This window comes from Arachis hypogaea, chromosome 9, assembly GCF_003086295.3.
Source record: "Arachis hypogaea cultivar Tifrunner chromosome 9, arahy.Tifrunner.gnm2.J5K5, whole genome shotgun sequence".
Classification (NCBI taxonomy): domain Eukaryota; kingdom Viridiplantae; phylum Streptophyta; class Magnoliopsida; order Fabales; family Fabaceae; genus Arachis; species Arachis hypogaea.
The window spans coordinates 105,859,049-105,931,137 of NC_092044.1; the positions used below are offsets into that span (position 1 = coordinate 105,859,049).

Sequence of the window (72,089 nt, forward strand, 5' to 3'; positions counted from 1 at the left end):
CAAGGGATACTCTGTAAGTACCCAAGGAGAAAGAACCAGTCGGAGTGGTCTCTGCTACAGTGAACTCGGAGTTATCCCGGTCATAGAGCGTCACCGTGAAGCACCTGGCCGTCTTCATGTTGGCCTCAATACACTTCACCAAATGCTGACTGAATTGTTGTCCTGTTCCCATCTGGGCCTCAGCCTCTCTCCCCTTGCGAACAAACAGTTCCGCAAGCCTACAATATGTTGCCTTCACCAGGGATGCTACAGGGAGATTTCTGACCCCCTTCAGGATAGAGTTCACACACTCGGACATGTTCGTCGTCATGTGACCGAATCTCCGCCCCTCATCACGATGCTGAGTCCACAACGAGTAATCAATCCGGTTCGCCCACTCACACATCGCCGGATCTTCAGATCGCAGGATATCAAACCAGTAATCAAATTCAACCTCGGTCTTCGCATACGCCGCGTTCACTAGTAGCCTTCTAGCGTCTTTGCCCTTGAAGGTTAGGGCAAAATTAGCCGCTACGTGTCGTATGCAGAATGCACGGTACGCAGATGGCGGTAGCCAACCGCCGTCAGGGGCCTCAAGCGCAGCCTTGATGCCGTTGTGCCTGTCCGATATAACCAGCAGACCGGGCTGCGGGGTCACGTGCTGTCGAAGGTGCGAGAGAAAGAATGTCCAGGATTCCGCATTCTCACCCTCTACTAGTGCGAATGCGACAGGTAGAATGTTCGAGTTCCCGTCCTGTGCAATCGCGATGAGCAACGTCCCCCCATACTTCCCATACAGATGTGTGCCGTCAATGCTCACTAGCGGCTTGCAATGACGGAATGCCTCGATGCACGGCGGGAAAGTCCAGAAAAGCTTGTGAAAGTACGCTTGAGACTCGTCCACTTGTCCTCCAACTCGAACCGGGGTCGTCTTAAGGACGACAACACTACCCGGCATCGTCAGCTGCACACCCAACACCCACCTAGGCAGGTCGTTGTAGGACTCATCCCAGTCATCGTATATGATGGTAATAGATTTCTGCTTCGCCATCCAAACCCTCCGGTAAGTCGGCCTAAAACCAAAGTGCGCTGCCGTGGCGTTCAGGAGCACCTTGATGCTCACGGATGCATCAGCCCTAACCATTGGCATAATGAACGCCGAAATCACATGATAATCCAAACTCCTGTGGTCACTCGAGATGGATGTGGCCAGGCAAGTATGAGGTCCATTGTACCGTTTGACCTCCCAAATGCCCTTGCGCTTCCGGAGACTCAGTCGAATCGACCATGTGCACCCATTCCCAAACTCGGAACACTTGCCCACATACCGGCGGTGATCGGACTCCACCACCTTGTACTGTACCCCTCGCCGGATGCTGTAAGTCTTCACACTTAAAAGGGCCTCATCTTTATCCTGGAATTGCTGACCAACCTGGAACTCTGTCAGACCAGTAGTCCCTTCCGCATCTCTAGCTCCGAATCCAACAGCATGCCCTAAAACCCCCTCATGTCTCATGGCGTCCAAGTCCAACGAGGAAAAATGTGGTGGATACTGCTGTGTGCCAGAGCTAGAACCACCTACCTCCAATGCAGGCCCAGTCGCTCCAATATCATCAGCGCTATCATCATCAATCATATCCGGCTCGACGTCATCCTCTTCTTCATCGTCCAAAAGACTGTCTCCTACGCCAACAGGTGCAACTCCCACTAAAGCGTTCGGCAAATTTTCCCTTTCCACTACCTCGTCGCCTTCGGTGCCATTGAGGTCAACAGCGAAAGATGGGGAGGCGACATGTTGGACCACTGGTTCGTACACAGGGACGGACAAGGAAGCAACGGCAGGCCGGGAACTAGAACCTGCTGGATTCGCTACAGTGTTCGTATTCCTGTTCGAACCGCCGGAGCTGGATACAACATCAACCAGCCGTGCCAACAACTCCGGTGTCCTCACCTCCGGAAACTGCCGCCGACAAAGAAACATTACTTGCAAGTCCACATCATTATTAATCGTGAAGCAATCATACTTCACCGTATTCTGTAGCACCGTGACTGGAATGCGATAGAAAAACTTCTTTACCCGCTTCGCACCCTCCAGACCGAGCTTCATTAGTACAGCGCTAACAAGGTCATCATAACTCGTCGTAGATGTTATGACAATACATAGAGGATTCTTATCTATGAACTTTACTCTGGAACGAGTTTTTCTATTAACAAATCCTCTGTGGTGCACCAAAACCACAAAACTCTCCTCACTAGCCATCCTACTCCCTCTAATGAGACTAACTCACGTTTGGAACCATATATATACAGCTCAGTCTCACACTAATTCGAACCGGCCTGGTTCGAACTATGATTGCTGTAATTCGAACCAGCCCGGTTCGAATTACAAGGAAACCTTCTCTCTCTATAATTCGAACCACCATGGTTCGAATTACCTTCATTCTTAATTCAAACCAGGCTGGTTCGATTTATTACCATCAAAAAACCCTAATTCGAACTCACCTGGTTCGATTTACTAACAAATAGAGTTCGAACCAACTTGGTTCGAATTATATAAAAATGCGATCTGGCTTATTGCTGAAACGATTTTTGCTTTGGCGTATTTACGTAATTTTTTTAGCCAGTTGGCTTATTATGGTTTTTTACCCTAAATTTAATATATATCTTTTTTTTATTGTGTATCAACCTTAATTAATATGATTTGTAAATAAAATATAAATAATGCTACACATCTAAGTCTTTTTATAAATCAAATTTAACTTAGTTAAACAATAAGACTTTTAGTAATGCTACTCATAACTAATTTTTGCTAATGTTAAATCAACTTAGTTGGTCTTAATTAATAAAAATACTTGAATATGTAACATTATTTATTATAAAATATATACATCTCATTATTTGAGTTAATTAGTCATCAAATGTCCGTTAAAGAATAAAACTTACAAATAATATCATTAAAAAATATTTACATGGTGCATTCTGATACTAATATGTATACTTTTCTCTTCTCAAAATATTTAAAAAAAAATATTTTTTTTGAAATTGTACAAAAATTAATATATAATGACTAAAAATTTACTAATTATCAATCATTCTAATAAATCTAATTTATATCTTTCTTTTATTGAGTATCAACTTTAATTAATATAATTTATAAATAAAATATATACACCTCATTGTTTGAATTAATTAGTTAAATATCCATTAAAAAATATTTATTTTAGAATAATAAATTATGAATAATAATTAAGAGACTTAATTTATCCTCCTAAACGAATAAGAATTTAAATATATATTATTTTTTAAAATATCAAAAAGATAAAAAAATACAAAAAACTTTTTTTTATTTAAAAATAAGAGAATAATTTAAAAGATTACTTACGAGTTACGACTCCTGATGATTTTTATATAAATTAAATAATAAAGAATAAAATTAAAAAATACTAATAAAAGCATAAATTAAGTAAATATTTTTCGTGCCTCACAAGAATACATATACTAGTATTATCTTACAACATGTAGTATTCTGATGCTAAAGATGCTAGTATACGTATATCTCTTTTATTATATATTAACTTTAATTAATATAATTTGCAAATAAAAATATACATCAATATCTCATTGTTTAAATTAGTTAATCAAATATTTATTAAAAAATAAAATTTACAAATAATATCATTTTAGAATAATAAAAGATGAATAATTATTAAAAGACCTAATTTATCATCTTAGTAATTAAATGGGTAAGAATTTAAATATATATTTTTAAATATTAAAAAATAAAAAATGCAAAACTTTTTTATTTAAAAATTAAGATAATAATAAAAAAGATGAATTATAGCTCCTAATAATTTTTATATAAATTAACAATAAAGAATTAAATTAAAAAATACTAATAAAAATATAAATTAAATAATTCTTGTATGTACATCACATAGATATATATACTAATTTTCGCTACAAGAGCTAGTGAAAAAATTGGCTAAAATTTGTTCCTTATTTCCGCAAAAGAAAATGAGAAATAAAACAAGTTTTTAAAATTTAGATAGTAATTGTGAAATTCACATAAATAATGATAAAAGATGAGTAACTTGTAAATACACAGTGTTAATACTAACAATTGAGTCTAATTTTCTATTATTTTACCTATTTTAAACTCCAAATTTGCCCAAAATAACTATTAAATATATAATAATTGTTTTTTTATTTGAATGCAAGACGAAACAACAATAGTGTATATTTTCAATACAATAATTCTGTAATTATGCATATTTTGGCGTTGTAGTCTTTGATCGAATCTTAAAAATTTTGTTCTGGTGAGTATAAGATATGCAAAATTAAGTACATAAAAAAAATAGGAATATCAATTTTTTATTTTTATGATAATTGAAGTGTGCAATACAAAGTGTTATGGTTAAAAATGACAAATATGCTCATGATATGTTTAATTACCTTGAAAAGATTATAGTACAATAAGTGATAAAATTTTGCATTAAATTTGTGGATATTATTAGTAATTTTTTATTTTTATGTTTAAATTATCGAGTTTTTAGGCAGATCAAGCCGTAAGTAAAATAATAAAATTGGTAAATCACCTAAATTCTGGTGTTAAGTGAAAGAAATCAAAATTGCTAACTCCACTAAATTTTGGTGTTAAGTTCTTGAAAGACTCAGATTATGACAATGAATAGATTTAAATTAGTTATGAGAATAGCAATTTGGATGAGAAAGTTCATTCTAGAATACCACGATTTATCTTGTCATTGCGGCCTCTTCTTTTTAAATGTTGACAAGTTTTAAGTCATTGTATTTTATTGGAACTCAAATTACATTATTTGCAATGATAGAATACTAAAATACGGATACAGAGATAAAATTATACTTGACAGGTAAAACATAGATAGAGATATTATATTTTAGGAGACACTAAATAAAGATACAATTATTTTTTTTATTATTACTATTAAATTTTTATAATTATATTTTTTATAATTATATTTTTTATTTTAAATTTTGTGTGAAAGAAAAAATAAAGCTAGATTAAATTTTTAATTATTTATTCTATCTTATATTCAGTTTATTATTGAACAAAATATAAAAATATTAATTTTTGTATCTCTATTCTTTGGGTCTTATTTTCAATATCTTATCGTATCGTGTTTTTAAAATCAAATACAGCCTTAATGTTATGCAAGAGGACTCGATGCTTTTGCTATGGTAACTATTTTTTTATTTTTTTAAAAATTATATAATTATTTATTGTTATCATTATAGCCCGATAATTCAATGATAAACTCATTGGACTTTCATAAAGCTGAGATTCTATTTGCATGGAATAAATCTGATAGTAATATTCAAAATGTTTGCAAAAATTCTAAAATTTGACAGTAATATATTTGCGTAAATAATTTCTTTGTCAGATACAATCTAATGATAAATTCAACCCTAAGTATAATTATCGTTGGATATCGAAAATCTGACAAAAATTTTGGTTGTAATTAATATTTTTTCAATTATTTATCTATTTTGATTTCCAAAGAATTTCAGATCAGACACTTTAGTCCCCAACTAAAATTAATTACTCGATTAGTCTTTAACAATTAACTCTATCAGTTGTTTAGATCCTCTATTCCGTTAACTCTAATGGAGGACAAAATAGTCCCTGGCAACTCGCTAACAAGGGACAAAATGATCTTGACCCTTCTATTCGAAAACGACACTATTCTCCTCCAATTTCCATCATATCTCGCATAACCCTAATAGTCTAACACTACAACTTCAAGCTACACAATGCACACTCTGTAACTTTAATGTTCACAAGAAGAAAAATTTTCAACTTGTTCTCAACCAATTCATACTAATTAAAATTAATGACTATGTCTCTCAAGTACTTGTCATCTTCGATGGATTTCATGAATCTAGACAGTAAGTCCAATTTATTAAGACTCGCCATCATCATCACCATCTCCATGACTACATTGTCCACCACTTCGATCGCTTCCTTCAACTTTTTCTCCAAATCAATATTTAGTAATCACTTCAGTTTCCATATGAGCGGCGACAACAACATTGTTCGCTGTACTGATAGCTTGGATGCGAGATTGAAGTTGTTTGCCAGCTTGCACTCTGGGAGAGAAGGAATGAAACACTTAGAGTCCATTTCAAATGAGAATTTGCATATGAGATCGAAGAAAAATCTTCTCATGATGTCCTAATGTCTAGGGGTGTTCGCGGTGCGGTTTGGATCGGTTTTGAGTAAAAAATTCATCCGATCCGAACACTATATTTACTTATGGTGCGGTTTAGATTGGATGACTTTTTTAAAAAAATCCGATCTGATCCGATCTAATTTCGAGCGGTTTGGATTGGATTGGATTTGCGGTTTTGTAAATTGAAAAATTAAATATATATAATAAATCTCAACATCAAATTTCAAATAACCAATAATGACATAACAAGTCTTAACAATATCTTAAAACACCAACGATAACATAACTATAGAAATAAAATTATAGGTTAGTTAAAATAAATAAATAAATCATATTTTGAACATAAAATATCTATTAAATAATAATAATAATAATAATAATAATAATAATAATAATAATAATACATGAAAAATATAAAAATGTATAACAAATTGAATATGTTATAAGTATAATTATAAACATAATAATAAAATAATAATATTATAACGCATTATGCGGTTTGGATTGGATTGGATCGGTTGTGAAAAGTATATCCGAAATTCGATCCGATCCAGCGGTTTGCAAAAAATAAGATCCAATCAAATTTGAATTAGTGCGGTTTTAATCGATTTTCGGTTTGGATTGAATTAGATGAGCGGTTTAATTTGGATTGGTTTGGATTTGAACACCCCTAGTAATGTCCAACAATCTATATTGTACGTTTGCTAAAGAGTGGAGAAAGGCGTGTCTTTGAAGTAATTGTGGAACTTAGTCTTGAGAACATGGTAGACGTTGTCGGGGGTTGGAGGTGATGCTGTTATCGAGGATGTGGATGTGGATGCTTCTGGTGGGTAAAGTGCGGAGGAGGTGGGTATTGCAGTCATAGAGATTTGGAAAGTGTGTGGTCTATGACATATTAAGGTAGGTGCGACACGCATGACAGTTATACCATGGCTTGATTTTGGAGTTAATGAAGAGGAAGGAAAAGATGGAGAAGAAGGCTGTGAAGGTGAAAAATGAGAATATAAATATTCGGGTCATGCGAAATATAATAAAAATTGGAGGAGAACGGTGTCGTTTAAATAAAGAGAGTGAGAAACTATTTTGTCCTTTGTTAAAATTATAAGAAACTATTTCTTCTATTAGAATTCATAAAACAAAAAATTTAAGTGACTAATAAAATTAATTGCTAGAGATCAATTAAATAATTAATTTTAATTAAAAATTAAAATGTCTAATCTAAATTTTTTTTTGAACTAAAATGACTAAATACTCATATTTTTTCTGTAGCGTGCAACAAACATATTTTTTAACTTGTAGACCAAAGTAACCAATTGTAAAATCCACAGTTAACCTAGTCTATATGCTAGCCTACACGTGCAAGCTCACCATGGAGTCTTTGTTAAGCATTAGTATCATTCGGTTATACCAACATCACACCTCAATAACCTTCCTAAGAAGATTTGAAGATAAAATATATTCAGTGGCTTATGTTTTAAGATTATATGACTCATATATGTTCCAATATGTATCAAGTGCATCACTAATAAATATAGACGAATATTTTAATAAAAAATTTATAATTGTTTTTATGTAAAAAAAATTTTTTGACTCTTGAATAATAAATTAAAGAATTAAATTTTGATATATTATAAAAATATTATTTTTATTTAAAATATAGTCAAATAAATAAATTATACTTTTATACAAAATATCTTTATAAAAAAATATTTTTAACATTTTTATTTAAGTAACTCTCATAAATATATATGTCATTCTATCAAATATTACATCTAGACAAATTACTCCTTTGTTATATATTATACATGTACACTGATGCTATGTTATTTTGATAATCAAGTTGATTCAATAACTTATTTGCACACTAAAAGCCAATAAAAAAGAAGAGAAGAAAAAAAATTTGATTGAATTTTGTTATAAAAATGATTTGTTTACCCAATATTTTTCTATATTATAATATAGATTGGTCCCCATAAAAATAATAATTATTAGTCAAATAAACGCTTTTTAATTTGAATATAAAAACAAAGGAAGTGTTGGACTTGCATATAGAGAGGAAAGGTGCTTCACCTCGTTGTAAAATCAGAGGAACCAGAACTCGGACCCTACGAGTTGTGTTCTCAAAACGGACGGTCCGAATTGCGGTTTGCAAAACGCACGGTCCGTATTGTGACAAGGAGGGCACGTGTTGCGCAGAGGCTTCTCCCTGAACGGTGGTGTTGCACCCAACATACTAACATAGTCCATACTCACCATCCGAGTTACACACTTTTACCATTCACTCTGAACTTTCCCTTTCACCCTTCTTCTTCTTCATTTCTCCATTCTTTCAAGTTTTGCATGGTGGAAACAGAGTAAAAATGTCAAAGAAACACAAAATTAAAGATGTAAATCGACTTGAGTTTCATATTATACATTATCTCAATCATTCTGATTATGTAAGTTTTTTTTTTAATTTTTTAAATATTTTATATTTATAATTATTATTGTTAGAAATTTAATTATTATAAATAAAATGATTATTAGCATTTTTTAATGTTTGTAAGTTTTTTTTGAAATTTTTTTATTAATTTTTAATTATAATTATTATTGTTAGAAAATTAATTAATTATTATATTTGTTAGTTGTTGAATTTTAAAATGTAATTTTTAAAATATTGGGATTTTTTTGTAAAGAACGTAATTTTTTTTATAAAGAACGTATTTTTTTAATTTTTTTAATATTTTTTATTATAACTATTATTGAAAACAACGTTAGGTTTTTTTAAATTCTTTTAAAATTATTAACTATAATTGTTATGAATAACGTTAAATGTTATTGTTGTTGTTGTGAAAAATTGTTAGTAGTATCATTTTTAAAGCACGTTACTTTATTTTGAGAAATTGTTAGTACTCACTAAATGATTAGTAGTAGAGTAATGCTAGAGAACCAAAAGGGTATTAGTAAAAAATCAGCCAAATACTTTTGGGTGAATCCAAAATCTCTACGAGTTAATATATATAGATGTTTCTTCTGCTAAGTATCAAAATGTTTCTTTTTTATACTAAATGGATGTTCTTTTATATATTTTTCGAATTTTTTTGTATTGAAAACGTGAATGTCTTTATTTCTTTAAGAATTTCATATTTTTTTTAATTTTATAAATATTTAATTATTTTTGCTAAAATATAATTGGATGTTTCTTTTGTTAAATATTAAGATGTTTTTTTTCATATTAAATAAATATTTTTTTTATAATTCTGTAATTGTGTAGTTTATAGTCTCTTTAATTATTAAACGACACCTAATATCCCAAAACGCAGAGAGCAACATCCTCATATAAACAATGAAATCAGCTTTCTTCCAAACATTGCAAACAAAATAATCAACCGTCTCCTGGCCCAAGTAGTTAGCATCGTTCAGCCAATTGGGTCTCAGGATCCCAACCTCCAGCTGGAATACGTCACATTTCGGCGCAGCTGGATGGACACTGAACTGAAACGACGTGCCGTTGTTCCATTCGGCGTCGTACAAGATGACGTCATCGAGCTGTTCTTGAATGATGTTCAAGTTGCGCCCATTGATCCAGTCGTACCATAGGTCAATCTTTTGCAGTGCTCCGCTTCTGTTCATGAACAGCACCGAGTGGAATTGGTGCGGCCAATCTGTTGGAATTAGATTTGGAGATTCTTTAGGGTTTATTAGCTGCCATGGCTGCTTCAAGTGGAGTCAAACACCCAGAATAAGGAAAAAGGTGTGAGCTTTCAACTGCTTCGAATGCGTTCTTGCGAGTGACGCCGCGGTTGAGGGTGGATAGGGTTTGAAGGAGGTGGTTGAGGAGGGAAGAGGAGAAGGTTTTGTCTGTGACGAAGTCGAAGGTGGACTTCGTGTTGAAGCAGTTGTCTTGGATGCGCTTGTTGAGGGCGTCGCGGAGAGCCTGGAAGTCGCCGGCGCTTCCAGCAGCATTGGTGAGAGAGAGAGGTCTGTGTGTAATTGTTGGAGGTGGGTAGGTTAATATGAAAGAGAAGAGGAAGACTTTTATAGGTTTTAATTAGGTTTACTTAATTAATTTTAAATTTTGAATTTAAAAAATTTAAAATTAATTATTAATATAAATTAATGTGGTTTTGTTTAGTTTTTTGTTGGTAACCGCTTGATTCCATATACTTTTCCTTAGTAGTATCATTTTTAAAGGACGTTACTTTAATGTCATTGTTAGTACTCACTTAATGAATAAATATCTTGATTCCGTGAAACACAGCAAGAAAAAACTAGGAAAACAAGCCATTGAAGAAGGAGAAGAAGACTTTGAAGAAGGAAAAGAATACGCGACTAGATCTCTTCCCTCAGTTACACACTTTTATATATGTCCATAAAACAAAATCGGACCCTTCGATTTTATCCCCCATAACGTTAAAAAAAATTACCCAGCACAAACAAAACGGAGAGTCCGAATTGCACGATTCAGATTACAAATTCTTGCAACTACAAAACGGACCATGTGATTTGTGAAGCAAAATTTCAAGACCAAAAAACTCACATGATCCAAGTTGTTGTATCTTTGGTTCAGAAAAACCTGTCCCACATTTTTATCTTGCACGCCATAACTTCATATCTGGATTTAGCACACCCAAACCTCCTATATCCATAAAATTGAGCCTCAAAATAATTCCTAATTATTTGTGTTGTTAGACAAATAGATTCTAATGAGAGGTATTAGTTGGAGTCCATCTATTTGTTCCGCTAAATGTAGTGTTTAACAAAAGCTTATTTGTCTTGCTTTTGATACGTGACATCATTACGGTCACGTCATCTACTTAATAGTTACTTAAGATTTTTTCGTTTATAATCAACGATTTAAAAGAACTTATTTGTCTTACGAAAATAAAACTTAGAGACTTTAAATAAAAAAAAAAATTAGAGACAAAAGTATTTGACATAAAAATTTTTAAAAATCTTTTTAAGTATATATTCTTTTAAATATTTGAGACAAATAAAATAGAAAAAAGTATTATAAAAAAATACTTTATTCTTTTTAATTATGATCTTTGAAAAAATATTTTGGGTTAAGCTTGTTTAACCAACCATTCTATTATTTGGAAGCAAGTTAACAAGAGAAATAAAATATATTTTTGTTTTACTAGTCTAAAATAACAAAAATATTACGGACAAGAAACACATATTTCATATTTAAACAATTTTTTTAACAAAAATAAATCATAATATTATTAATAAAGTGTCATTTGTATGATTGTATCCATATAACATATAAAAATACATAATTTTTTTCATAAATAACCTTTTACAAAATATCTTAAAAGCACTTCTTAACTTGTTTGCTTAATGGAAGTTTATATATTATTCTTCCAACATTAATTAGTGAATAAATTAGTGGCAGAAACTTTAATTTGACAAGTTGGGCTATGGCTGAATCAAGCGTTGGCGTTAAGAAAAAAAATTTGCCGAATAAAATTATGAGATTGACTTCTAAATTCTGATGATGAATTTGAATCTAGCACATCTGAGAGCACCATTAATTAAATAACATTATCTCCCAATTGGAGGAATTTAATTTAATTAATCACTCCACAATCATTTTTGACAAATTGAGCCAACGCACGTTAACATTTTGACTTTCGTCGATTCCCGTTTAATTAAAAAAATATATTTATATAAATATTTGTGTTAAAATTTAAAGGAGGAAATTTTTTTCCAATTTTGGTATTGTTTCAAACTTTCGTTAAAAATACTATAAGATTTGAATGAAGTAGTACAACTCCATTAGAATTATTGATTAGCATGTGTACTAATTACCTTTTCAATTATGACTTTTGGGACTTCTAATTAAATGCAAATTAAAATGTGATTAAATACAAATTAGTTTAATACAAGAAAAAAAAATATTTGATGAAGGTGATTGTCGAATAAGCTGAATTTCAAGCTACAAAAAATTGGGTTTAACAGAAGCTAAGCATATACTAATGGTTGGTAATATGTTTTAGATGTAAAGTAACTACAAATGGGATTGTGTGTTAGTTTTTAATTAAAGTAATGGTTGTGTGTACCACTCTATTTAGTATTTATCTTGTTCCTTATGACAATACTGAAAGAGACAGGGTAATTGGAGAAATATTTTTCCTCTTTTTAAGTCAAGAAGCTATAAAATAAATGGTAAAAGAAAATCAAACTCTTTTTACTAGTAATAAATTGAAATTAATATCAAATTAAGATGGCATAGAAATAAAAGGTAAAGTAGCCATAAAATGGACAACTAAAAATTAGCAAACAAGCACCGTGTTATCTCGTTTTTTTTTTTAAATTAGAAGTGAGACTTGAATTCATAATTTTTAGATAAATATAAAAAAATTATGTTATTTAAATTATAATTTATTAACATCTTATTTATTTTTTACGTAAACGAAATATGTTTAATGTATTATTTTATCTGTAAATTAGATACAATATTATTTTTCTTTATTTATCTCAACGACGAGATACATATATAGAAAACTCATTTAGTGAGTAGGAATGTGCATGGCCTGACCCGAATATTTTAAGGGCTAATTTTATGTGATTTTACCGAGTCTAGAGTCGGGTAAGGGTCTCAAAAATAGACGTAATCATTATTTCGTTTCGGGTTATCCGAACTCGACCGGTTAGTTCAGTCATCATACACAATTAATATTTTGTGTTATTAGTAATGGATGATAGCTATTCTTATGTGGAATTTAAGTATTGTAAACCTTAATATTTTGTGCTATTAGTCATTATATATAAGACTATAAATTAATATTTTATGTTTAAAATGCATAAGATTTTAGACTAATGCATAATATTGTGTTATTTGTATCGATTTAAATATTTGGTGTTATTAATATTAGTATTGATTATGGTTATGTTTTAATTATAGAGAATAGTTAGTTTTTGTTATATTTTTCTAAGTGAATTTTACCATATCAAATAATGGTTGGAGTCTTGAAAATTTAGATATTTTCACATGCTAGCTTACAAGAAAGTATCAAGGTAATGTAATATTAACGGCTCGGTTTTCACATAATTTTTATCCGGTATAATCGTGACTCGAAAGTGTATAGATTTTATTGGGTCTAGAACCGACTTCAGATTTAACAAATAGACCCGATATATATTTTAGATTGAGTCCGTGTCACATCAAATTCAGTTTTACCCGACTCATGCACACTCCTAATAGTGAGAATGAAATAAGTAATAAGGTATATAAACATAAATTTTTTTTGTGGGTGTCTATAACTATAATTATAATATTTATTTTATTTATTTAAAAGAATTCCAAAAATTGAGTATGTGGTCTGAAAAATAAATCAATACATTTGAAAGGAAAATATTAAGTTAGTTGTTGTCTCTATCCCAATCGCCTTTTAAGTTGTGTTTTCTTGTCACTCGTTTCATTTTAATTTTGATATTGATTTGTCTTATTTTCTTTTTTCGGGAAAAAATAAAACGTGCCTGTTTGAAGACATGAAAACTCGTAGTTGAGGAAGAATGGTGTGCCACGAAGCTTTTTTTTTTTAATCTGCTAGTCCTGTCTACTTCAAGCTTCAATGATTTAATTAATTAATTAATTAATTTCATACAATTTATTATTATTATTATTAACAATTAGCAATTTCATATGAAATTCAATTTGCAAGTGCCTTTTAATTATGCTTTGTGATAAGTAATAACTGATAAGCTTCTTTTATATCATAATAACAACTTGCTAAGCTAGCCCCCTCCCCCTCTCTTTTTTTCTATACTAAAATTTAATATGTGATGATCTAAATTAGTTTTACAAATTTAATTTGATAGTCTAAACTAATTTTATAGATATATTTCATTACGTGTTATTACATACATTAGTAAAATTAATTTTTATAACTAATACATAAATAATTATATAAAAAATAAATACAGTTAAATAATATCAACAATACATAAAAAGTAAACACTATTTTTATTTTGTTTTGAGGAGAGGCAAATGTAAATATTTTTAAATTTAAACCAGTCATCACTCATGAGTTATGAGAGATGAAAAGAAAAGTTCGAAAGGTATTAGGAAAGAGAAAAAAAAAACTAACATAAACAAAATATTTTAAGTGTTTTTTTTTTATTTATGAATTCAAAATATATAATAAAGACACGACGAAGTTTATATAGTATATTTTTACTAATTTATCTTTTATATAACCTATTTTAGTTAATATATTTGGATTTTTTGCTTATATAAATATTTAAAACATATTAATTCTTAACTTTAGAAATATCTTTATGTCATTTTGCTTAAGCACCCCTAAAATAGGTTTGACAACCATTTGTAAAATGGTTTAGAAAAAAAGAATGATGTGTAAGTGTGAGGAAAGTAAATTTATAAAGTGAGAGTGGAGCAAATTGAGAGTGATTTTCATATAAGTGTTTTTCATTCCTTAAAAAAAAGTTTAACAGCAGTAGATTAGATTTAACAAACTTAGGAGGTACAAAATGAATATGATTGAAGCAAATGTAAAGACTAATTTCAATTGATCAGATCATTTTATTATTTATTATCGATCCAAATATTTGTCTAATGCACGCATCAAATAATAAAAAATATTATAAATAAATATCTGAATTCAATGTATATTAATTAAATATAAAACATATATTTTAGGAGTTTGACATAATTTAAAAATTATAAGTAATCATTGTATTATTCAATAACGGATAGCATTCTAACACCAAAAATGCAGACGTGACGCGTTCTGGTGTCAGTATATATATCTCTCTCTCTTTTTAACTTATTTTAGAAATGTATCTTTTTTATAATTATATATAAAAATCATCATTTAATGCATAATTAGATTAATCGTCAATTATTATAATATAATTTTTAATCAAATATAATCAGTGACAAATTGACATTCACTACAAAAAAATATTGAGCATCATCAGATTTGATAAATCTGCCGGTAATTAGTTTACCATCGGTTTGAATTTGACGGTATAAATGATGCTGAAAATTTTTCACCGGCAGATTATTTTGTCCAACACTAATTACCAGGGAGATTTTGCGTCGGATTTTGTAATTAATGCGACGAAAATAAGCGGTTGATTACTGTCGGAGAATTTTGGCCCCATATTATGTTTTGTGGCATTTAATTACCGTCGAATTATTCCGCCGGTACGCTTTTTTTATTCTTTTTTTTTGCACAATTAGTAGTCAAATTAAAATTTTTGTTTACAAAATTAGGATACAAATTCAAAATTATCGAAAATCAACTAATGATTTTATTAAATATCAAGGGTCTGAATATAATAAACGGTCAAAGAAGTAAAATACAATGAAATAGACATAAAATAAATTAAATTCCTAAATCCTACGTATCCCGGTAATCGTTGTCGTCGTCGTCTTCCCCCGTTGAGACGGCGGACTAAGAGCTTATGTCGATGCCACACTAGCAGCGCCGCTGCCTCTAGCGCATATTTGGTCGTTGTACATCACTATCTGGTCTTGTAAATGCTCTAGCTACTCCAGCTTTTCCATCAGCTCCGATCTGATGGCAACGGTGTCTCCCACGAATGCAAGAAACTCGTTGTACCTCTGTTCAGACTGCTGAGTTTGTTGGTGAAGCTCCTATGTGAGCTTCTACACCTCCTCCCTCAAATCAACAACTTCTTTGGAATTGGCAGGGCTAGTGGTAAAGGCAGAGGCAGATGAAGTTGCCAATGTGGAGGTCCGAAGGCCGCTGGCGAAGAACCCCAACCCATAGATGCAATTCTTGTAGGGCTCAGAAGTAGTCTCACGCCAAACCCTATCAGGATCTACGACTGAGGCATCAGAGCCGAGATCGTCCCCACTAGGTTGAGATTGTTAGGTTGCGACCTCCAATCTTTACGTGTAGTCGTTCTATATAACACACGTTGTGATTAGGATGATAGTTAATTGCTTTAAATCGAATATATTTCAAACATAGAATTAATTAAACTCACATAATGAACCACAGATCGCTCATCATCAAATCTCTCCTTGTTGGCCTTCAATGTATGGATATACTTGAAGGTCTCCGCCAATATCGCCTCACGCTCCAACGACTTAGACTACACATATTGAAACCAATTGATAAAATAAATTAAGTAACAATTAATTCAAGTAATAATTAACAAAGATAAGCAAACTACATACTAGTTTACTCTTCGTCTTCATGAAAGTCGCCGACTTACCGGTATACTTCGACAACCTCGGCGAAGTTCTATTAGTTCTGTTCGTCAGACGATGACGCTTGAACCCCTCATCAGTACTAAAGTGGGCATCCATTTCCTTCTTAATATCTGGACGAAGCCAAATCATGAGGTGGTCACGCCCGGCGCCCTTGACAAATGTCTTGCATCATCTGCTAAAGTCGCCTAACTATCCGATGGTCATAGATCTTCCTAATGAAGATATCATATTTCATATCCCATTTAAATTTCTCCTACACAAAGTAATTCAATAACATTAGTTATTTGAAATAAAATACAGTTAAAATACAGTTGATTCAACAACATTGGGTTACTGCCCACTTTTAAAACCGTCGCTCGCTGGTCTCAGTAGGGATCTTTGTGTAACTCGACCATGAGTTGTCACACATGGACTTAATCACATTGGAGATCTCCTGTGTACATGCATTGTTTGGTACAAACCTATCAATGAAAAACTTAAGATTAGAAACACATAAAAATACAAAAAACTTAACAAATTCAAAATAGATTGCGGATAAAAGACATTAAAATAGAATGTACTCATGCCTGTATGCCATCAGGCCAAATCCTCATCCATATGACGGGCGTTGGTGGAGGTGCATCTAGCTGGGACGCATTAGAGGAATCAACTACCACGGGCTTTATCATTGGAGCTATAGGGGTGGAGGGGGCGTGGTAGAAAGAGCTACGTAGTTGGCTTTTGGGACCATGATAAACTGCTGGTCTGTGGGACCCGCCTGTGACGTCACAGGGGTCGACGGGGTAGTTGGGATAGAGGGTGATGACTGAGAAGTCATTGGGGTACCGGTGGAACCCCCCTCTACCACGACCATGAGACACACTCGTGACACCTCTGCTACCTATTATTGTCATATCTGCAAAGAGAATACCAATTAACATAATCATATATATACAACACAAATTCTTCAATATTTATATTATTTTAAATTTTTTTTTGACATAACCTCTTCTAAAATTGGACATATATCTATTTTTACGGTTTTCATAAATCCAACCAATCGCAATCTACAACATCAATCACAACTCAACTAAATTTACAACAAATCCAGCAGAATATATTAACTTGTTTACACTATTATATACATTTATAAAGATATCATATATTAACTTGTTTATATTGTTGTATACATTTTTGTTTCAGTTATACTAAAAAATTTCAACAAATAATTGTTATGTATGTTCATCCAATCATCGTGAGGTTTATTTGGCAATAATGACTTTATAATATATTACTTCATATTTATTTATAATAATTTTATATTTTTTATGCATTTATATAGATTAACATATTAAATACTCAATTAGAATTAATCTTTTCCATTCTCATTAATTCATATAAATTATTACATTCCATAAATTATAAGACACAACTACTAGCATAGATAATATATGATGATTTAGGTACAATGTATAATTAATATCATTTCTACAATACTAAACTTATATTTTTAAATATCATAAGCAAGTAAATACTGTAAATTAAATTTAATAGCTGAAATAATATTTGATAGATTCCAATTCTTATAAAATCTCTTTATCTTATTATATGACCTAATCTTCACACGAGATGATAGATTCCATGCTAGCTATAAGATTGGTGTGGTTAGACAACAACTTAATCTAAAGAATCACAAATGGTCCATTATTTTTGCTGTATTTTTTTTAATAAATTGGATTTTTTTTTCATTTTCGTTCTTAATATCTATTTTGATTCCTGAATTACTTTTTTTAAGGAAAAAATTCTGTGGTGAATCTTATTTTTTTCAAAGATATTTGAATATGAGGTGAATTATCCCAAATGAATTTGAATCATTAACTTTAAAAGTTTCATGCTCATAAATTCTTCTCCAAAGTTGATATTCCTCTATTCCGTTTCAGTATACTATTTCAGAATTTCCTCACTCCTTCTATCGATATTTTAATATCTTATTAAATTTGATTTTTTTTCCGTTATTTTTTCTCTTGATTTTAAAGTGGAAAGAAACATAAAAATAATCTTTTTTAAATTAGTATATTTGACTTTTATTCTACTTATTCTCATCATATTTATGTTGCATTAAATTTTTAGTGATGGATTACTTAAAGTAAAAATATATGGTGATTGCTCTCATACCCCAACATTTGTGCTAAAATTCATACCCTATATATGTGGACCAATATAATATAGACATGTGGCATCATTAATCCTAGTCAATTAATAATTAAATAATTTTAAAATCTTAAAATTTAATGTATTTTAAAAGTATATTAAATATTATTTGTATACAAATACGAATACGTATATACTTTAATCATATATGATTAACTATGGTTAAACATTTTTGTTTATTAAAATTAAAACAAAATTAAAATAAATAATCCTCATCACGCTATCTGCGACTACTTGTAATTGTGATCAACACTCAACGAGGTTATTCTATCTCTTCTTCTCCTTCTCCTAATTTCTATCGTCTCCACCGTCCCTGCAAATTTCTGCCAGTTTCTGTTTCCATTCGTTCTAAGTTTCACTTAATTTGGGGATTTTATCCAAAATCAGGGCTGAACAAAACACCTCTTCTCTTTCCCATCAGTCTTCTCTTCCTACCAAAACACCCACTGGCTGAACACCCAACCCTTCATATCTGAACCTCTCCACCATTGCCGTTCACCGCCGCTGCTCACCGACACCGCCAGATCCCTTCTATCTCACAGGCGTTCGTCTATCTCCATCTCCATCACCCGTCGTTAGCCTCCGTGACCACGATTACAGCGCCCCCTCTTTCCGCCTCCAACAGCCGTGTCGCCGCGGTCTCTCACGTCCTGAGCCTCCGTGACTCCTGTGTTCGCCGCCTCTGATCCACCAGCGTAGCGGCGTTCTCCATCACCACACCCTTGACGTTAGGTTAGGCATTTATCCTCTGTTTAAATAATGAATTTCATTTTTTTTTGTTATGGGATTGTTTCGATGCTTGCATGTTCAAACGGTGAATTTTATTTTTATTGATTTATTTATGAAACAAATTTGCTACCATTGATACAATTTTTCTATCTTGTATATCTACTATATAGATTGATCAACTAGATTAATTGCACTATATTTTATGATTGACTCTGGAATCTGAAGTAATTAATCACCTAATTGAAATTATGTTTCCAATTGTTGAGCCAATATAAGTTCACTGTTTAATCCTAAAATTGCTATTTGAAATCTTGTTTAATTATCACCCCCAAGGTTGTCAAACTCGCGAGTCTAGGTAAACTCGTGGAGCTGACCTAGACTCGACTCGTAGACTCGACTCGTAGACTCGACTCGTAGACTCGTACGAGTTTACCTGTTATACATTTTAAAAATATATATATATCATGTATAATATATATATTTACTCAGATATAGACATTTAAACCTAACAATTTCAACATCAAAACACATAATAAATTAACCTAATACTAAAATTACAAGTTACAACAAGTACTTTGGATCACACATTTAAATCCTTCACAAGTATTTATCTAGTTCAACATAAAACACACAATTACACAATCAAAGGTTTATAAGACATAACCAAAACACAAAAGAAAACAACAAAGCAACAATTAAATTTCTAATAAACTCTAAAACTCAAATCCTCCAATATCTTCATCTTCCATGGCATCAACATCATCATCTTCACCATCTTCATCAGAAACATCATTTCTTTCAGCCTCAGGTTCAACACGGCCAACAAAATCTTCATCATCATTCACATGTTCATCTTCTTCCTCTATTAAATTTTGTTGTGGATCCCCAATAAACTCATTCTCACCTCCCTCACCCATGTTGAATTCATTACTATTCATACCTGGAATAGCAAATTCATTACTATTTGGATCATCATTAGTATTGTCATTCATTGGCAAGTGAGAATGCTCAACACTTTCAGCAATATTTTCATTAACATCCTCAGTTATCCACTCATCATCAGAATGCACTGCATCAAATTCAAGTTCTGGAGTTTTTCTAATTTGCTTGCCCTTTAACTTCAAATTATACATCACATACACTAGATCATTCATTTTCTTTTGATGCAACCGATTTCTTCTCTTTGTATGAACCTACAAACATATAGTGCCAATAGTTAATAAAAATAAAAAAATTAAAATTAAAATAAATAATGAATAGTTCTAAGGAAGTAAGGAATAAGGAATTACCATTTCAAATGCACTCCAATTACGCTCACAACCAGATGAACTACAAGTTAAGCTTAGAACTCGGATAGCAAACTTCTTTAGTTCTGGACAACTATCTCCATAGAAGTCCCACCACTCAGCAGGTAGCATGGTCTTCCTACTACTCTTTGCAGTTTCATTACCAAAGAGGCCTCTAGCATAATGAAAGTCAGGAAGCTGTAGACCAACCTTTTTCCTTTCTTCCTGGTTAGGAACTAGTTTTTTCAAACAACTATATAGGCCAATCTTAATGTCAGCATCATCAACCATGAAATTTGGTTCATAGTGATAATGAGGATTAAGATAATACGCAGCTGCATGCAATGGTCTATGCAATTGACTTTCCCACCTTCCATCAATAATTTCCCATATAGGTTCATAACTAAAAATAACAATGCAAATGAATAAAAATAAGAAAATTAAATAAATAACTGAATATAAGAAGAAAACATGGTAACATACACATACTAACATGATACATTGATAATCAAATATTAAAGCTTTCAATTAGTCAAAACTCAAGATTACCTCTTTTTAACACAACCGAAGTTAGTCTTGATTGTTTCTTTGGCGTTTCTCATGCCTTCAAAGATGAAACCCATGGCTGGTTTTTCATCTGAATCAACCAAGCGAAGGACTGTAATGAGAGGAGCAGCAGCCTTGAGGCATATGACAATATTCTTCCATAGCCTACTATCCAAGGCCATGTTTTGAACTCTTATTCCTTCAGGCGTTGATGCAACCTTAGTTGTCTTCCAATCAGCAGAAGTAAACATAGTCATCAACGGTCCTTTATTATCATGAAGACAAGTGAGAGTCAAGTACGCAGTGGCGAATCTTGTGGCACCTGGCCGAACCAAGTCCTTTCCCTTTGTAAAATTCCTCAACATGCTAATGAGCATACTCCGAGAGTAGATAAAAGTGGTGATTTTTCTTCCCTTTTTTTATGGTTGTTTCATGCACCTTTAGCTTCTTTTCAAAATCCTCCAATATCAAATCTATGCAGTGTGCAGCACATGGTGTCCAATACAAACTTTTTCTAGTCTCCATCATTCTTTCTCCAGCAGCCTTATAATTAGCAGCATTATCTGTAACAATTTGGACTACATTCTCTTCACCAACAAATTGTACGGCATCTTCTAGCATTTTGACAACTTTATCCGTTGTTTTCGAGATGTCAGAAGTGTCCAATGAATAAAGAAAAACTGTTCCTTTAGGGCTGTTCACCAAAAAATTACAAATACTACGCCTTTTTTTATCAGTCCATCCATCCGACATGATTGAACAACCAGTTCTCTTCCACTCCGCTTTAAATTCAGTAAGCATTTCATCAACATTGTTTACTGCTTTCTTTAATTGGGTTTCTCTTAACTCATGGTAAGAAGGAGGTTTATAGCCAATTCCATATCTACCAACCATCTCACAAAACTTTAAAAATTCGGGATTCTTAATAACATTGAAAGGAATAGCACTTGTATAGAAAAATATGGCACATTGTTGATCACATTGTTCCTTTAGATCCTTCTTCATCATTTGATTTATTGTTGATTGAACTTGAGCCCCTTTTCCTTTTGTGACAAAGTTGCGAATATCTTTCCCCTTTTGTTGAGAATTGTCCTTTTCCTTTTCTGTTTGTTCAGGATAATCCTCATCATCACCAAATCTTCTCTTCTTCAATGATGTTTCTTTAGCCTCCACACAAACTTTCAACATCACAGCCTTCACTTCTTCAAGTACTGAAGCACAAGGCTCTGAATCCTCTTTAGTACTGGCAAGATGATGCTTGAATCTGTAAATCCCTCCGCTTATAGTTTTTGAGCAATAATTACACTTCACTTTTTTACCATTGCCTTGAACATCAATCCCATGTTTCCATCCTATATCACTTCTATTTCCAGTTGCATTTTTTCTCCTAGAAACAGCAGGTGTAGGTCTAGGAATACTAGGAAGCGAAGACCCTGTCCCTGAACCAACATTCTCAGACATTTTGTATTTTTATCCCTAAAAATCAACAACCCAAACAACAAATTCAGATTCAGATTATCCACTAACTAAATTCAGATTCAGATTATCCAATAACTAAATTCATAACTAACACTAGTTTCAGCTACACTTACAACAATAATTTTTAAAAGATGAAAAATTTTTAGCATCATAAGACTTAATCAATAATCATCAGTTCATCACTCCAAATGCAGTATAGCAAGCAATTTCATTTAAACAAATTTCTCATTGTCATATGAACCCCCTTTGAGGTCATCAATATCAGATCAAGCACAAACAAATTAAAACAATGGCAACCAGAGTCAACCACCAATACTCCAATACTCACTTTATCACACAAGACACAACAGATACATTTTCATTTAAACTAACAATTCAGACTTCAGAGTTCAGACTTTCAATTAAACTAACACAGTAAGTCAGTAACACTAACTAACAATTCAGACTTCAGAGTTTCAATTCAGTGAATGTGAATTCACTAATTCAGACTAAACATAACTACATAACAGAAGCAGAAAACAAAAGAAAAAATATATATAGCAGAAGGCCAGAAGCACTATCCACAGATTTTAACCATGATTGAAGCATGAAGCATGAAGTACAGATTACAGAAGCAGGCAAGCAGCATCAGTTTTTTTCACACATTAATTTTTTTTTCAACAGATCAAACGCAGATCAGGGCCTTAATAAATTTGCAGAATTGAATAATTGCAACCAAAATTGTTAGCATTTGAATTAGTTTAACAAAATTACCTTGGAGATGGGCACTTGGGCAGACTTCAGAGTTCAGAACTTGAAGCAGATCGGCAGTGCTTCAGTGAAGAAAAACAGAACAAGGCTCACGAGGGCAGAATAGGGGAGGGGAGGCAAACGGCGTGGTGGACTGGTGGTGGGCTCTGGCGCTGTGCGACTCTGCCTGGTGGTGGCCTGGTGGGCTCTACGAGACTGCGACTCTGCGTGGTGGTCCTTCACTGGGCTCTGCGACGCTGCGTGGGTGAGAGGTGGGGGACGAGCCGACGACGACGAGGGATGAGGCGAGGGGAGGTGAGACCGTGAGAAGGCGAGGGGTCCGTCTGGACTCTGGCGTCCGGCCTCTGCGTGGCGGCGCAGACAACGCTGCCGTTTGATGGTGGAGGGTGTGAGACGAGTGAGGCTGGCCGTGAGTTTGGTTGAGGGAGTCACTAGGGTTTCAAACTTTAGTTCACTCCTTCTTTAGTGGGTGTGGGTGCCGAGTGGGTTTAGGTTGCGGGTTTGGGTTAGCGCCGGTTTTGTTTTTTTTTTTTTTTGGGCCAAAACGACGCCGTTTTGGCAAAAATGGGCAACGAAATTAAACTCGCTGACTCGCTAGCAAACTCGCGAGTTTGCACGATTTTATCCGAGTCTAGCCGAGTCAACCCGATTCTACCCAGAAACGAGTTTATGTCCGAGTCAACTCGATTCCACTACCTAAACTTGTAAACTCGTACGAGTTTACGAGTTAACTCGCGAGTTTGACAACCATGATCACCCCCAAATTACAGAAGAAACAATAAATGTTTGGTTGTGTGTATACTAATTATATGAAGAGCATTTGCATTTGTCAAACAGGTTGCTGATTACTTTCCGTTCCTTGAAGTAGTCTTCGTATTTTTCATCCATTCACATTTTAAGATTCTGGTTAACAATGAGAATTAGAATATTATCCACAATAAATTATTGTCAATTTAACAGATTAAAGTTTTAGGAAAAAAAGAATGAAGAAAAGGAAGACAAGAAAAGTTTAAAAAGAGCGAATTTAATATTTAATTTTCTCTTGAATGCATCTGAGTTATGTTTAAAGTTTTGGAATTTGACCTATCATGAAGCTCGGTTAAGCTTTTTTTTCTTTTTTGTTTGGAGTTTTGGAACTTAACAAATCATGGCTGTCTAGTTTAATTTAATTTTTTTTTGCGTGTTTGAAGGCAGTTTCATCATTTCCATTTTTAATTTGTTTTTCTTATCTAATTTAATTTGGTTGTGTTTGTCTTTCTTCTCTCATGTCTATAGGTATTTAAAAAGTTTCATGTTCATTTTAAGTGGTATGTCTTTTCTGATTATCGTGAGTTGTGCAGAGATGTTATTGGTTTCAATTCATCACATTTTCATTTCCAATCTACAAACCACACCCAAATAGAAAGGGGAGAGTTAGCTGGTTTCACTTTCACTTTCAGTCGTCCAAAATTGTCTCATTTTTGTGAATTAGCCTGGAGAAAGAAAAGAGGTTGGGGATCAGCTATTTTTTTGTGAATTAGCCTGTATGTAAAATGGAAGAAGCCGGAGAAAGAGAAGAAGTTGGGAATCAACTATTTTTTGTAACGTATTTAAATGAGCAATATTTGAAGTTATTCACTTTTAAAATTAATTAGTAACGTATTATTTATTTATTGTCATCATTATTATTAAGTACAATAGTAAAGTAAAATATTATCTCCTTTAAGAATTTTTTCAAATAAGGTTGGAAAGTTAAATTGTATATTATTTACTTGAATAATAATGCTAATAGTCAACAAATATTTTTAATATATGTATAATTACTAATAAATATTTTTTATGTATTTATAGTTTTTTATATTTAATAAAAGAAATTGTCATATAATCTCACCAATATTATTTTTTTGAAATTATTCTTTTAAAAAATTATTCTAAAAACAAATAAATGATTTATGTTTTAAAATTTGAATTGAACTTGATTAGTATCATATTAATTACTGATTGTCATCATTCAAGTATAAAAACAATAAATTAAATTAATGTAGTAACGTATTAATAATCATATAAATAAATAATCATTATTTAATATTTATTCTCACCATTCAAGTATAAACTAGTAACGTATTAATAATTTATTAAGATATGCCTAATGACAATAAATTAAATTATAGTATCTTTAAATGAAAATACCGAAATAATTTTTTTCCAAAATAAAAAAATTGTAACGACACTATTTTGGGTATAAAAACAATGGCTTCAATTGTATTATGCCACTAAATATGCATAGATCATAACTTGAGAAAGGTGTGGGTAGATTTAAAAAATTTTAATATTTACATGCTTATCTAACTCATCATGAAATTGAATTTGTACACGTATTAAAAAGTCATTAATTCAATTGAATGCATTCATGCATGAATCCATCATGATTTTGAGCCATTAATTGAATTGAATTCATTCAAGGCATGAATCCATCATGAAATTAAAATGTACATGTATTAATAAGTCATGACTCATGAAAAATAATACTCAAATTAAGCATTTAATTTCTGAAAAAATATTTATTAAAACTTTGTAAAATATAAAAGTAAGAAAACTTGTATCTCAAATTCCAAAAACGGATATTAAAAACTACATATAAGGATCTCAACAATTCTACCACATTGTTCCAACAAAAAATTTAAACTCAAATAAAATTACTTTTTAACTAAATTCTTATTTTTCTCTTTAATCTTCTTGTAGTTTTTTTCTGCAGCTTTTAAAATGACTCCTTATTTTGTATTGTATGGTTTAATAACCAAATCAAAAGCAATGCGCATTCTTGTTGTGTCGTCAATCTATAATTGAAATAAAAAATAATAAGTAACAAATCATGAATTTAAAAGTAACTAATAATTATTAAATAATATTAAAGTGTGCGTACCTTGATGGAATAATTGTCATTTTTAGCACAATCTTTCATCCAAGTTGCTACCCAAATTCCACAATCATTATTATTTTAATAGTGTAGAAAAAAAAAACACATATAAAAAAGTATACAACATAATATAAGAGAAATAAAGTAGAGATACGATTAGATCATTACGAGCCAATTTTTTGTTCTCCTGTTTCTATATGCTTTGGATCAGCAAAACGAGAAACTTTAGGCCTAACAGTGGTTTCAAGATCATAAAATGAGTCATCTTGAAGCATCTCTTCAATGTACATAGCCTATTAATTAGTTAAGTTAAATTAGTTAAACACTACTCCTATACAAAAATTTACATATGAATCATAGATGTTAACGTTATAGATTTAAATAATTACCAGCTTCCTAATATTAAAATCTTTTCTCTCAATCTTTTCATAGTTTGGCTTAGAGTCCAACCAAATTATCTGACGTTCGTGCATATCAAACACAACAAGATACCAATGGATGTTGTCTTCATTGACAGGCACAAATATCTAAATATAAAATCAAATTAAATAAATTTTAATAAAAGTAAGTATTGAATATTGAGGTTATATTTAGTTTAAGTTAAAGTATTTTTACCTTATGAAGAGTTTCTACCTTTCCCATAAAAGATTTTTGATACTGTACTATCATTTTGGAAGGAGGATTTTTTTCCATGAGTGCAAGTTTCTAAACAAATGTAAAAATATACATTAACGATATAGGAGTATAATATATAAGAATAAAATAAGTTAATTACATGTAATTAGTAATTAATAATTAAGTACTTACAGAAAACACAGTAGACATATACCAATGTTTTAGATATCCCAAATCTGACCTTTCCTCGTTAGTTAGTATATGAGCATACACACATAGTATCTAAATACAAAAAAAAATCAAATTCAGTTGGCTCATTTTTTTTAGACAATAAAACATGAAAATTAATATAATTATATTTATCTTTTTAAAAAAATGATAATTAAGAAAAAAAATACTTACATCTTCATCAATCCATCCCTTAGGAATTAAGTTGAAAAAACTGTCCCTATTTGCATCAAACTTGGAACCTCTTGCTAAAATTTCATGTCTGTTATAATTTTTTTTGCAATTAAAAAAGGTAATTATTTAAATTCTTATATATAATGTTACAAAACAGTAAAAAAAATGTAAATTATATATCATATCTACCTATTAATTTCATCTTCTTTGTCAGATCCAAATATATATGTAGCCACTTGTATGTCTGTTTCATCTAATTCCATTCCAGTAGGTGGTCTAAATACAACCGGAAGCCACTGTAATTGAACCAATACATAAAAATAAATTAGAAAATTCTTGTAACACTAAAATTTTTGAATGCAAACAAATTTAAAATCTTCAAAAGATTCACTTAAAAAAAAAAACAAAAAATTATAACTTACAAATGGTGCTTCAATTCCAGAGTCGTTCCGGCGCAAACTTAAGTTTGGCAAAGTGTTATGGTTGATGGAATATCCAGTTGGAGAATCCTTACCCAACAAAAACTTTGGAATTTCAGTTGGTGACGATTTTGGAGAATAGAGTTTTTTTCCAGCTGAACCTTTGCGTGGTAATTCTTTTTTATGCCCAGCATTAACGTTAGTCTTCTTGGCTATTGTTTTAGTACTTTTGTCTACGGGAGACTTGAGTTTTCCCATAATAGCATCGGTTAGTGGTGTGCTGGGAATATGGGATGCAAAGGGAGGAGGATATGGAGGCATATGCATGTGAATCGAAGGGGGTGTACATGGAGGTGAGGTTTGAGTAAATCCTGGAGAAAGACCATAAAAATTTGGCGGTATAGGGTGGAAGAAAGGCATTATGGGTTGATGTAAACTAGTAGAAAAATTTGGTTGGTTGATAGAATACATCTTTTGAAGATTATTAACAGTTTCTTCTATTTGCTTGAGTTGTATATCCATTTCTTCATATTTTTTATTATTGACCTGTTAAAGACATGAAATTATTTTAAAATAGGTTATTATTCTTTCAAAATACCATTTTTAAGTGATGAACTTCACCTCTGGTGCTTTGATTTCTTCTTCCTTCATGATTGAGTTTTCTTTGTGCTCAAATAATATTGTGTTATCGTGACTGTATGAAAAAGAAAAAAAATCATAAGATACATAATTAGTTATATTAGTACTTAATTTTTTTTAAGAAAATACATTATTACAAAAGAAGATTATGTAAAAAACCTGGAAGATATCTCAATAGGATCGATTTGGACATCAATTTTAGTTCGTTTGGACATAGCTTCGCTAACTCCATCTCCATCCATGGATTCTTGTAAATGAAAAGAATGAATTGATTTGAAAAATTATGTGTATTAGTAAGATGTAATCAACTAATTCTATTAATTTTATAGTGTAGTTTAGTGCATATTTTCAAAAGGCCATTTCCATTTTTGTTTTAGGTAAGTTGATTGATTTTAGTCCATTACACATTACTGATTAGAACTTTCTATATTTATTTTAAAAGTTTTTCAATTTGACCTATTATAAACATAATTACATATAATTTGTGAGTTTCCTATTTTGTGGATTTGTACGTTAATAAATTTTCACTTTATATTAAAAATATATGATCTATTTTTTAATATTATTATATTTTTTAAATCAATTACAAAATTTTAAATATTATTTTAATTAATTTTTCTAAAAGAATTAAATAAATTTTTAAATATTCTAGAATATAATATTTAAAGATTAATATTAATTATTAGAATTATATATAAGATTATTTAACATAAAGTATTTACTTAACATACGCTGTTTATGGGTTCAGATGTAGAGTTTAGAATTTAGAGTTTAAGGTTTAGAAGTTTGATATTAGGGTTTATGATTTATAATTTAATAATTAGAGTTCGAGTTTTAAGTTCAAGTCATTTAAATTTACTAGTTGATGTAATTCAAATTGAGGTTTACGGTTTATGGTTTAGAAGTTAGGGTTTAGGGTATAGAATCTATGGTTTAGGGTTTAGACCTAGGAGTTTAGAGTTTAAGATTTAAACCGTTTTAATCACTGATTTACTGATTTACTGCTTCAACTGGTTCAACCGTAATATAAGCGAAAAAACCAAAGTTGCGAAAATTGGACCGGTCATAGAACTAAAGTAATAAAAGGAGGAAATCAATGAAAATAAAGAGGAGCACGAAGAATATGTTGATGAAGAACGGCGAAAATTGAAGTACTCACGACCGACGACGGCGTGGACAGAGGCGGGCTTCACAGCGAGCACAGAGTAGCGGCGGCGGTTTGCTCTAATAGGGTTAGAGATTTTGCCATTTTAGTAAATACGGAGAGTGAGATAGAAGGGAGAGGGGATTGGGGTCTTCTACGCATTTTTCTTTTCTTCTTTTTTTTTTTTACCAAAACGATGCCTTATGCTGAAGAGGAGAACCAGAGCTTCAAAAAATTCGGTCGGTTTTTTGCCGGTTTTTTGCAGGCTAGTTTTAGACGTTAATCGGACCGGCCTACTAACCGATTTTCAGTTAACCCGGTCGATCCGGCCGGTCCGGTTCGATTTTCAGAATCTTGGAAAAAACTGTTTTATAATAAAAAATATAAATAAATTATAAATAAACATCCTAAAATATAATTATAATCTAATGTAAACCTTTAAATACATTACAAATTTAAAGCATTACATGAAATTTCATCAGCCAAAATCTTATAATCTTATAAAAGATAAGGACAAGTGAGGCTTCATTATAGAGTTAGGGTATGAGGGTGCCTTCTAAAGCACAGAGGTGTGGAGCGGTGCGGCAAAATAGCTGGCCGAATTAGGGAGAGTGAGTAAGTGTTCAATGAAGGGGCAAGTGGATTAGGGTTCAGGACTTTACCGTTTTCCTTATTAATGAACAAAACGGGGCCGTTTTGGTAAAAAATTTGAAAATTGGCCGGATTTCGGTTCGATTCGATCGGCCCATTCTTGGCCGGTTCGATAATCCAATAACAATTTTAAAATTTTTTTAATAATTAGGGTTTAGGATTTAGACTTTAGATATTATAGTTTAAGGTTTAAAAGTTAATAATTAGGGTTTGAGTTTTAAGTTCATATAATTCAAATCTACTAGTTCACGTCATTCAAATTTAAGCATATAGTAATAAGTTAAACCATTATTCACTTACTTGATTAGGGTTTAGCGTTGATAAATTGGCATTTATAGTAATATTTAGGTTATCCTATTTTAAATACATTTATGTTATCCTATTTAACATTTAACATTAGGGTTAAGATTTAAAAGTAAATAAATAATTTTTGCTATCCTTTTTAAAATATATTCTATTAAATTATTAATACGTTACAACTTGATATATGATTAGAAAAATACATATTAAATAACTTTATATATACGTTACCAATATATTACTACTTGATATATGCAATAATAAATTATTATAAGTAAATGATTTATTTCTTTTTTTTAAATAAAACTTACTAATTTATTAATATGTTGCAATTAAGTTGTTATTGCAATTATGAGATAGGCATTAATTGTCAATTTATTCAACTAATTGTTTTATGGTCAATCTCCTATGTAATTGGTTCATAGTCAACTCTGGGAATCAATTTGTGGTCAATAATTATTTTATTATTTAATTAATTTTTGTTTTTATAACTAAATCTCACATCAATTCATTATTAATATCATGTGACAGATTATGAGTAACAGGAGATATACAAAATTGATGCATAAATTAGTACTTAATAATTAACAAACATGATATTAAGATTAACGTTGTGCTTGTAATTGAGCTTAATCTAGTCACCAAAAAAATATTGGGCTTAATCTCGATAAACAAATTAAAAAGGTAAGATGGTAATAAAATTATATATTGGACCATCAACTAAGTTCATGCTCAATCTTATATAGGCCACATTTCAATAATTAAACTGTTAAAATTAATTCAGAAAATTCCATTCATAAAACAATAAAATGTCGTCACATAAGTCTTAAAATAAAAATTTTTTGTATGTTCTTCCTTCTCCATACCAAGACTTCCTGTCACGAGTCACTACTTTCTATTTTTATTAACATCATGAACCTCTCCATTCCAAAATAGATTTCCATTAGGCACATTATAATAATATGGAGAATATGACTGGTACAATGGTGTTTTATTGTATGGATGATAAGATGGAACGGAAAATCCTGAAAAGGTAGGATACACAGGTAATCCATTCAAATGCTGATTTTGGAGCTTCACAGGATCTATTGGATTAGGTTGACATGTTTTTCCAATATCATGGTTATTTGGTTGCCCACTCTAAAAAAATATACACAAAAAAAGTTTAATATTTTATTAGTTAAAAAAAAACACTACTATTATATGTGTAATCCATTCACGATACAAACCTTATGTGCATTATGTATATTAGAACATCTTCGTTTATGCTTTTTGGACCTTAAACTTGTGTCATCAACTCTTGTATCCTACATACAGGCATCTCATATGACATGATTAAGTAAGTATATATTTAATGAAATCTAAAATTAAAATGCATATATAATAAAATTGCTACAAATTACTGTTTTTGAAAAAAATATATATTAAACAAAAAAAGAATGGTTCTTATGAAGAGGCAAATTTATATATTGATGTTCACTTTAACATACCTTGGTAGCCTTAACTCCATTCTTATTCTTTTATGTAGCTAATTTATTTGTTCCATTGTCACTAAAATATCTGCGATCTACACTCTGAACATTGCTCTCATCATTGCTTTGGTAATTTGTTTCTTCCTCAGAATAACTCTACAATATAATAAAATACATTAGACAATATTTAAATAAATAGATAAATAATCTTTAAAAATTTTGATAAAACAGAAAATTAAAATTACCTTCACATCATTGAGTTCATCACTCGATTGGTGATGACTAGTATGTAGGACGTCTCTGCTGTATAATTCGGGACACTTTCGAATCGTATGACCACGACGTGTACAATGAGAACACTTACGAGATTTTACTGCCCATCTATTTAGACGAGGGGCTCCCTTTGTCTTCACAACAGTTGGGTCACCGACCATACACGCATTAGAAAGAACCTTGGACTCGGGATCGCGTCTCTTTTTAAGCTTTTGGATTAGTCCAAAAATGTCATCTCTAATCTCCATGAAGTCATCTAGATTCTTTGATGCCGACTCACATAATGTGAAACACAGTGTTGCTAGAGCACCATATCTAATACCAGCAATATTTTCAGAGTCAGTTTCTGTGGATGTAACTGAACATACATAATCCTTCTTAGCATTTTTAGTCCACCTCGTGCAGACAAGAGTATCAGGAATGATATCGATGTGGTCATGTCTCATAATACAGAAAATATGACAACATGGAATGCCACGACTTTCAAACAAACGACAATCACAAGCAAACTTTTTAGTGACTTTATCATATTGTACTTCACATTTCCTCCCGGGTTGCCTATATTTATTTATTCTCACCTTAACTTCATTGTTGCTTACTAAATGTGTAACAACATTTAATTTGCCAGCTTCTTCTATCTCACACCGAACCTCTTTAAACATGCTTCTAGTAAAAATATCAGCAGCTTGCTTCTCAATGTCTTGAAGACACGTCGTCAACACAGGAGTTGTAAACAATGATTTAAAATCGGATAAGAGTTCATTTGTCCGATACTGCGTCAATGCTTCATTAAAGTTGTGTATCAATTCCAACAGGTAGCACTTTTTACTAATGTAATTCTTTATCAAGGAGTGGATACCTTCGCATTGTGACGTAGTCCTGATTCCACCGAAAAACTTATCATTTAAATATGAGGAAGCCCACATTTCTTTGATCCCGTATGTCTTTTGCAACCATTCATTCTTAAAAAGCCCGTACTCAGATATCAAGTTATGCCATCTTCTCTCAAACTCTTCAGGAAAAAAATTTTCATACATTAGGTGCTTTAATCCATCTAAGAATTTTGAATTTTTTATAGCTTCACAGGCATTACGGTATAGATGCCATGCACAAAGACGGTGTGCAGCGTTTGGAAGAACTTCTTTTATTGCCTCCCTCATTGCAAGATCTCCATCTGTCACCACGGCTATAGGTTGTTTATTACCCATTATCTCCATGAACATATTCAACACCAAAACATAGATTTTCCGCTTCTCATCGGATAATAAACCACAACCAAAAATGCATGTTTGTCCATGATGATTTGTTCCTGAGAAGACAACCAACGGCCTATTATACTTATTTTTTTGGTATGTCGTGTCGAAGGCCAACACATCACCAAAACATTGGTAATCAGTGATGCTAGATCCATCAGCCCACACTAAATTATCAAGCTTACCATCCTTCAACGTAAACTTCCCTTGCAATAGTGGATCTTCATTTGCCTTAGAAATTAGGTAACTCAATGCTGCATGTGCATCACCATCTTTTATCTTAGCACGCCTCGATCTGTCAAAATGGTTATATAGATCTTTTTGTGTGAATCCCGCCCTGTTCGGACCTCCTTTTTGTGCCACCATGAACCCCATTATATGACAAGTTCTAATACCATAAAAGTGCAAACTATCAGCCTGTGCTTTATCAGCGTCAGTCATTGTTCGATATGCCGGAACGAACTGGATATACTTAGGTGGGATGAGGTCATGGTTGTGAGTCTCTTCAAATTTGGTGACCCGCCACTTTTGTAAAATCAAGTCATAGTGAAATCTAATCTTTGCTTGACACATTACACGTGTGATTGGCTTGTGATCCTTTTTCCTATTCTCCATCTCCAAGTACTTTTTTCTATGTGTACCCTCTCTGTTACAAACCATCTGTCGCATATTAAGGTTTTCATTGAAATCTTGTCCTTTTTCGTCAAGCCTCGCAACAAAACCGTGCACTCTAGCATAATTTCTATAAAAATCACAACATTGATCAACAGTATCAAACTCAATACCCCACATGTCATCATAGCTTAATTCATTTAACTTCTTCTCAACTTCTTGAAATTTATAGCTACAATTCGATACCTCCATGGATTCACTAAATTTACCCTCATTGTTGATAAGATCTTCCTCCTCCTTATCAGAACTACTATCATACCCAAAACACAGCTCATCACATTCGATAGACTCCTCTAAGTTCTTATTGTCATCGATGTTCATGTTTATGATGAAATTCTATTGAAAAATAAATCATAAAAATATTTAATTAAGATACTAACAAACTTGACAAAAAATAACTTAATAAAAATAAAATAAATGATAAATTAAATAATTATAATCTGCTAGATTCAAACACAAAAACACAATCTAAGGCATAGATCAGACGAAATAGGCATAAGTTCCATGACTACAATTTTCTATAATTTCATATATTAGACAAATAGAAAAGCCACCACTAAGACTGCCATGAAGTCAATTTTCACATGTATAATTAGATACAGGCTAATTCACAAAAATGAGACAATTTTGGGCGAATGAAAGTGATACCAGCTAACTCTCTCTTTTTTATTTGGGTTTGGTTTGTAGATTGACAATGGAAATGTGATGAATTGAAATCAATAACATCTCTGCACAACTCATGATAATCAGAAAAGACATACCACTTAAAACGAGCATGAAACTATTTAAATACCTATAGACATGAGAGAAGGAAGACAAACACAACCAAATTAAATTAGATAAGAAAAACAAATTAAAAATGGAAATGATGAAACTGCCTTCAAACACGCAAAAAAAAAAATAAATTAAACTAGACGGCCATGATTTGTTAAGTTCCAAAACTCCAAACAGAAAAGAAAAAAAAAGCTTAACCGAGTTTCATGATAGGTCGAATTCCAAAACTTTAAACATAACTCAGCTGCATTCAAGAGAAAATTAAATATTAATTTCCAAAGCTTAACCTGTTTGACAAATGCAAATGCTCTTCATAGAATTGGTATACACACAACCAATCATTTATTGTTTCTTCTGTAATTTGGGGTGATAATTAAACAAGATTCCAAATAGCAATTTTAGGATTAAACAGTGAACTTATATTGGCTCAACAATTAAACTTATATAGTAGATATACAGATAGAAAAATTGTATCCATGGCAGCAAATTTGTTTCATAAAGAAATCAATAAAAATGAAATTCACCGTTTGAACATGCAAGCATCGAAACAATCCCATAACAAAAAAAATGAAATTCATTATTTAACCAGAGGATAAATGCCTAACCTAACGTCAAGGGTATGGTGATGGGAACGCCGCTATGCTGGTGGATTGGAGGCGGCGAACACAGGAGTCACGGAGGCTCAGGACGTGAGAAACGGCGGCGACACTGCTGTTGGAGGCGGAAAGAGGGGGCGCTGTAATCGTGGTCACGGAGGCTAACGACGGGTGATGGAGATGGAGATAGACGAACGCCTGTGAGATAGAAGGGATCTGGCGGTGTCGGTGAGCGGCGGCGGTGAACGGCGGCAGTGAACGGCAATGGTGGAGAGGTTCAGATATGAAGGGTTGGGTGTTCAGCCAGTGGGTGTTTTGGTAGGAAGAGAAGACTGATGGGAAAGAGAAGAGGTGTTTTGTTCAGCCCTGATTTTGGATAAAATCCCCAAATTAAGTGAAACTTAGAACGAATGGAAACAGAAACTGGCAGAAATTTGCAGGGACGGTGGAGACGATAGAAATTAGGAGAAGGAGAAGAAGAGATAGAATAACCTCGTTGAGTGTTGATCACAACTACAAGTAGTCGCAGATAGCGTGATGAGGATTATTTATTTTAATTTTGTTTTAATTTTAATAAACAAAAATGTTTAACCATAGTTAATCATATATGATTAAAGTATATACGTATTCGTATTTGTATACAAATAATATTTAATATACTTTTAAAATACATTAAATTTTAAGATTTTAAAATTATTTAATTATTAATTGACTAGGATTAATGATGCCACATGTCTATATTATATTGGTCCACATATATAGGGTATGAGTTTTAGCACAAATGTTAGGGTACGAGAGCAATCACCATATATATTGGCATAATAAACATGAGATGTTGAATTACGATATTTTATTTCTTGATCGATAGCATGTTTTAGATAGAATTTGTGTAAGTTAATAGAAGCAAAAAGAGAATACCTTCAAACTTTGAGAATAGATTGAATGAGAATGGATTTGTAATTAGCAAAGTAGCAGGTGAAATTGAAGGCAGACATGATGAGTTGCTAAATGAAGCTGTTTATTATTTCTCTATTTTTCAATGAAAGCATGGCTTCTCACTGTTTAAGGTTGATTAAAATACAATTTTCAAACACAAACTTGACTGTTAAGGTTGATTAAGTGAGTACATGAATCTAAATGTGATTCAAGAGAGAAGCAATGAAATATTATTATAATGAAGCATCAGTTTTTTTTATGTTATTTTTATGCCAAATTATCATAAATCATTAGTATACGGCTAACTAGAAGGCGCTAGACAAATTGCTAGAAGTTTTGAATGGTCCATGCTCAGTCAGAGTTAGTATTTGCATTATTTTTGTGATTTGATTATTTGCTCATCACTAACAAATCACTTTATTGCTAACAAAACTGAGTATTTCTTAAATCATATTAAAGAATGCTATTCTTTCCTTCTATAATTATTTTTTATTCTTTTTAAATGTAAATTGCATCCTTTATATATTTGAATAAATCCTTCTATTAATACTTTGTTTTCTTAGTCCTTATCTTGAAATTTTTTTTTTTTTTTGCAGAGTTCATGGCTGGAGCTGTCATTATTATTGCACTGCACCAGCTTAAAGGTCTGCTTGGTATAAAGAACTTTACCAAGAATACTGATATTGTTTTTGTAATGATCTCTGGTTTGGAGTAATGTGCACCATGGGGTGAATCTTCATCTTTCTTTATATTTTAATAATTATGTGGGTCTCACTATATTTAAATGACGAACAAGCTCACAAATAATTATTGCTTTCTTAATTTCTACTTACAGTGGAATTGGCAAAGTCTTCTCATTGGACTATCATTCTTGATCTTCCTTCTTATAACCAAGTATATTGTAAGAATCCTGACATTTTCCCTTGATTTAAATTACTCTGTCAAATCCAAAATGAATCTCACTTTGATCAAAATGAATCTTCCTTCTTATGTTGCATTATTTAAACTATTTCAGGAAACTGTAATAATTGGCAGAACTTTTGCTCCAATAACAGACTATTCACTGGATGGTAACAAAGAAATGGTAGCAAATTACCAATTGGGAACAATGAACATTGTTGATTCAGATTGATTGTTTTATGGTGCTTTTTAATCACTGATTACCATTAACTAACTTTTATGTCCAAACAATATTATAATCTATTTCTCTCTTTTTTATCATAAATTATTTTATCTACATTTTATTTAGTTCTCTCATTATTTTTTATTTGCAACTTTTTTTTCTAAAATTAATTACAAAATAAAATACTTTGGGTAATAAATAAAGTGGTATGCTATAACATATAGTCAAATTTTTTAAACAAACGTATTGTTTATAGTGACAAAAATGGTTTGAACGAACATGAGAAAAAAAACCTAAATAGTTGTATTAATGAATAATTTGGATGAAAGATATTAATTAGATGTTTTGATTTATCATATATGAATTTACAGTAATGTTTGGTAACAAAAAAAAAAACCAAAAAGTCAGAATTTATTTTATTTACTATTCATTAATTATTTGTCTTATTTAGCATTCTTTAATTGTTGTAATAATTAATGAATATTAAATAAGACAAATTCTGATTTTTTTCCCCTAGCATTATTGATGCATTCATCTCGTGAATTAGAAGTATCACCATTGCAAGGACCATGCACCTTTTTTCCTTCATAGAAGTAGTATAATCAAGATGAGTTGAAAGACACAATGTTGGGTATTGATTTATACTGCCACCAGATCTGTAGCATATTTTGGTCAAGCATGCAATAATGGCAGATAATGCTTCTAAGCAGTTGATTAAGCAAAAACAAAAAACAAAAAAAGGAGTTGATTATGCAACTGCATAAATCTAAATGTTGTTCAAGTAGAAGCAATCATATATTATTATAATGAAGCATCATTTATTTAATTCAGTTGTCATGAAGATTTACCGTGAAAATTATAATGATGCACGGGTTTATTCACTAGTAGTGATTCATAAGGCACATTTTCGCATGTGTATTGAGTTTGACTAAAGTATTTTCGCCCACCAAAAAAATAAATATTTTGTTGGTTTGATGATTTGTTCCCATTATTATAATTTCAAGAGCATGTTTACATACAGTTTACGTTTCCCCAATAAAGACTTCACCAAAATTTGAATTTCTTTGCACGGTTATTTTTCTTATAAAAGTTTAAAGCTCAGAAATTTCTTACTATTTTGCCAATAGAGTTACAATATTAAATTTGAAAGATCAGATTGCATTCAATTGAAAATTAAATTAATCTATTTGAGTTAATTAAAATGAGAGATCGAATTGAACCATACATGAAATTTGAGAGACCAAACCAAGTCTTCATTCTTTTCATTTCTATTATAATCTTGCCATGACAAATCCCCCAAGCATGCTTGATTTTTTAAAATGGCTTTAAAAAAGAACAGTGTTGAATACTGTGCGAAAATGAGCTTATGTATTATTGATTGTAAAAGTGAATTATGTATTGACTCAATCAATCATGCATTTATATATACAAGGTGATACTGTGATAGTCTAACTAACTAATATGGCTAATTGAAGTCCTAACTAACTTGTTAAGTTATAACAGACTATACAAGACTACAAGTATATGCTATAGCTAATAAACAAAAGAGCAATTTTGTTATAATAAATCAACTCCCAGTATAATGCTTCCTATCAATCCATCATAATCAAACCGAGTTAGTTGTTTTAATATGCAGTATTTTTCCAGTTGCATGTCTTTTTAACCTTTTCAATATTTTGAAGTTGCATTAGTACTCATTTTTACAGTCCTACAAGACAATACGTTTCGGTTCAGGATTAACCAAGATAAAGAGAAACTCTAGCATTTCAAATGCGGAAGTCGGGAGATCAAAGGCACAAAGTGGATCTAAAAATCAGAGCATTAATAAATACTACTGCATCACTAACCTGTTGGAGCAGGTGGTGACATAGTCAGCATCTTAGACAATAAACATTGCTCTTAGGTTGTGAAAGGTCATAACCTTGCTCTTAGGTTGTGAAAGGTCATAACCAATCCTTCTGCTGCAATTTTAAGGGCAAATAAACCTCAGATAGATACTGAAAGCCGAAGGTTCTCAGGGCCTGAATTTCAGCCTTCTGCTTAGTTTTCACCATTAATGTCAATTCCTCAACCCAACCAGGATTTTTCTTCACAAAATCCTCCTCCAACAAGTCCTTTCCAGTCTTAATATCCTGCTCAGTCATCGGCAACCTACATTGCTCGGGTATCTTGTACTTGTCCAAATCACTAGGCCTAACCCCGAGCCACTTTATGTCAGGGGTTGTCAGGTTGGCACTGTCGTAGGACATATTCTTTGACCCACATCCATAGACAGAGAGAATCTTCAACCCATACGGATCACTGTCGACAAGTGCAAGCACTGGCAGCTTCAACTCCATCTTCATCTTCTTCAGGAACAGCCTTGTAGCAACATCAGGTTGCCCTTTTGCAGTCACGATTATACAAGGAAACCGGCTGTAGAATCTATCCTCGGCCAATCTCATATAAGCAGCATCCTTCTCCACCAACAGAATGAACAAAGCATCACTCTGCATATCCCCAACTCAATCAATATTTGGTGGAATGGCCTTCCCACCCATACCCATCTTTGTGCAATCAATCATGTCCCCATTGTCGCTAAAGATCAGCCTCCAGACAACAACACCTTTGGTTGATAAACATCACAAGAAAATAAGAATTGGAAAAATTTTACTAGGCAATGAAATGTGCATATAACAAGTCATTTATACAAACATGAGTAGTAAATCACACATGCATCTATATCTAAGCCTAATAATCAAATCACCCAAAGAGGTAAATAATCGCTAGCTAATCACATGAACTAATCTGATTACATGGGAGCAACCAATCACTTAGTCAGGTGCATTTTATAACTAACTAGAAGAGTCAGCTAAAATTGCCAGAGTAACTAATCACCTAACTACTCACAAAGGATCAATCAAGATGATAAACAACCAAGATTCCAGCATAATGAGTTTGAATATATAAAAAGTGATATAAATTTGCATACTGCATGAACTCTAGAAATTAAGGTGGCCAGAAGGAGCCCAAAAATATGGAACATGCCTTTAAACGAGGAGCAAGCCTAACACCACATCTTAAACTAAGACTCTTAAGATAATTTCAAATATATAGTCCCTTGCACCAAGTCTATACTACCACGTTAAACTTCGTCATTAAAATTTAAACGTCTAACTTTACACTCTCCAAGTCATACAAAACCGGAAAGGCCCATAATGAGATGCAGATGCAACATTGCAGTCACAACCACCATAATTGACATGTGACTCTCAACACACAATTACATCAACGTGGCAACAGTTTTTATTTCAAGTTTCATGCACAAAATTTCATGCCTTGCAATTGGAAAATTTACTCAACCATTTCAAATTTAGATTTTTATCAACGATTGCCAAGTTGACTCCTACCAAATTAATAAAAATACACACTTCACATAGTCAATTGCGCTTTATAATTGAGAGTATCCACATTGCAACCACCAAAATTTCTGCAACGAACAGCAACTGCAACTGCAATTTAAGACACTGTGATCTATTAAGGCAATACCTTTCTCGGCTGCAACCACATTGAGGCTGGATCGTGTGCATCCGAGCATACAGGACACGTCATCAAGAACCGTATCGGACTGGATCTGATCCTGAAACAACTTAACATCCGTGTAGAACAGATCACGCTTCGTGACATGAATCCCCTTAATGCAAAGCTGGTGAACCAGCTGCAATATGCGGGCAGTTATTGCGGACTTCCTAACCGTCGAGATATTCGCAAAAGGACGAAGTGAACTCTTGTCCTTGAGAACAATCCGGTCAAGCTCCGGGACGTAAAACTGGTTGGTGGCAGAGCGGGAGGGGACGTCGAAGGCGAAGCCGTTGCCGGAGAGGATAGAGTGGGCGATGCGGAGGACGAGGGACTCGATGTTGGACTGAACAGAAGACAGGCTGAGATCGGAGACTTCGCGGCAGGAGAAGGGGAGGGAGAGGTCTTGGAGGGTTAGGGTTTTGGAGGAGGAGGAAGAGGAAGAGGAGGAGGAAGAGGTGGAGAAGTCTTTCAGGATTTGGAGGATGGTGGAGTCTAGTTTAAGCTTGTTCTTGAAAGGGAGGTCGTCGGTGTTGGTTCGACGGCGCTTCTTGCTGCTCTCTGCCATGGATGGGAGGTGGGGAGTGATGGGGCAAAGTGTGGGCGGGAAATGGAAGTCGATGACTACACTGATTTTGACTCTGGCTGCGGACAGTATTTGTGCGGAACTGCTGATGGAAAATAATATAGTTATCCAAACCGAATCTGTAATTGACTCGTACAATTGGGTCATAGGTTTAATTAATAAAGGAAAAGTATAGGGAGCCAATGGTCTAAGCGTATAATGTGTACAATGGAGGTTTAGGAAGTATTAGAGATATGACCATTAGTGTTACATTGTCCTGTCAAGTTACGTTTTTGGGATGAGTGGGTTCATGACATGGTACGGACAAAGATTTAGCCCATTGTACACATTGTACACTTAGGTCATTGACTCCCTAGCACTACCCATTAATAAATTATTAATTTATTCGATTGATTCGGTTATAATTAAATACAAATATAAAATTATAAAAATAAAATTAAAATTAAAAATTTATATCTTCACAAATATATTAATAATAATCAAATATTAATTTTTAGACATAATTAAAGTATAAAAAAATAATTAATTAATCACTGATATAAAATATTTTTTCCATTTAAAGAATAAGAGAGAACAAAATATAACACAATCAGTAATAAAATCTAAGGAGTGATCTGAAACTCGGCATCCATATTTTCATATGATAAATTTAAAACTTGACCAACATTTTCTTCTTTTTGATTTGCACCTATATGTACATTTGTATATCTTTCACACATCAAAACTAAGAATAATTCATAATAATACAAATAAAAAGTATGAAAACAGCAATTTAACTGAACAATTTTATCTAAATTACAAAAATCATAAGTTTCATTTTCAACAATAAATTCAACTATAATTATTTTCAGCAACAAATAATTTAGTTACAACAACAAAAAATTTAGTTAAGCGATTATTTCAACAAAATAACAACAGATTCAATTTTCAGTGAACGAATTCAACTGGGTGATGAATTTCAGCAAAAAAAATTAACCAAGTGATTATTTAGCAAAACAGCACCAAATTCAAGGTTTAATTAGTAACAAATTCAAGATTTTCCAACAAACAAACTTAAGTGATTATTTCGGCAAGGCAACGACAAATTCAACAAATTTCACCAACACATTCAACTTTCAGCAATAAAATCAAAGTGCAATGATGCACCAATAGGGAAATTTGTTGTAACTCACCAAATCGAGTTGCACGAAGGAAGCTGACAGCGAGGCTCAAAGCAAGAAGACGACAACGAAGACCAACCCGCCAGGACCTGCAGCCTCTGCTGCGCGCGTCTGAGTGCGAGACGATGACGAGACAGAGCTACGACGACAACCAGTCCCGAGACCTGATACTTCTGCCGTGGTGACGACAGAAAGCGACAATGACGACTGAGTTCGAACCGATGAATGCGAAACCGAGAGAGAAGTGAGAGACCGAAGACGAAAAGTGAGAGACCGGAGATGAGACGAGCTGACGAGAGATTGATGGGAGAGAGTAACGAGAAATTGAGAAAGAGAGTCGAGAGATGTTGGGGGCTGGGGGATGATCACCAATTAGGGATTAGGGCTTCACCGACTAAATCCCCATTTTGGACCCTAAGATTCACGCGATTACCCATTTTGGTTCTCGAAATTTAAAATTACCTATACTAGTCCTCCAGATTCAAGTCTGGGCACCAATGTGGTCCCTCGACTCTTTTCAGCGATAACTAGACAAACGGAATGCTGAGGTAGCACCCTCCCTGCCATGTTGGATGATGAGTAAACGACGTCATTTACCCTTGGCACCCAAACAAGTTAGAAATGTCGTCGCTTTGTATACGAAGGGAGAAGAAATGATGGAGACCCAAAATAAAGTATTCTTCTTCTTCTCTACCTCCACTATTCTTCATTTCTGACTTGTTTAGGCGCCAAGGATAAATAAAGTCGTTTACTCATCATCTAGCGTGGTAAGAAAGGTGCCATATCAGCACTCTGTTTGCCTAATCATTCCCGAAAAGAATCGAGGAATCATATTGGTGTTTGGACTTGAATCTGGAAGACTAATATAAGTAATTTTAAACTTTGGGAACCAAATTGAGTAATCGCGTGAATCTCAGGACTAAAATGGGGTAGTCGGGTTTCGCCGTTTCAGAGAAAGAAAAGGGGGGGCTACAATGCGTTTCATTTTATTATAAAAAATAAAAATTTAAACATGACCCACTACAAGGCGTTTCATTTTAAAAAAAAAAAGAAAAATTTAAACATGACCCGGTCCGGGCTATATAAACCCGGCCAAGTCACCGATTTTGCTGAAAATCGGACGGGTCAAAGTCGAATTGAGTTTCAACGGGTCCAATACATAAATGGTCTAAGAAGTGATTCAACTCGAGCAAATGACCGATTTTCGGTCGAACCAATCAGGTCGGGCCCCTTTTTTTTTTTGTAAAATGTCGGGGCCTAAATCCAAAAGAAAACTATAAAATAGAAACAAGTCGGGATAAAATTGCTCCTCTACCGTCATCATCTAGGATTAACCTAAGATTATAAGGAGGACTATCAATAAACTGACATTTGTTAAACTTACAATCTGATGGTAATTTTAGACTTTTTTGGCCAGTTAATTCGTACATCTGTTATTCTTTCTATATATATTTTCTATTCTTAGTTCCCAATTCTTTTTCGTTAAGTTCGCAATGCTTCTCACAAGAGGTTCAGGGTGGGAGTGTAGCCCCTCCTTCTTATTAAGTATAGTAACTACTGCTGTTGAATGACTCCATTATAATCCTTCTTAAGTCTAGATCCCAAGTAATCTTTAATTCATGATAGATACCCACATTTATGCAGGTTGGGCCGATTTTGATAACACTAGAAAATAGGAAATGAGGCAAAAGACAATTGAGTGGCGACGAGTGAGGAAATCAACTTTGTATATCGAGTCTTTTTTTGTGTTTTGTTTTATTGTACTTTTTTTTAGTGTACGATGAATGATAAATAGGTGAGCCTGATTAGCATAAAAATGGGCCTAATGTAAATCAAAAGTGGTGAATAATGTAACTAAAAAAAATACTAGTCACCCGTCCAAAACAAATACTAGTCTATAATAGATCATGATCTAAAAAAGTAGAAAGAAAAACGTCTCCAAAAATTGACATATAATAACTCGATATGTTGATAAAAACATAGACACTTCATTTTAGTTTCGGGCTTGAAACTTGGGAGAATACCAAAGTTATTGTGATTTGTGATATAATCGTAAAACGAAGTGCATTATTGTTCTGCAAATCATGTTCAAAGTGCGACGGTGGGTTCCACTGACGGCGGCAACACCGGAGTCAAGGTTTTCCGATTATGGTGGGCGAAGTTGGAAAACAGATCAGTGCTAGTAGCGAGTTGACTCGGTGTGAGTTAAGGAGAAATGAGTTAGTTAGCTGAACCGCCTAAACGCTTCAGCATTTGAGTCTTAAATCCTTAATTTTTAGACGTAGTTATTAAATTCGCCTTTGATTGTAATTAGTAGTTAATTATGTTGGTAACTGCAGGCAGTGTTATATACTATTTCATAAAAAAGAAATAAGCCCCTCTCTATTTATTAGTAAAATTTTTTGAAGTAATTTATTACAACTACAGTTTAACAGTGTGTAGAAGAAGAGTGCTACTAAACTTGCGTAAGTTAAAAATTCTTAGAAAGTTGATTCTCTTAATCTCTCAATGTTTTTATTTTTATCTTGTATAATACCTTTAACTAATCTTTATTGATATATCCGTAAAAATAAATAATTTTTTTAGGTTTTAAGGCGCAAAGTCTAGTTGAAGAACTAACGAAAAGTCAACAATTAAATATTATTAATTGGGTTTCTTGTGTGGAAATAAAATGTAATAGTACTAACATTCGTGCAATTTACAAGTTTATTTAGAATCCTAAAATTTTTTATTTCACTGAAAGTCAACACCTTCTAACTTATGCCATTAATAACGAATTCTTGTGCAATTTGTATTGATTGGATTAATTCAATCTGAAAATGTCTTTAGAAGAAGAAGGATACACTTCAATTTCAGTCCCCATTGATATTGATTAAGCCATATCTGGTTATAAAAAATTGAAAATTCCATTAGTGTTCTCAATCTTCCAATACGTGTTTGGATGGAAAGTTAATAATTCAGTGCTTGAAAGGGAAAGGTCAAAAATTTGATAACGATGAAAAACATGTATATAGTATATAAATTAATGTAACATTATACCTACACAAAACTCTTGAGAATTTTATTTGATATAACATGTAGTGTATAACTAATATACAAATTTAAATAAGAGTGCAAATATTCCCATTTTTATTCATTTATCAATTCAAATGATTATATTATACCTATTTCTTTTAGAATAAATATAGGGAGACACTAGTTTTGAAGGCAACTTGAACCAATTACGCTAATTAAATTTAAAAAAAATAAAAATAACTAGGGTTATTAAACTTTTTTTCATGCTCATAACTTTTAAAATTTGTACTGAAAAAAACAACTGTTACGTACACTTTCTTCATCTCTTTTGACATTTCTCTGTAGCACCATTCGTCACACAATTCATCCCGTGCTGAACGTTTGCCGGCCTAACATCACCTAGCCACTCCGTTAATTGCGATCCCAAAGGCACCATCGATCACACGGCCATCCATCCCGGAACTCCTGTGAGGAACGCGCATCTCCGTTGGTACGTTGTGCCTTCGCTTCTCTCGGCAAAGTTTACGTGCAGCACCACCATCCTCCCTTGCTTCAAGTATGTTAGAATATAATTAGGATCAATTAGTATTATTTAGTATATCTTGAATACTCGCAAACCTTTTTTCTATTGCTCCTTCTCCCCTTTCTAATATGGTATCAGAGCCATGGTATTCTCCTTGAAGCGAATAGGTTGTTTTCCTTGCGGTGAAATCACCATAATTTTTGCATTTTTTTCTATGCCATTTTTCTTTACCTTTTGTCACTCCTTTGATACTTTTTCACCTCACCAACTAGCATGTTCTCTCTGTCTTGTGTTTTTCCGAGTTGAATAATCAAACATCATTGTCATCCACTGCTTACATATTCTTAAGAAGAAATCATATAGTTTTCGCTCTCTTTTTAGCAGTTCCGCCTGCGTTCTCTCATGGTAGTTCCGTCTGCGTTCTCTCGTGGCAGTTTTGTCTGCGTTTCGTCTGCGTTTCATCTGTGTTTCTTTTTGGCAGTTCTGTCTGCGCTTCCTTCAGACAAGTGGCAGTTATGTCTGCATTTCCTTTCGGCAGTTCCGTCTTCACTCATTCTATTTGTTGTTTTCAATAAGTTTTAGACTTGAGTTTGAGGGGATGTTAGAATATAATTATGATCAATTAAGATCAATTAGTATTATTTAGTATATCTGAATATTTATGATAGGAAATTACATCTTTATTATTACGATTCTCTTAGTACCTATAAATACCCTTTTATATTATATAGACAACTTGAATATTCACAAACCTTTTTCTTATTGCTCCCTTTCCCCGCTATGGAGGGCATATTGAGTGATGGAAGTATTCAACTTGTCAATCACAAAAATCATGAATCTGATGTTAACGTATGTTCAAGTTCTTCTATTTTTTCATGTTCATTTTTTTTCATAGATATATTTGTTTTCATGGATGTTTACAGGATTTTTCTTGTTATTTTTTATATGTTTCATGTTGGCTCTGCTCGATTATTTCAGTGGAGGATGAATATTTAGAAATTTCATTTTGGACGTTCTCATTAATTTGAGTTTTGGTTATTTCATTCATAAAGGTAGCTTTTTTTCATGTATATTACATGTTTTTATTAGGATGTGAATATTTGATAAGTATCTATTGATTTTTGGTTTTTAGTTTAAATTAAGATATTTATGTGTAATAGAATGCCTTTATATATGAATAAAACAACTGAAACATTATTAAAAAAATAACTACATAACACAAGAAGAAACAATACTATTTTTTATCTTCCTCTCAAAGAGTACACAGTAATACACAAGATTATACAGAACTTTTTGTACTTTCACTTTAATTCTTTTAAGAATACGTACTCTTTTGAAAACTCATAAAAATAAAAATGAAATTTCAAGTTATTATTTGTTGAATTGTGTATGACATGTGCATAAAAGTTGGATTCTAGGATATAAAGTTAGATATTTGTGTAATAAAATGTATTTCTTCTTCTATTGTATTTTGAATTTTTTTAAAGTAATTAGTTGTTCTGTTTATAAATTTCTGGATTTTTTTCTTTAATTTGGATTTTGAATAGTTTATATTTTTGAATTTTCGATTTATTTTTTAACCACTGTATGTTGTGTTTTTAAATAGTCTTGTAATGTTAAAATTAATATATGATAGAGTATTGTGCTTTTTTTTTGGAAATTAAGACATGTATAACGTTGTTTTTGTATAGATTACTTTTTGTCATATATTTTGAATATTTTTTTATATTGGAATTCGATTTTTTTTAAATTTGATATATTTAAAAAAATGAAATTTATATGATTTTTCTGTTATTAGGATATGGATTATTATCATGTAAGCGTTCATGGATTATTGGAATCATTCAAATTCATATATCTATTAAGCTTGATTTAATTATTTTTAATATTTAGAGTTCAGAATTTGAAGTTTAGGAATTATGGCTGAGAGTTTAGAATTTTTGGTTAAAAGTCAAGAATTATTGTTTAGTATTTATGGTTTAAAGTTTAATGTTTATGGTGCAAGGATCTAGGCTCCACAGTTTAGGCGTTAGTGTTTAGGGCATAGGATTTAGACTTAGGTCGTAGGGTTTAAACGTTTAACATTTTGTATTAATATTTTAGGGTTTAAGGGTTAGTGTTTAGGGTTTAAGATTTAGTGTTTATGTCTCAGGGATTATGGTTGATGGTTTAGGGTCTAGGGTTTATGTGCTTATTATTTTTACTATGTACTGTTACCACTATGCTATGTGTGCACTAAAGTCAGCCACAGTATAAAATACATATTGAAATACAAATATATATTGAAAATAAATTAAATTACACATGTTGAATTGGTGGCTGATTTTAGTGTATAAATAGCATTTTTGACAATGTTAATAAGATTAGAGTTAAATTAGGTTAACTTTTAAGTTTTTTTTTTAAATGGGCTGGATCTATACCTAGTTGACTCTACTTGACTATTGTAGTTAGTTTCCGAACGGAATGGTTTCTTTTATTCAATCTATTTATTTCAAAGTTAGGAGTGAGACTCAAATCCAAAACCTACAAAGATTATGTCATTTGAATTATAACTCGTTGGTTTTTATTCAATCTATTTACCCAAATATTCTCATTCTCATTTCATCTGTTTATTATCAATCATCATGATAATAATACTATTAATGTAGACACGAATGTAATATTTTGATTTCTATAACTAAAAAATAATGCTCGTTGTTAATTCATATCTCTTTACGTCAATGTAATTCCATTTTTTGGAATATTTTTAATTTAGTTTCACATTTGTAGACTTTCTTTACAAATAATAACATTATTTATGCATGTCCAATTGACCAAATTAGGTTTTTGGACTTAAAACAAAAATTATTATAATTTTGATCACAAAACAGAGATTAATTGTAATTTTGACATAGAAAACACACGAAATCCAATCTTTTTTTTACCTTTTAGGTATAGATATATATGAACATTTTAGTATTTTTTACCAAATTTAGATAATTATGTATATAATATGATTTTATAATTTTGCTTTTGAGAATTAATAGCCTTGATTTTGAGAGTGAATCGTACTTTAAAAAGCTCTTAAAACACTACTATTTTAGAAAATTTACAAATTATAATGAGTAGATTAGTAGTGAACCTTATGGTTGTTGATAGCAATGTTAAAGATGGTTAGGAGTTGTTATTTTTAACGTTATGAATTTTTGTTTCTTTCTTTTGCTCTACCTTGTTGTGTTGAGTTTTTTTACTTAAAAAAAATCTTTTTTCTTTTTCTCTTTTAGAAAAAAAAATCATCCACATATAAATGTTTGGAATATAAGATCTACTTATAAATACTAAATATATGTGTTGACAGATACACATGATGAAGAATATTAAAACAATCACTTTGAGTGAGAGCAAAGAAGATAGGAAAGGAAAATTTAATATGAAAAACAAAAAAAAAAACAAAGGAAACAACACATATATGTATAACAATAATGCTCTGCATCCAAGTAATTTCTCTAACCAAGTCCATCCAAGTAATTTACTCTCATGCGACGTGCCACTTATTTATAACAGAGCTTCAACATAAACCTTCCAATCTTCAATGTAAAGCTTCCATTCTTCGTTCCTCTTCATTCTTCTTCTTCAGATTTTTTCTTCGGATTTTTGATTTTGTTCCTCTAATTTTCGATATGCATTTACGTTCTTTTGAATCGAACAATGTATTGTTCTCTTATTAAAACAATGAATGATTCAAGTTCAAATCAAAGCAAGAACAATATGGATTATTCTTTTGAATCGAATTAACTGGACGAGGTTTGATGATCACATTTTTTCAGTTCATTGTTATTAGACAATGGGCTTGTTAATTATGATAATATTTTTGGTTCATTGTTCAACAATTTTGATTTAACATTAGAGTTTCTGAATTTAAATAATGCACATTCTTTGGTTCATTTGTTATTACACAATGATCTTGTTATCATAACATTTTGGTTCACTCTTCAACAAATTTGAATTAAATGGAATGGAATGTAATTGAATAAAGTTATAATGAATAATTTCATCATTCTTTGCTAAAACTAGTGTTGTTTATGAATTTGAATTTGGATAGACAATTTTTGATTCATTTATTATTACACAATGGCCTTGTGTATGATAGTATTTCGGTTCATTTTGCAGTCCAGCTGTGTTGTCGATGAACAATTTGTCCCAAAAGTTGGGATGACTTTCAAGACACTACTGGAAGAAGCTGGAAAGTTCTAAAAAGATTATTCCAAACTTGATAGTTTTTCTACGAGAATAAGAAATGCCACTCAGAAAGGAGATCAAATCAAGAATCAACTAATTATATGTAGTAGAGAGGAGAAAGAATATCTCCAACTCTGAAGACAAACCCCTCAGGTGGAATAAACTGTCCAACCAGGATTTACGACATATATTGAAGGAAGTTAATCTTTGGATCATTTCTAAAGTTGTTCTGAATCATTCACATCATTGCTTTCCAAATCGAGCAGAGATGCGTAAACAACATAGGGAGCTAAGCATGTTTATGCGTTGTATAATTGAAAATAACGAGGAAGCCATAAATCAGACCGAGTAAAATATATCAGTCATTAGTAACAGTAGTGGGTCGTCATCGTGAACTAAATTTTATTGAAGAACATGTGATGAATTATATTACAAGGGAAGTACAGAATGTTTCTAAACAAGATGATGCTAAAGAATTTGAGAAGTACTTATTAAGAATGAAAGAGGAGAATAAAAATTTCTTTTTTGAGCTTAACCTTGAAGTTGATCACTCTATCAAAAATCCAAAACTCCTTCCACAATTGCATCCAAATCATCATGGTTCTGAAAACCGGTTCAAACCGGTCGATCGAATTGCAAACCGTTAAGAATAATGATTTAGTCATATGTAGAAACCAAAAAGTTAAAAACCAACATTGAACTGCCAACTCAGCCAAAAACTGGTCAGTTAAACAGAACCGAAACCTGGTCGATTTTTTAAATTTTATAAAAAACGCCACCATTTTTATTGCTGCTGATGCCCCAAGTCCTTAATCATTACCCAACCAACCCTAACTCCATTACTTCACAAAACGACGCAGCATACATGCCCTCCCATCACCCTTGAGCTCGTGCTTCTTCTTAGAACCGGCGAGCTTAGTCCCTCACTTCCATCCAGCCGTTGGGATGCTCCCACCGCCATTGCAAGTTGGAGTCAAAGCCATCGGCATCGTGCTCATTGGACTTCGTGCAGCTTTGTTCCACATTTGTGCATCTACTGTTTCAGTTTTGGAAGCACTGTCGCCGGGCTCGCCTCCTGCCTCCGTCACGCAGTTCTATTCCACCGTTGTCAGCGCCAGCTCTATTCCTCTTGCCTCTTGCCTCTCGTCTAGCTTCTAGGTATTTTTTACAATAATTGTTGAATAATATGTGAACTTTTTATGGGTTGAATAATTGTTAATTACTTTGTGAACCTTGCTGCTGTTAGCCTGCTACTGAGTTGAATAATTATTGTTAATTAATCTTTGAACCTTGCTATTGTTACTAGGTTGAATAATTGTTGTTAGTTAATCTATAAATCTTGCTGTTATTACTGGGTTGAGTAACTGTGAAATAATTTTGAATAATCGTTTTTAGTTAATCTATAAACCTTGCTGTGGGTTGTTGTGATATTGTAATTGGATTGGATTGTATTATTGTTAGATTGCTGGTAATTTTTAGGTATGGATGAGAGTATTAACCAAGAAATACCTAGGAATAATAATGTAGAGAATAAGTCAGCTTCGAATCCTATTTCTTTGAATGAAGCTTCTCTTCCTCCTGGATCTAACTATAGTCAATCACAAGCTTTTAATGTTGATCCTGCTTGGAGATATATTGCTTTACAAATAATAAACGGAAACCGCATTACAAATGCTTATTTTGTTTGAGTACTTTTGGGGGAGGGAAAATTAATAGAATGAAAAAGTATTTGGCAAAGATAGGTGGAGATATTAGGCTCCGTTTGGTTTATGTATGTATTGAGACATAGACATTAAGACATATACACTTGAGACATAGACATAAAATATTTGTGTTTGTATATAGTATTTGGAAAGAATAGACATGACACTAGTGTAGTGTCTAATATTATGTTTGGTTGCAAAATATAAGAACACTACATAATTGAAAATGACTATTTTATCCTCATAAATTAAATTAGGTTTGTAAAAGGAGAAGGAAATATTTGGAATTTTAAAAAATCAATGAGTATAAAATAGTCCAAAAGAAAATTTCAGATCCATGTCCATGGCTTCAATTCTGTGTCTAATCAATTTAGTGAGACACAAAGAACATGTATATTATATATGTTTATGGTATACGTGTCTTTCTCATTTTTGTGTCTCACAAACCAAACAAGGGGCACGTTCCACCGTGTCCATGTCTTGGCCACACACACTAAACAAATGCTTTCTTAAGCAGTGTTCTAAAGTCCCTTATGACGTTGAAAAACAAATGGAAAGTTTATTGAAAGAAATTCAGACATGATTTTTTTGGTCCAAGTAGTTGAAATGAAGGTGATGGTATCAACAAAGCAAATATGCACCAAGTTATGGCAGATTTTCATGATTGATGACAAACTTGGATGTTGATATTTTATGTTTGATTGGTTGTTTTTGTTATTTGACTTTTGAGTTTGTATTTGAATGGAATCATAACATTGTGGTTTATGTAGTACTTTTAATTTGGATGATATTTAAATTATATATTAGATTATAATTATGTGTTAGTGTGTTTATTTATATTTTATTTATTATTTTATTATAAAATGGTTTTTTCTGCTGAACAACGGTCGAACTGATTAAATTAATAAACCAATAGTGAGAACAGTTCGATGATCGATTCGATTTTCAAAACCTTGCAAATAATCATAACTTTCATTAATGAGGTCCCTTTGCAATTACTAAAAGTTTTTGGTAACATTGTTAATTTAAACGGTGTTAGCTGAAAATCTGAAAATGACAGGTTGTGAGGGACTAATTAAAATGTTTACAAATATATGGTGAAAAATGGGGAATGCTCTGTGGTTCAAGCGGAATTTTGGGGTGTTTATCACGAACTAAAGGTGTGTTGGGAGCTTGGATTAAAGAAAATTGTTGTTGAATATAATTCAACTACAGTCAGTAAAATCAACAATAAAGACGACCTTAGTAAACATCCTGAGTCGTTAGTCAGGACAATTGGAAAATTACTTCAAAAAAATTGGACTGTTAAAATTCAACATGAGAGAAAAATCGTTACGTGGATTGGTTGGCTAAGGAGAGTTTAAATTGAGGTTGGTTTTCATTTTATTGATGTTCGTTCAAGTAATCTCAAGCTAGTTATAGTTGATGATGATAGAGGGATTCTTTTTTTTTTTGGTCGTGGCCCAATGCCAAACAACTAAGGATGCCGGGTTGGGTCGGAAAAGCTGAACCCTACCCTAATCCCCTAACACCCGTGTCCTCTCTTCTTCTCTCTCACTTTCAATCTCATGGCTTCCATCAGCTGTGCGGCTATTACCACCACCTTCCCGCCGTCGATCCCAGAGGCTGCGTTGACACCCGTCTACCCTTCCCTTATGCCTTACAACAACGGTTCTTCTCTATCCATCTCCGCCTCTGTTGCTGTTACAACCGACTTTCGCCGCTTCCGTCTGATGCCTATGTCCGCACGTGAAGCCGCCGTCCCCCGCATCCCCGCCGGTAATCCTCGTCGCCAGCCCAGCTCCCGTTGGCTCCCCGTCTAGGTCGAATTTCTCCTTTCCTGCCTGGCTGCCTTGCTCGAGTGTGCTGGTGCTATTTACAATGTTGTTTCTCCTCTTCGACGATGCCACATGAGGACCGTTGATGGATGAGAGGGAGTGTAGAGTTCCTGAATTTGGCATTAGGTCTCTCCGCCGCAGTGATTCTGCAAAATTCATATTTCCTTGCCTCTGAAATTCAGAATTCACTGTGTTTTGAGTCTCGCCTAGTAAATGGCTTCAATTGGAATATCTCTTTTGGTTAGTAGCCTCCCTCCTCAGTTGCTCTGCTATCTCTCTTGGGGATTCCATCTCCAGTTTTCTTCTAGTTGGCCTATTAGGGAACATTTTGTCACTCCATCTGCAATTTTGTTTCCCTCTCTAGGAACCCATGTGAAGCCACAATTGGGAAGACTTTCGGCCAGGAGAAGAATATCTCGAAGAATCGGTTCCACCTCTGCTATATAAGTTTTCGATTTCACTTCTTGCACGAGAGGTAAATTGTCTGACTCTATTAGGATTTGCTCCAAATTAAAATTTGTAGCTAAAATTAGCGCCCTTCTCATTGCTTCTGCCTCTGCAGCTAGGCTGGAGTGAGCTATGATTCTCATTGATTCTCCTAATAACAGTCGCCCTGAGTTATCCCAAATTACAACTGCAATTGCTCCCACCGCTTTTGATCTTCTATACGTAGCTTCTACGTTGGCCTTCAGCCAGTTTCCCGGTGGAGGTCTCCAGGTACTGTTCCTTCTGCTTATACTCTTGTTCTGGTTTTGTTCAAGCTGCTCTTTTTTTTGCATTGCTTCCCTGATTTCTAAATCTAGGATTTTATCTCTGATGATGTTAGCACTAGGATTGGGAATAGTGTTTTGAAATATAGTCTAGTTTCTCGTTTTCCAAATCTACCAACTTAGCACTCCAATTCTTCCAATTAGGTGCTCTGCCTCTTCCTTCCCTTGTCCTCTAATTTTCCTGTAATTTCAAGCAACCATTCTGAAAATGACTTGACTGTTTCAGGTGTTGGTAAACACTGACTCTGTGCACCAAACCACGCTGCTCTGGTCCACGGACACACAAAAATTGCGTGTTCTGTGGTCTCTATTTCTTCCCTGCAGATTCGACAAATAAGAGTATTAGTTATTTTCTTTTTAAAAAGGTTATTATATACTGGTATTATATCATGTGCAACTTTCTATAAAAACATTCTTATCTTCGAAGGAATGTGCATTAGCCATATCTCTTTCCAAAGATCAGCCATATTGGTGCTTGTTGAAGGTCCCGCTTCCTTACTATCTTGTTTTTTCTTCTTTGCCACATGATATCCTGTTTTAACAGTGTTAGCCTCCATCCCATCTGAAAGGCCATATTAATCTGTCTTTGATCCTCAGTAAACTTATGGGCATTTGTAGAAAAAACAAAATTCTATCAGTGCTGTGAAAAAACAAAATTGAAGGGTGGAAAAAACAAAATAGAAAACAAACTTATGGGTTTAATTTCTCTGCCTGATTAAGCAGACGTTCTTTCCACCCTTCAATTTTGTTTTCTATCCTTTCTTCTAGCCATGCCAATGCTTTGTTCTTTGACCTTCCCCAATGTGCCGGTAATCCGAGATATTTTTTCGAATTTTTCCAAGATTGCATGCCCATTATCTCTTCTATATTAACCCTTGTCTGGATTGCTACCTGCTGTCCAAACACTATGCCCGATTATTCTAAATTTATCTTTTGTCCCGATGCATCCGTGCATCTATTCAGAATTAAGATGCTTTGATATAAATCCTCTTCTTTATCTTCTGCAAAGAGAATGCAATTGTCTGCAAACAGAAGATGGGTGATAATTGGTGCCGTTTGGGCAAGTTTGATGCCTAAAATACGTCCTTTCCTTTGTGCTTTCTCTATGAGTGCTGTGAAAACCTCTGCTGCCATTATGAAAGGTATGATGATAATGGATCACCTTGTCTCAGACATCTTTGAGGCTTTTTCCTTTTAGATAGTTTACCATTTATTTTAAATTTATAACTTGCAATTTTGACACACTCCATAACTAATTATATCCAGCTCTGCTCGAAACCAAAAGCACGCAAAACATTTTCCAAAAAATCCCACTCTAACCTATTAAAGCCTTGTTCATGTCCAATTTTACAGCTAAGTTTTGAAAATCAAACCTGCCTTTCTTGTTTAAGTTGTGGAAGGCCTCCTGAATGATAACAATGTTGTCTTATATGAGTCTTCCTCCCATGAAAGCGCTTTGGGTAGGAGAGATTAATCTATCCAGAAACTTTTTTAGACGGAGGATAATAATTTTCGTCACAATCTTGTAAATGTAATTGCAGCAACTAATGGGTTTTAGTTGGTTGAGGCATTCTGGCTGTTTAACTTTGGGGATCAGGACCACCGTAGTCTCTCCGATGTCCTCTGGCATTCTCCTACTAGCAAAAACTTCCTTAATCACATCACAAACCTCTATACTTATAATATCCTAGTGCTTCTGAAAGAATAAATCGTTTAGACCATCTAGGCCAGGCGCTTTTCAGGCTTCCCATACTAAAGGCTGCATCCCTTATTTCCTTATCCAACACTTCTTTGAGAAGCTCCCTGTTCATTTCCGTTGTGACCTTTTTCGGGATAATTTGGGTATATTCCTCTATACTGCTCCTTTTGGTTGTAGCAAAAAGATTAGTGAAATGTCTTTGCTACCTGTGATCCAATTACCCTCTGCATCCTTCAATCTCTCAATCTTGTTCCAATCTCTCCTTTGAATTGTTGTTGCATGGAAGAAGGAGGTATTTTTGTCCCCAAAACTCCGCCATTTTAGTCTTGCTCTTTGGCCCTAGTACTTTTCTTCTTTCTTCCATAACTGTGATATTTCTACCTTTAAATCCTTGATCCTTTTTTGCTGTTGTTCTGAAAATTCCTGATTCTGTAGTTTTGAGATTTCTTCCTTCAGTTGGTTAATTCTCTTGTCTGCTCTAGAAAAGGTTCTTCTACTCCATTGCTCCAATTCTTTCTTGCAAATCTTGAATTTTCCTTGTAGTTTTTTCCATTTATTCCTGTTATTCCCATGCTTCTCCCATCCTTGCTTAATGATCTTCTCACAATCTTCATGATCCTCCCAGTATGCTTCAGACTTGAAATGTCGCTCAAATTTCTCTCTCAATTCCAGCCTTAAAACCAAAGGACAATGATCAGATCCTATTTCCGGGGGGGGGGGGGTTATGAGGGTTGCGTTTTGATATAATCTCCTCCACTCCCAGTTGACAAGAGCCCTGTCTATCCTCTCTCTTGTAACGAATCCATTCCTAGGATTGCTAAACCACGTGAATTTTCCTCCTTTGAGATCAATGTGCATCAATCTATTGCCATTCACAAAGTTCCTAAATTCTTTCATCTGCTCTCTTGGCTTTGGGTGCAGGTGCACTTTTTCTTCTTGATTCAAAATATCATTAAAATCTCCAATGAACAGCTGTGATTCATTTTGATTCTGATTTTGAGCTACTAAATCCCTCCATTGCTTTCTTTTTTGCCTGAATTTAGGGTCTCCATACACAAAACAACATTCTCATTTATTTCATTTCCTATCTATAATATAAGTCTTAATAAAATGATTATACCAAGAGTAAATATCAATATTCATACTTTTATTCCATAAAAGACTTAGACCTCCGAACAAGCTCGGGGTTCTACACAAAAGGATTTATCAAAATGGAGCTCTCTCTTTAACTTCTTGATTTTGCATTCCTTAGCTCTCTCTTTACTGTACTCATGGCTGGGGTTGGGGCATGTATGGGCCCGCCTCCTCAGTCATTGTGCTATTAAACTGTTTGCATTTTTCTCACAACCATGTCTTTCTCTGTTACCTTTTCATTCTTGGTCTTCTTGGTCTTCTTGGTCTCGGTGTCTTGAAGCAAATCTTCTTCTTCTTCTTCTTGTCCTGCAGCTTTTATTATCAGAGTGTCCTGCTCAATCCTCTTCCTTTTGATATTCAATTTGCTTATGACCTCCATTGTTAGCTTCTTTTACCATTCAGCATACACAATATGTGTCTCCATTCTCCCATTTTTATCTTCATCCTCCTTTTCAGGTAGCTCCACAAAATATGTGCCTCCCCCTGTTGCTCTCTGTATAAATAAATTCTTCTCTTTTACCATACCATCCTTCTCTTTTCCTATTCCTCTAAGCGCCTAAATTTTCCTGCTATCCTCCTCATTAAATTTTAAAGACTTGCCTTTGTTTTGTTGGTCCATTTCTCATGCTGCATTTGCTGTATTTTTAACACTAAAATTGGCCTTAAGAATCTCTCCTATTATTTTTGGGCCCAATTCATCCTCTGTTTTGTTGTATTGCCTTCGACATTCCTTTTTTTTCCTGCCCTTTCTTGTGTCTTGTTGGTCCACTTCCATGAGACTTGTCTGGTCTAAATTGTTTGGGCTTCGTACTTCTTGGTTTATGCTATCCTCTTCCCCTTGTTGTTTTCCCATCCAGTTCACAGCTTCTATTCCCTTTTCTATTGGGCCTGACCCATTATTTTTCCTTCCTCTTCTGGCCTTGATCTCATTTAAATCAGTCATAATTTTTTTCAAATATCTTCTCAACTCTTTTATTATAATTTTTCTGATTTTCTGCCATCCCCAGTTGATTACACAGGATTTCATCTACCTGCTCTGTAGCCATGATTTCCTTTTATCCTAAGAGCAACTCCAATGGTAGTAAATAGAGGCTCTATTCTCAAAAATGCAGAGAAAAAAAAATCATTAGAGTAAAAAGTGGGGAGAATCCCTTCACTAGGACTGAGACCAAGAGTTCCTCTAAAGAGAGACTTTCAATAGCCAATAATTTTTTGCCATGCGGCAAGTTGCAATATATAAATTACATTACATATATGTTTATATTAAGTAATTTTGTAATTTCACATATGGCAATTTGTTAAATAATTAAATGATCATTAATTAAATAGTTATATTAAATAATTAAAGTATAATTAATTTATTAATAATTATAGTAATTAATTATATCTTTATTTAATTAATGATTTATATTAATTAAATATATTAATTATTTATATTAGTTATTTAAATTATAATTAATTAAATTTATTTACATCAACAAATAAATTTAATTTTTACACATTATAAAATAATTTTTTATTGGATTATTTATTTTTGTTTATAAAATTTAAAATGCTAACTACATTACAAAACTAGATATTGCAATACCAGCGGTTAAATAGTTGTTGTACTGTTATTATATATGAAATTATTAATTTTTTTAATCTTAATATTTTTAACAGTAAATTATTTTTGAATTTATAAATTTTAATAATATTATTGTAAACAAAATAATAACTACATTAATTTTAATTAATTAATTAAGTTGGACCATAACAGGGACTAAAATTAGTTCCTCTTGGAGATGAATTTAATCAATTTTTTTTCTATCAAAAAATTTTGTTACAAAATGTAACTGATTTTGTAACATTTTTTTTTCTTTAGTTACGAAAGTAAATTAATTATTTTGTAACAACTTTTTTTTATTATAAATTACATGCATAATTTACTAAATTATTTTTTAAATTAACTAATATATTAATGATTTTAATAAGCAAGTTTACATGTATAGAATATGTAAAAATATACATAAGTCAAACAAGATCTTTTTAGCTAAAATTGTCTTGAAATAAAATAACATTAGCTAGTGAGTACATTGATTAGTTCAACCAAAACATAAAAGTTCAACAAAAACATAAAAGTTCTAATATAGATTAGTGTCTCTATGCATCAAAACATTCTTGAGCCCTCAAGGTAACATATGGTCACCATTTCAGCACTCCTATAAATAAGAAAAACCGAAACAAAAAAGTTAGAAACAAGATATAACACTAATTATAATTTTTCCACTAAGTTTTATCCAAAATATTTAGAAAAATTTCGGCAGAACCTCCCCTAAAACTTGGATATTTCCACCGTCTACGGTACCAACAAACACAACCAATTCACAACTTATGTCTCAGCCATACCCAACCAAATTTATCAAACCAAATAATAGGACATTTGTCATTTTTCAACCATGACACAAGTAAAATGTGATAAATAGATCCATATACAAATTAAAGTATACTAATATAAAATGGGAATCATCTACGAAAATGTATTAAAACCATAAGCAACTTTAGGAGTACCTTTAGGGTCTAGTTTGTTTCATTGTCAAAGCGCGCTATGAGAGAGTTCACAACAGCTTGTTGAGCTTCCAATTGAGCTTTTATTTGAGCTAATTCTTCTTCTTGCTGTGTTCATTGCTCTTCAAGTTTTTCTTTGAGCGCATCTATTTTCTTTGTTAGCTCCTTACGGTCTTGCATTGTCTCTTGAAGTTGTGCTTGAATCCTTAACTTAGACTTTGGAGCCTTTATGCCATAACTTGCACCACTTTTCTCACCTCTCACAAGTAGAAAAACTTCATTTGGAGTGAGAGGATTTTCCAAATCATAGGATTCATCGAGCATACAGCTAATATCATCCTACACAATCCAATTTGTGATTTGAAAATGGAGATAAAATTTAACTTCCATGCAACGGAAAGAGGAAAAAGTTAGTAATATTACATCAATTTGTTTAGCTTTTTCATTGACCCATTCTCCATTATTCTTCTGATGAGGAATTTGCCACAATTCTTGAATGTCAGGCTCGACACCGGTTCTAGGATGGCACTGCAAATTTTTTGGACGTTTAAAATATAGCATGTAGTTAAGTGCAAACGTGACATAGCAAAAAATATAAGACCAAATTAAAATTTTAAGACTATTTATCCGATCACGTCTAACAACTTGAAATGTCCTTCGAACAATAATATGTGGTACAACATGATGCTTTCTATTATCTTTGTTTCTTAAACTTTTTTCCTATAGAAGACCAAACTCACAAAAGACAAAAGGAGGTATCTTGAAGATGTTATAGAACATCTCATAGTGTTTCTCCTCTAAAGATGTTATACAACATCTCATAAGTGGCAAAATCATTCTCCCTTTCACAATCAATTTCATTTAGATCAGACACATCTATAGTGGATGTATCTTGAAGTATCTCACCATGATGCACCCATGTTTTATAAGAGGTCACTATCCCCCATTGGCGCACATGATGATGAACTTCATTTCTAAATTTGAATAAAAAATTGTTACATTTGGGACAAGGACAACGTATTTGATTTTTCACACCGGGTTGAGAGAAGGCAATATCCAAAAATAATTCATCGAGACACTTCCTAAACTCAGGAGTACGCCTATCAAAATTAACCCAATATTTCTGGTAATTGATCATTGGACTAATTTCTGCAGGAGACGAGAATGGATAGAAGAATGTAAAGAGTGAAAAAAAGAGAGCAGCATGACATAACATAGCATCACAGTGACTATCACTTTCAAAATCTCCAAAAAAAGTGCAAAAAATAGAATCAAAATAATAAAACCCAAAAACAAAAAATAGAACAAAAATATCAACTCTCCAAATAACCTAAAAATCAGATAATCAACCATGTTACACACCAATATTTTCAACCACAACAACATCAGCATAATCAACTAACAATATTTTCAACCACAATATCAGCAGAATCAAGGTTCAATATTTCAGTTAAGATTATCAACTAACAGCATATTTAACAATACTCAAATAAACTGAAGTTACTTTTAGCAGAAACGTAATCGGACCAGACCAGACCAGCAGGAGAAGAAGGATAGCCGAATCAGACCAGCAGAGGCAAAGGACAGCGCCGGATGAGCAGAGCAGCATAAACTATCCTAAATCAATGCAATGTAAAATACACAAAATTATTAACAAAATTTAATCAATATCTCTATGTTACTAAGGATCAAATAGTTACCTACTTTACACAATTCACAAACACAAAAGTATAAAAAAACAAACAGAATCGAAATCACTAAAAAGAAAGCAAAAGCTAATAACACTAATATAGTTAAGCAGATATAAAACTAATATTTTCAGTCACAACATCAGCAGAATCAAGGTTCAATACTAAATTAAACTGGACTTACCTTCAGCAGAGGAGACGATCGGAGCAGACCAGCAACAGACCAACGAAGCACGGCAGAACCAGAAGAAATTAAAGACTGCTACACAACACCAGAAGAATACCCTTTTATTAAATCTTCATCATTTTACTATCAAGCTAGGAGACAAATTTTTTAATGCTAATAAAAAATTTCTTCTGCTTTATTATGTAACTCAGTTTTTCCAACTTTAGTATACAAGCCTCAAGAAAGGAAAAAAAAACAAACATAACAACATATTAAATTATTTAGTTTTACATACAGATACAGTTAGGAATTAGCATCAATTTTTCTCTATAAACCTACAATAAAACAGCAAGAATGAAGTCCACAAAATTAATATAGAATAATTACATATTAGAAAAAAATACCTCTACACTGAAGAATGTCAGAAGCAGAACCAAACTCAACACTCAGCGACAGGTTGGGGCCGTTCCACCGTCGAAGACACAGGCCACCGACGAGGAGAGGTGACCGGACGATCAGAGCTTCGGCACGAACAGAGCACAGCCAGCAGAGGAGTCACCCAACAAGACGATCACAGAAACGGAGGTAGCAGATACAGAAGAGGCACGACGCGGAGGCAGAGAAGGCAGAACGCAGTGGAGCCAAGACGGCTAGGACGACACAAACGGAGGTGAACAGTAACGCAGACGAAGCAGATTCGAGGAGCGACTGGAGGCGCTTGCGACGGAACAGACACTAAGGAGGACCACGACGCCGCCGAAAACGTTTCCCAAGGGGCTACGCTGGTGACTCTTCCTCCGGCAGCAGCTCCATTTTCCGTCGTAGATAGGGTTTGTAGACGGCGCGATGAGGGTTGAGACTGACTGAATGTGAGGCTTCGAGTGAGGTGGGGGAACGGGAGAACCTTAGGATTTTTTTACCGTTTTACATTCACTAGCTATTAGTCCTTGGGTTTTTACAGTGCATTTAGTTTTTTAATGTTTTTTAGAATATTTTTAATCATTGTTATTTATATTTATAAATTAATAAAAAAATTTTAAATTTCACAAATTAGTTTTAAGTTATCTTAAAATTCTGATTATTAAAAATTATATACTAATTTTTTAAAGGCATATAAATTAATATTTACATCATTTAAAAATTAATGAATATGTAAAAAATAATATATAAAATATATTTTAAAAGAATTATATAAACAATTTTTTTAATTTCTGAAACAAAATAAAATTATTTTAAAAAATTATATAGACAAATTTTTTAATTCTTAAAGTTTTTAATATTTTGAAAAAAATTATAAATTATACATATATTTTGTGACACAAAAAAAACTTGTTACAAACAATGTTAAATTTTGTGACAAATTAATTTTTTGTTACAAAATAATTAATGTTTTTTAGACAAAAAGATATTTTGTTACAAAACATTTGGAGTTTTTGAAACAAAAAACTATTTTATTACAAAATACTACGAATTTTTGCAACAACTTTATTTTTTGTTACAATATTTTGTAACAATACACCAGCGCGTTACAAAAACTACCATAATTTTTAACATAATAAAATCATGGTTCTGAAAATCGAACCGGACCGGTCGGTTCAACCGGATTAACTGGGAACCGATCACCTAACCAGTCTGGGTAAAGTTAAAAACCGCTTATCAAAAAACCGGTCAAATCGGCAGTTAACCGGTGAACCAGCAGAACCGTCCGGTTTTTTAATGGGTTTTTGGTTTGAAAATATAACCTAACGACGTCGTTTTGCTCTAAAAAAAATAAAAAAAGGAAAAAAAAAACCCAACAAATAGCACTACGTCCCTACCCTTCTCTCTTCTCTCTCACTCTCACATTCAAATCCCTAATTTAACCTAGCTAACCCTATCAGAGCCCGCAGCCGCCGCTACCGTCAGCCCCTATTCGCCGCTACCGTCAGCCCCCAGCCGCCGCCACTCTTCTCTTCCTCAACGTCTCTGTGCTCGTCGTGAAGCCACTCACCTCACCTCCTCAACCCTAATTTCCTCTTCTAACTTCCTCCAACAAACTTCACCGTCACTACCACAATTGACGCCGAATCGGAGCTTCTGTCAGCGAAACTGCCACCGTCGCGGATCGAAGCAGCTGCTAGCGGCGTCGTCATCTTGAACTCTGAACTCTGAAGCTTCTGGCATCGCGAACGTCTACTCAGCCCTGTTTTTCTTGCCGTCGCCAACGTGTTTGTTCTCCTCGCCGTCGCCAACGTGCTTGTTCTCCTCGCCGTCGTTCCAGTGCCTCCAGAAGCTTCCTTCCTCCAACAACAAGTTCACCTACAACTGCGACAAACACACCTTCAACTTCCTCGTCCATAATGGCTTCATTCGGTTTCTCTGTTTTTCTCTCTAGATCTGTTTTCTTTAATTCAATTTTGTGTATATATGTATACATTTTTGTGTAAATTGTGTTGTTTTGAATTTGATTTGTTTTGTTTGAATGGTGCAGTACTGAAATTGATCTGGTTTTGAAACTTTAATTAAAATAAAAAAAAGAAACTGATGATCCTCTTCTGAGCTCACTGTCACCACCGTCGTTCCTCCCTCGCCGTGTTTCCAGTAAGCCGCTGCTTCTTTAGTTTTGATTTCTAAGATTCTGGCTTCTCAGTTGATTTTTTGTACTAGATTCTGAATTGGGATTGTGTTCTGAGTTGGGTTGTTCCTTAATATGAGTCTGAATTTAATTTGAATTGTTTCACTTAGTTTTTTTGTTTCTGAATTTGGAGGTTGAGTTGTCTGTAACTTTATATTCTGAGTTTTTGTTGTTGAAAAGCATTGAATTTGTTGAATCTAGTTAGGGTTTGGTTAGTTATAAGAGGCTTGTTGCACAATAAAAAATTTCATCAATGTGTTATTCACTTGAATTGTATATTGGCAGCCCAAAAAGTGATAATTGAATTGTATAAGAGAATTGATGTTGAATAATTAGCCTTGGCTTGACAATGTTGCCTGCAAGATCTTTAATTTTTTCAGCTTGAGTGGAAATTCTGCCTTATTTAGTTGTTTTAAAGTTATAAATAAATTTAACTCAATCTGAATATTATCAATGAACTTTTTATCTTCAATTTTTATTATATCTTAAATTCTATTAAAAATTTTTTACTTAAAAATTCATGAATTTTAATGAATTTAAATATATAAAATTATATATTAAATTTTTAATAATTTTATTTAATATTTAATTAAATCGGTTGAACCCCGGTCGAACCACTGAACCAGTGAACCAGTCGCCTCACCGGTTCATTGACCGGTCCGGTTCTCGCAACCTTGAATAAAATAGATTGTTACAAAATATCTGGATGTTTTGTAACAATTTATTATAAAACATAGTTTGTTTTATAACAATTAGTAATTATTATTAAAAAAAATAGTTTTTTATAACAATTTTAAATTTGATATAAAATTTTTATTATAAATATTCCATTTTTTTATAGTATTCCTTCCAAAGTTGGTATGCTTTGTGACATCTTGTGTAATTTTTGTGCAGTGACACTGGTGGATATGTGTGTGGTTGTTGGCTAATGGTTAGCGAAGTAAACTGATTTGGAAAGAGGAAATAAAAACGTGATCAAAGATGTTGGTTGTAAGGTGGAGGTGAAAAGTGGTTAAGATTCTATATGATTTTTTAATATAACTGCGTTTATGGTTGCTCCTGTTGAAGCTTCTCCCTATTGGAGTAACCCTGTAGTGGTATTCTGGACACCTTCCTTCCACTTCAACTCTCCTGGTAGAGAAATTCTATTACCCATAAAATTGCTATCTTGTAATTGGTGTTTTTTTTTGGGATTATTAGCCCATTGTTTTACAAAAAAAAAATAATCATTCTTATTAAAATTTAGAATTTAGAACAGTTAAAATTTAGAATTTGTCTATGCTAACGAAAGAATAATATAATCTTTTAAGAACTATTTGATTAAGTGAAATATTGACCATTCTTATTTTCAATTAATTAAGTATCAAAATCAACTCACTCTCAAACATAATCTCAGCACATACCATAAAACAACTGATAATACGGGGGAAAACAATGATGTTGAAATAGCATTGCCAATAATCTGATTGTTTATTAAATGGTGTTTATTGCAAAAAAAAAATGTGGAAGTAGCATTGCCAGGAATTTGAAATCGGAAAGAAACTGGTTCTGCTTCCTGACCTACGAATTTTCGGTTGTTTTATATAGTTTTCTTTCTTTCCTCTAAGAATATTGTTTATTAATTATTTTTGTTGTTTGGTTAGAAAATCTCATCCTTATCGGCCGTTAGATCATCTTCATACTTTTGTATCATCCATGGAAACTACAAGTCTTTGATAGGAGATTTCATTTTCTTTTTGGACTGGAAACTAATTTCACCATACTTTTTGTAGGCCATTTTAAGATTCTAAATAGATGGGCTTGTCACAGGAGCTAAATGCCCATGGTAAACCAAAAATACAAAGTTATGAGACCAAATATTGAAAGTAGCCCAAGCCTTTGTTTCAGAACACTCTCTGCTAGTGTTACCGTTGTGTGTTGAGTCTTGTGATTAACAAAAAACATAAAGCAAGCGAAAGAAAAAAATAATCTCGAAACTCGACTTTCGAAAAATCTCCCTCCAAAATCGTAACTACCCACGTCATCGATCCGTGCACACCACAAACTAACCAATCACATTCCACCATCCACTCCTATATAATCCCCGTATTCCTCATTCTCATTTCACCAAACGCAAGCACAAATTCACCCTCTATCTACCTTCGCACTTCGCACTTCACACTCAAAAGTTTGTTTTCGTTACTCTCATTTTCAGCCATGGCAAAGGGCGAAAAGAAGCCGGCGGAGAAGAAACCAGCGGAGAAGGCACCGGCGGAGAAAACCAAGGCGGAAAAGAAGATCCCGAAGGACGCGTCCTCCGGCGATAAGAAGAAGAAGAAGAAGGCGAAGAGCGTTGAGACCTACAAGATCTACATTTTCAAGGTTCTGAAGCAAGTTCATCCTGACATCGGAATCTCTAGTAAGGCCATGGGGATTATGAACAGCTTCATCAACGACATTTTCGAGAAGCTCGCTCAGGAATCTTCTAGACTCGCGAGGTATAACAAGAAACCAACCATTACTTCGAGGGAGATTCAAACCGCTGTGAGACTCGTGCTTCCTGGTGAGCTTGCCAAGCATGCGGTTTCGGAAGGGACTAAAGCTGTTACTAAGTTTACAAGTTCTTGATTTTGGAGAAAAATTTGGATTAGGGTTTGGATGGGTTGTAAAGGGATGAAAACGCATTTTGTGAAGCCGTTTTGGCTTGAGGTTTTGTTAGACGGTGGTTTTTATTAATGGATATTATGCTTATTCATCTTGCTCTATATTTCTTCTTATTTATTTATTTATTTATTTTAATTTTATATTTTTCACGGTTTTTTTGAAACAACTTCAATTAGATCGTTCATTTGTTCTGTTATGATGAATTTAAAATGTTAATTGACACTTATGTAGTATGCTTTAGTATTTCCAAAAGCATTTATCTAACACAATGTTATTTTCAATTGAAGGGTTTTCATAAGAAAAAATTATTAAAGTTAGATTTTTAATTTATTTGTTATACATTTATTAACAAAATTTAAAGATATCATTCTAAACATCTGTTTTAATAAGTTAGCTAAATCTTATTTAAAATTTAATACGACTTAATTTTTTTTTTGGGGTCATGGAATACGACTTAAATTGAAAAGGGCCATTCTTATTTCTTTGAAACATTTCTGCTTGTTTGTAACACTTTTTTTTTTTTGGTATAATGTTTGTAACACTTTTATTTGTTTTTTTTTTGGACTTGGATAACACTTTTATTTGTTAAACGTTGGCTTTGTATCTTGGGCTAATGGCTGACAGCAGTGTTGGAAGAGTCTGGCCCAATGCTGGTTTCAATGGCAAAGCAAACCCGGTTGTATTTAATATTTTTGTTTTTGAAATGAAAGGAAAAATCAATTTTTGGATACATAATATTTTGAAGTTTGATAGTTGCAACTCAGTTAAATAATTTGTTGGGCCAATGGCCCATTCATGGCGAACGATTGTACTCTACTTAATATCGAGATTTTCGAGTAACTAGATTATACCTTCATTTTTAGAATTTAATTTTGATACACTAACTAACTGACTAAATTCCCATTTTGGTTCCTCAGATTCAGCGATTATTCATTTTGGTCCTCGAAATTCAAAATTATTTATACTGGTCCTTCAGACTTAAGTTTTAGCACCAATATGGTCCCTCAACTCTTTCCGGTGATGATTAGGCAAATAGAATGCTAAGATGATACCCTTTCTGTCACGTTGGACGATGTAACGGCTAGTTAATGTGGCTAGTTAATGTGGCAAAGGTTGTATTTGTATCCAATTTAGTCCCTGAAATCCTAATTATCTTATTATCTATCTGAGTTATATTATTATCTATCTGAGTTATAATAACAAAGTTTTAATAAAGGGGACTAAATTGGATACAAATACGATCTTTGCCACATCAACTAGTCATTACATCGTCCAACGTGACAGGAAGGGTGTCATCTCAGCACTCCATTTGCTTAATCATCACCGGAAAGAGTTGAGAGACCATATTGATGCCTAAACTTGAATCTGAAGGACCAGTATAGGTAATTTTGAATTTTGGGGACCAAAATGAGTAATCGCGTGAATCTGAGGGACCAAAATGGGGATTTAGTCTACACTAACTTGTAAAGTAATTTTATACATATATTTAATTATGTAATACCACATTAATAAAAATTATTATTTTTCATATTAATCGTGTGAATGATCATTCAAAAAAACAGATATGATTGTGTAAAACGCTATACACTATCAATGCATCAAAAGAGAAAGATGAGCAATTTCAAGACACCATTTTCTTCGATTGGTGAAAAACATCTCTGATAATATCTTACATTATACTTTCTTCTTTATTGTATTGTGAAATTTTTATTGAAAGAAAATGAATATTAGTGTGGACAATACTAAATTTTCTGCACGTTTAGACTTCAATTTATTTTTTTTTAGCGAAGGGATAAAGGAATAAGTGCTCCAATTTCTTTCACAACAAGAATATGAAGATGGTTCTTCTAATAGCCTAAGAGCAATTGATTGAAGAAGTTTTGCTTTACTATTATGAATTAGTCACCAAAATTTTGCATCAACTATGTCTCTATCATTCAAGGAATCATAATCATCAAAGACACCTCTAGCATCAGAAAAGCTTAAAAATTTAATGTTTACTTTTCTCCTCTCTTCTTCGTTAAAAAAATACCTCTTCAAACATTTAACTCTCTCATTAGTGATCTCAATATCTTGATGAGGAGAAACTCGTGTAAGATCTTCTCTCAACTATTAATGGCTATAATACCTATATAATTAGTGGTTAAGAAGAAATTAGTAATAACTCAATTATCTTTACTTATAAATAAAAGTTATAATTATGAATTATAAATGTGAAGGGTTAGGTTACCTTGGTTCAATGAATGTGTTAAATAATGAAGGGGTATACTATTTTTTGTCCATCTTTAAACTAATATTGAGTGCACAACATTATAGAAGAATGATGATTCTTGTTCATTTTTTCTTTCATAGAGATATATAACACTTTTCACATTTTTTATAATTGAACCCCACATCTCATTAATCAAATGAAGAGTAGGTACATCTGTGTCTGTACTTAAAACATTATAAATAGAATTTGTAAAAGCAAGAATATAATCAATTTTTTACCACTAATTTTCATTCAATTTTTTTTGTAACAAACTCACCTTTGCCAATATTATCTTCCTTGTATGAAGACCACTTTTTACTTATAACCATCTCTTTGAGTCCTTACTTTAACAACTTAAATCTTTTGAGCATCACAGTAGTGGAGGCAAATCGAGTAAGAACAACATTAAAATTTGTGTTTAAAAGAGAGAGTGAAACTGTGAAATTAAGACTGGGAGACAGAGATTAGAAAATCCCAATATTATGTTTGGTGTAAAAGTGGATGTCTCAATATCCTATTTGGTTTGAGATAGAAATTGAGAATAAAATATTTGAAATTACAAATTTACCCCTAAATTTAAAATAAAACCCTAACCAAAATCTTGTTTCAATTTCCATCCCCTTTTTCCTGAGTTCTAATCGAGAAGTCAAGGAATCATCTGGTCAATCTTGCCGCCGGTAGCAGCGCCAACGATCTTGTCAAGCAAGGTGCGCCGCAGTGTCTTTGACGCTTGTCAATCACGCTGCCAGTTACTCGTGAGGGTGGGGTTGTTGTGCCGTTCCTCGCCTCTACGTCTGCCTCACCACCACCACTGCCATCTCTATTCTGCTCTGTGCTTTCCCTCGGAGCTGTGCCTCTGCTCTCCTTCTTTCACTCTTTATCGTCGTCGTTCTACTTAGGTAGGTACAAAACCTTGTTATTTTTCCTTATTTGCTAATTAATTTTTTTGAAGATTAAAGTTGATAATTTGATATAGCATTTGTTGAGTTAATACTCAAAATAGTCCCTAAAATTTGACATCCCGATTTAATTTAGCCCTCAAGATTTCAATTGACTCTAATTGTACCCTGAAATTTTGACCCGCGCCTCAATTTGGCCCTTCCGTCGTTTTTCGTCACCAGAGAGCTGACCTGACAAATTTGGTTGACACCTGGCACTATCAAAACGACGTCGTTTAACTCTTGGCGCCCAAATTGTTTAGAAACAACGTCCTTTGACATGAGAAATGGGTTAATACCAAAACCCAAACGTTAACCACTTCCAACTGACCCTCCTTCTTCCTCCTCCTCTCCTCGTATACGTACCCTTAGAGAAGAACCATGGGTGTCGCTGTAACTAAAGCTTGAAGCTTTTCTTACTTATTTCGCCCCCCATTGTGAAGACTAATTGCCTGGGAATCACCATCTCTTCAAAAACAGGTTACTAACAAAATCGTTGCTCTCAACATATGATGCTCTATTTTCTACAAAATGTTGCATTAGGTTTGTTCTTCATTTTTTTTTATCTATTTCATCAGCGAAACTTTGGCAAATTTTGGTTGATTACGGTTGTTGATGATGGTAGAGTTCTTGTATGATAGGGTTTAATTTTTTTTGTATGTATGTGGCTGTGATCAACTGAATCCTATAATTTTTTGTAACGCGGTCATTGATTCTTCATATTCCATTTTAAAATAACAATCTTACTCCTTCATATCCCATTTTAATTGAAAACTGAATCTATTATTTGTTGCAAAATATTAGCTTTTAATTTGACATTCTAGCTGCACAGTTCTGGTTAGTTTGTTTATTTGTTCTTTTTAATTGATTTTTCATTGGAAAACTATGTAATTTTAATGGTAGACTCATGCTGTATGTCATTTAATATGTCCTTGTTACCTTTTGATCATTTTAAATCTAATAAATACAATAATCTATGCGGTAAATTTTATGAGATGTGGTATAGAACAACCGAACAACTTTTGTATATCTTTGAGAAATTGCATTGATCTATGAAATTGCATTGATATAAGAAAATACATGTGAGATTTGGTGAGGTGTCTGGAAATGCTCCATTAGCACCACATCTTGCTGTTGATAATGCACAAGCTTCAGAGGTTATACTCACCCAACCCACTTACTCACAGTTAGAAAATCAAGAACAGGTAGTGATTGGTTTCTAATATTTGATGAACTGTTGACTAGTTTGTAACCGTTTATCATACACGGTTAAATATTTTTTTGGATCCAATTGATTGATGTTATTTGGTTATCTTCGAGAGACTCTTGCGATTTGGGAAAATTGGGCTGCTAGGTTTTATTTGAAATTTTTAGGGGTTAAATTGATGCCTTCAAATATTTTGCGACTTCATCTAACTGCTTTGCTGCCAGGTGTCAACCAAAATTGCCAGGTCAGCTTTCTGGTGACAGAAAATGACGGAAGGGCCAACTTGACGCGCGAGTCAAAATTTCA

At 32.8% G+C, this 72,089-nt stretch overlaps 4 protein-coding genes, 1 long non-coding RNA gene and 1 pseudogene across 5 annotated transcripts; 1 reads left to right on the forward strand and 5 right to left on the reverse strand.

The window, feature by feature from the left end:
* Window positions 1-20,012: 20,012 nt before the first annotated feature.
* LOC112709439 (uncharacterized) lies at window positions 20,013-22,592 on the reverse strand. Its single transcript, XM_025761324.1, has 5 exons — window positions 21,570-22,592; window positions 21,135-21,475; window positions 20,589-20,988; window positions 20,240-20,492; window positions 20,013-20,128 (listed from the first exon to the last, which is right to left on the reverse strand). The coding sequence occupies exons 1-5, from the start codon at window positions 22,590-22,592 to the stop codon at window positions 20,013-20,015; spliced, it is 2,133 nt and encodes a 710-aa protein (XP_025617109.1).
* Window positions 22,593-31,285: 8,693 nt separating this feature from the next.
* On the reverse strand, window positions 31,286-32,054 carry LOC114924504 (uncharacterized). Its single transcript, XR_003811881.2, has 3 exons — window positions 31,917-32,054; window positions 31,656-31,733; window positions 31,286-31,566 (listed from the first exon to the last, which is right to left on the reverse strand). It is a non-coding gene; the product is annotated as an uncharacterized lncRNA (long non-coding RNA).
* Window positions 32,055-32,145: 91 nt separating this feature from the next.
* On the reverse strand, window positions 32,146-34,417 carry LOC112709440 (protein FAR1-RELATED SEQUENCE 5-like). Its single transcript, XM_029289047.1, has 2 exons — window positions 32,263-34,417; window positions 32,146-32,201 (listed from the first exon to the last, which is right to left on the reverse strand). The coding sequence occupies exons 1-2, from the start codon at window positions 34,415-34,417 to the stop codon at window positions 32,146-32,148; spliced, it is 2,211 nt and encodes a 736-aa protein (XP_029144880.1).
* Window positions 34,418-39,179: 4,762 nt separating this feature from the next.
* Window positions 39,180-41,768, reverse strand: LOC112711497 (DNA topoisomerase 6 subunit A-like; annotated as a pseudogene).
* Window positions 41,769-54,395: 12,627 nt separating this feature from the next.
* LOC112709441 (uncharacterized) lies at window positions 54,396-54,905 on the reverse strand. The gene has a single exon (XM_025761326.1). It carries the CDS (start codon window positions 54,903-54,905, stop codon window positions 54,396-54,398), a length of 510 nt encoding a protein of 169 aa, XP_025617111.1.
* An 11,926-nt stretch (window positions 54,906-66,831) lies between these two features.
* LOC112711498 (probable histone H2B.3) lies at window positions 66,832-67,488 on the forward strand. Its single transcript, XM_025764169.1, has one exon. It carries the CDS (start codon window positions 66,941-66,943, stop codon window positions 67,349-67,351), a length of 411 nt encoding a protein of 136 aa, XP_025619954.1. The 5' UTR covers window positions 66,832-66,940; the 3' UTR covers window positions 67,352-67,488.
* Window positions 67,489-72,089: the final 4,601 nt, after the last annotated feature.

What these genes read in the sequence shown, in the direction of transcription:
- LOC112709439 (XM_025761324.1), bottom strand. Translation starts at nt 22,592, where the DNA reads ATGTCTGAGAATGTTGGTTCAGGGACAGGGTCTTCGCTTCCTAGTATT. An exon ending in ATTTTGAAAAGAAGCTAAAG is followed by an intron (nt 21,476 to 21,569) that starts GTGCATGAAACA and finishes AATTTTACAAAG; the next exon opens with GGAAAGGACTTGGTTCGGCC. An exon ending in TAATGAATTTGCTATTCCAG is followed by an intron (nt 20,129 to 20,239) that starts GTATGAATAGTA and finishes ATGATGATGAAG; the next exon opens with ATTTTGTTGGCCGTGTTGAA.
- LOC112709440 (XM_029289047.1), bottom strand. Translation starts at nt 34,417, where the DNA reads ATGAACATCGATGACAATAAGAACTTAGAGGAGTCTATCGAATGTGAT. An exon ending in TAGATGGGCAGTAAAATCTC is followed by an intron (nt 32,202 to 32,262) that starts GTAAGTGTTCTC and finishes CGAATTATACAG; the next exon opens with CAGAGACGTCCTACATACTA.
- LOC112709441 (XM_025761326.1), bottom strand. Translation starts at nt 54,905, where the DNA reads ATGCAAAAAAAAGAGCAGCTTGAACAAAACCAGAACAAGAGTATAAGC.
- LOC112711498 (XM_025764169.1), top strand. Translation starts at nt 66,941, where the DNA reads ATGGCAAAGGGCGAAAAGAAGCCGGCGGAGAAGAAACCAGCGGAGAAG.